Source organism: Pyrus communis, chromosome 15, assembly GCF_041283825.1.
Source record: "Pyrus communis isolate YQ-2024b chromosome 15, ASM4128382v1, whole genome shotgun sequence".
NCBI lineage: Eukaryota > Viridiplantae > Streptophyta > Magnoliopsida > Rosales > Rosaceae > Pyrus > Pyrus communis.
The window spans coordinates 15785590-15856007 of record NC_142579.1 but is presented as its reverse complement, the minus strand read 5'-3'; the positions used below and the strand labels follow the sequence as shown (position 1 = coordinate 15856007).

General features: G+C 39.0%; 6 protein-coding genes, 1 long non-coding RNA gene and 1 other non-coding gene across 14 annotated transcripts; 5 read left to right on the top strand and 3 right to left on the bottom strand.

Annotated features, from left to right (window-relative positions):
- Window positions 1-21363: 21363 nt before the first annotated feature.
- Window positions 21364-25644, top strand: SK1 (shikimate kinase 1). Of its 5 annotated transcripts, none has more exons than XM_068479871.2 (11): window positions 21364-21646; window positions 21817-22079; window positions 22919-22974; window positions 23192-23246; window positions 23325-23397; window positions 23607-23694; window positions 24189-24271; window positions 24364-24493; window positions 24611-24689; window positions 24794-24858; window positions 25276-25644. In XM_068479871.2, exons 2-11 carry the CDS (start codon window positions 21848-21850, stop codon window positions 25336-25338), a joined length of 924 nt encoding a protein of 307 aa, XP_068335972.2. In that variant the 5' UTR covers window positions 21364-21646; window positions 21817-21847; the 3' UTR covers window positions 25339-25644. The 5 variants fall into 5 exon arrangements, with proteins under 5 accessions (XP_068335972.2, XP_068335978.2, XP_088542909.1 ...); XM_068479877.2 differs by having other exon boundaries at window positions 21493-21646; window positions 22928-22974; XM_088686783.1 differs by having other exon boundaries at window positions 21500-21646; window positions 21748-22079; window positions 22928-22974.
- A 2371-nt stretch (window positions 25645-28015) lies between these two features.
- LOC148690576 (uncharacterized) lies at window positions 28016-29647 on the top strand. Its single transcript, XR_015956259.1, has 2 exons — window positions 28016-28154; window positions 29479-29647. It is a non-coding gene; the product is annotated as an uncharacterized LOC148690576 (long non-coding RNA).
- Window positions 29648-29964: 317 nt separating this feature from the next.
- On the bottom strand, window positions 29965-33562 carry SKIP6 (SKP1 interacting partner 6). Its single transcript, XM_068453521.2, has 2 exons — window positions 32413-33562; window positions 29965-31574 (listed from the first exon to the last, which is right to left on the bottom strand). The coding sequence occupies exon 1, from the start codon at window positions 33560-33562 to the stop codon at window positions 32465-32467; it is 1098 nt and encodes a 365-aa protein (XP_068309622.2). The 3' UTR covers window positions 29965-31574; window positions 32413-32464.
- A 135-nt stretch (window positions 33563-33697) lies between these two features.
- On the top strand, window positions 33698-37336 carry LOC137737233 (uncharacterized). Of its 2 annotated transcripts, none has more exons than XM_068476662.2 (10): window positions 33698-34181; window positions 34478-34573; window positions 34778-34852; window positions 35050-35118; window positions 35694-35770; window positions 35911-35999; window positions 36097-36226; window positions 36536-36626; window positions 36726-36791; window positions 36890-37336. In XM_068476662.2, the coding sequence occupies exons 1-10, from the start codon at window positions 34005-34007 to the stop codon at window positions 37007-37009; spliced, it is 990 nt and encodes a 329-aa protein (XP_068332763.2). In that variant the 5' UTR covers window positions 33698-34004; the 3' UTR covers window positions 37010-37336. The 2 variants fall into 2 exon arrangements, with proteins under 2 accessions (XP_068332763.2, XP_068332771.2); XM_068476670.2 differs by having other exon boundaries at window positions 33954-34181; window positions 36691-36791.
- TRNAL-AAG (transfer RNA leucine (anticodon AAG)) lies at window positions 33721-33801 on the top strand. Its single transcript has one exon. It is a non-coding gene; the product is annotated as a tRNA-Leu (tRNA).
- A 203-nt stretch (window positions 37337-37539) lies between the features above and the next one.
- Window positions 37540-42784, bottom strand: DPE1 (disproportionating enzyme). Its single transcript, XM_068476651.2, has 15 exons — window positions 42074-42784; window positions 41715-41803; window positions 41567-41627; window positions 40629-40707; window positions 39994-40130; window positions 39721-39879; window positions 39555-39631; window positions 39330-39469; window positions 39206-39237; window positions 39042-39116; window positions 38837-38909; window positions 38630-38718; window positions 38493-38537; window positions 38217-38369; window positions 37540-37843 (listed from the first exon to the last, which is right to left on the bottom strand). Exons 1-15 carry the CDS (start codon window positions 42533-42535, stop codon window positions 37739-37741), a joined length of 1776 nt encoding a protein of 591 aa, XP_068332752.2. The 5' UTR covers window positions 42536-42784; the 3' UTR covers window positions 37540-37738.
- Window positions 42785-48191: 5407 nt separating this feature from the next.
- Window positions 48192-49131, bottom strand: SEP2 (stress enhanced protein 2). Its single transcript, XM_068447586.2, has one exon. The coding sequence runs from the start codon at window positions 48992-48994 to the stop codon at window positions 48437-48439; it is 558 nt and encodes a 185-aa protein (XP_068303687.1). The 5' UTR covers window positions 48995-49131; the 3' UTR covers window positions 48192-48436.
- An 11078-nt stretch (window positions 49132-60209) lies between these two features.
- LOC148690575 (uncharacterized) lies at window positions 60210-62467 on the top strand. Of its 2 annotated transcripts, XM_088685203.1 has the most exons (3): window positions 60210-60354; window positions 60427-61137; window positions 61487-62467. In XM_088685203.1, exons 2-3 carry the CDS (start codon window positions 61048-61050, stop codon window positions 62126-62128), a joined length of 732 nt encoding a protein of 243 aa, XP_088541329.1. In that variant the 5' UTR covers window positions 60210-60354; window positions 60427-61047; the 3' UTR covers window positions 62129-62467. The 2 variants fall into 2 exon arrangements, with proteins under 2 accessions (XP_088541329.1, XP_088541330.1); XM_088685204.1 differs by lacking the exon at window positions 60210-60354 and having other exon boundaries at window positions 60380-61137.
- Window positions 62468-70418: the final 7951 nt, after the last annotated feature.

Here is a 70418-nt window from a genome sequence, read left to right as displayed (position 1 = left end):
AAATTGAGAGAGGATCCTCGCCTGATCCTCCAATCATATCCGTTAATCATATAGCGTGTGGCTAATTTTTGTTAGGTACTGTTTATATTCTATTTTAAATTAAAAAAAAATTACAATGATTTTTGACCGCACGATGTACAATGAACTGCAAAGAGGATCCGACGAGGATTCGTAAAAATTGGTAGATGGGGTCATCACTATTCACTGATCTTTTAGTGTGGATAAAGACTTGACTCCTTAAGATTGAAGAGGAGTTTTTCTTTATGATTCTTTGTAATTGATTAACAAAACTTTGTGCTTATATTTGGAATTATTCATATTATAAATAACTATGTAAATATCATCTTTATAAAAAATCAATTAAAAATAAGGTCATTTAGTCAATTAATTGTAACAAATAGAGAGACTATTTGGATATGACATCTAAATGAAGCTGTCTGGTTATACCAAGTCTAGTGCACCTTTATTGCTTAGTTTTAGTAACGCTTACAAGCTTGCACATAGACAGTTCATAATTCTTTTAGTGGATTCGTTCATTTGTTTTTATATAATTGATGACTAAAAGATCTCACATTTTATAGGTTTATGCAAAAAGAATCTTTACATAATATTTTATAATATAAATATTTTTGATCATAAACATAAAATTTCATAAATCGATCACGTAGCTCATTCATTAAGTGGCCAAGTTGATTCCTTAGTTTTTGGTCAATCACCGTCAAAGTCTTTGTTTTAGTTGTTTGATATCATTGTCATGGTCTGTGGGACCAACGAAGCATTAAGCAATAAGCATATTCATGTGAAAAATCTGATTGAGACACAAACCTACCTCCTTACTCGTCTAATAAAATGTATAAACCTTTAATCGCGTAAATTAACTTACTCAGGGGATTTTCAGGTTTGATAAATGAGTGGCAGACATATGATGTAAGCATTTTTATTTGAATATAATATAAAATTTTGTCCCCACCAAAGGGATTAGGAGATAAACACATACAAACACGTACGCAACTTTGAAATCAAAACAATGCATACTCAGAAATAAAAATATATCAACTATAGTATTATAGTTTAGTCATTTTCTTTTTCATTTGTAAATAAGAGATTTTGGATTCGGTTCACAAGAACTGACGGAACATATTATATTTATATTGAGTTTAATATCTTGTAAGGCAATATGAAGAATAGTCCAATCTCTTGCAAGTCCATATAAGGTTTCTTTTTTCAACGATGTGGAATTCTTTTACCTTTGCATCCTTACACGTCCTTCATGTGTGGCGAATTACAAGCCAAACACGTAGACAACACGAATCGAGTGACGTGGAGCATGTGTGGTCGTTATGTTTCACATGTGTTCCAACTTGCTTTGATACTATAAAGAAATTTGAGGTTCCACTATAAAATCAATTGGCAACATATGGAATAGCCCAACCTTTTATTGGTTCTTACAAGGTTTCTCATTTCACCAATTCGAGACTCGTTAATCTTCACATTCTCACAATTGTAACTGTCAGTCCTTGTAACGTGACCTTGTAATTAAGCAGAACTTGTTCAATCACCTCTCCCCTTATTTGTAAAAATATCTTTGTATTATAAAAATAAGATAAATCTGGTCCTGAATTTCTCACAACCCAAAATTACCCTTATGGAATAAAAACAAGAATACTTGGCTACTTAAAGGAGTAGGAGTTCCTACTCAAAATGATTCGTTGTCGATTTATAGAACTCCATTTTAATAATCAGAACCGTTGATATTATAAATCATTTTATAAAGATCCTCTCTGCAAAAAATCAATTAAAATTGAAGTCGTTTAGGCATCGAACTGTATAAAAACAAATTAACAGAATTGGTAAAAGCATTCCGAACTGTCTATGTATTTACTAGAATAGATTAACTAAATGACCTTAGTTTTAATTCATTTTTACAGAGATGAACTTTATAGTGTGTTTCATAATATCAACTGTTCTGATCATAAACACAAAGCTATGTGATTCGAACACGAAGAGTTTTGAGTAGGAGTTTCTACTCATCTTTAAGTAGGCAAGCATTGTTTTAAAAACAATTCAAAACACATGTACCTCATATTATTTTTTAATAAATTAATTGAATAATGTTAGGGAGCCCAAAATTTTAAACTAAATTTGTGAACCAAATGACGTGTTAGGTGATAATTGGATTATTACTTAAGTGTTGATTAATGTGCTTACATCATATTAGTGACACACCATTTAGTTTGCAAAAGTTGGTTTAAAATATTTGGTTTCCCTAGCATTACCCATATTAAACTAAGGGATGAGGAAGTGTACTGAACTTTACAATTGGGCTAGCCATAATAATTTGGATTGGATTCGTTTTTGACGAGAATTGAACCTAAGTCCTCTCACTTACAAGTGAAGAGGAATACTATTGTACCGTAGTATTTGGTGACATATGTACCTCATATTAAGTGGACAAATATAAGGATAAGAACAGGTTAAAAGATAAAAATTTGATTTTAACGAGAATCAAACCTAATTCTTTATTTGATTGAGTTGATCTTCAATAAAGAAAACTTGAAAATAAGGATTAATAATTAATCCTATGTTTAATTCTCTTGTCTGATCTCTTTATAATGAACATCAGAGTTTGAAGAAGTTGTAGTTAGCAACTCATTCCTCTGCCAGCCACAAAGGAAGTCTCCCTTAGAAGACCAACTCCGGATTTAGTTTGACAAAACTATTACAACAAAAGGCTTTTCAACCTGCAACACGGAAATATTAGGATTTTGAAGTTATATGATGGGACCCGGTTTTTCTGCCCTCCCGTTTCTCATACACTCTCATCCCCTCTTATTTTATGTGATCACGGTTAAGTCACGTCAACATTTTATATTAATTTTTTTATAGAGATAATAAGACAAAAAACAATAGTAATATAAAATGTTAACGTGGCTTAACTATGACTGCACAAATAAGAAATGATAAGAGTGTATGGGAAGTGGAAGGACAGAGAAGCCAGATCCCATGCATTTTGTAAGTAAAAATTGGTAGGTGGGATCATCACTATTCACTGATATTTTAGTTTGGACATGGACTTGGCTCTTTAAAGTTGAAGAGGAGTACATCTTCTAGATACTTTGTAATTGATCAACGAAACTTTGTGCTAATAAGGAATCGTTTATAATACAAATTATTTTGTACAAAATTAATTAAAATAAGAATGTTTAGTTAATTAACTGTAATAAATAGATTGAGGGTTCATAATTCTTTCAGCGGATTCATCGATTTGTTTTGTATTGTTCGATGATTAAAAAATCTCTTATTTTATTAATTTTTTGTAAAGATGACATTTACGTAATTCTTTAAAATATAAACAGTTTCGATTATAAACATGAAATTTGATGAATTGAAGAGGAATTCTCCTTATTCATTGAGGAGCCAAGTTAATAACATAACTTTTGGTCGTTTTGTTTTTGTACTTGTTGGATGTCATTGTCGTGGAAGCATATTCAAGGGAAAATGTGATTGAGACACGAACCTACCGTCTGAGCACTGGAGATCTGAGCACTTTCTCCAGTAAATGTAGAAACCTTTAATCGCATAAATTTAACTTATTGGGGGGATTTTTAGGTTTCTATGAGTGGCAGACAGATGATGTAAACATTTTTATTGGAATAATATAAAATTTTCCATCGTTAATATAAAAAAAAATTTGTCCCAAACAAAAGGACTAGGAGAAAAAGACGTACAAACACATAGACATCTTCGAAATCAAAACAATGCATCCTCGAAATCAAAACATAACAACTATAGTATGGTCTATTCATTTTCTTTTTTATTAAGAGATCTTGAATTCGATTCACATATATTATGAGAATATATTATATTTATGTTAAGTTTAATTCCTAAATAATTGACTCATTATATAGGCTAATTCAATAAAATAAATAAATAAAACAATGCAGCTTGCCCTACACTAGCTAGCTGCTAGCATGTCCATATATTTCATATGTCCGATATACTTCCAACACAAAAAATATAAAAATGGATATGGTTCATATATTTAAATGTTTGATACATAGCGCATGTTGAGTGTGGGTGCATATGAATCTCATGAAATTTGTGGTTTTGAAATAATATTCTTTTACTTAATTTCCAGAATAAAACAAAAAACAGCTCTTCATTATTTTATTTTTATTTTATTTTTTTTAAAGGAACAATTAATGATAAGACATGATTATCTATTATTTCTGGGCACAAAAATGCTATAGGGAATTTCATTATTCAGTACATAGAAAAAAAATATATAAAATCCTTAATTTCTCAATAACCCAAAATTACCCTCATTGGATGAAAACTATTCATAACAGATGTACCTCATATTGTTTTTTATTTATTTATAATAAATACAATATCATCTACAATTAAACTTTAAGGGCATTATAATCTGGTTTGACTTCGTCTTTAGTGAAAATCGAACCTAAGATCTCTCACTTACAAGTGAAGATAAATATCACTAGACCGTAGTAAATTAAACTTTATCTAAATAAAATGAATAAAAAATCATTTATTTCTATCAAAACAAACAGTTTTATATGAAAAATTCGAACACATACAACTAACAACAAAGTACCAAACTCAAAAGGCAATAAAATAACGAGTTAATAGAGCAAAAACTAAAGGGGACAAAAGTTATACAAACGACTACAAAAGCCAGCTGATTAGCAAATTAATGTTAGCTCAAGCTAACCAAGGCCACAAAAGCCACATATCAACCATAACTGTTAGCGTGAGTCAATATTAGGAAAAATAGGGAATGTAAATAATAGGAGTCCTTTATTAAGTAGGTTTGTGTATATGTTATTTGTTTTCCTTGTAAAACTATAATAGTACTGATGTATATATATTTCTAAACAAGTAATAGAAGAAAAAAGTAATTCCGTAAAAGTTCTATTTGGTATCAAGAGCCAAAAACCCTAGTTTTCTTTTCCGCTGTGCTTGGTTGACCTTATTTCTGCAAATCTTCTGCAGAAAACAGGGTTGCCGTGTGGGTGTGGTACTGCTGTGTGTGCAGTCTGTTGCTGTATATTGCTGTGCAGCACAATACCTTGCTGCTGCCGTGAGGGTTGTGTACAAATTGCTGTGTTTTTTCTGCAATTGTACCGTGTCGGTTGCTGCTGCCGTGTGTGTGTGTTGGAGCCAAGACTATTGCCCTTGTGTGCTGTATCATTACTGTCGAAGGGGAACAAAAGTCACAACAGGTCTTCAGTTGGTGTCGCTGCATCCCTGCAGCAAACCTGATTGCGTGTTGTGTACGTGTGTGTATTGTGTTGTGCCGAGAAGGGTAACTTCTGGTATCATCATACCGTGCTCTGCTGCTTATTGCAGCGCGGTTAATTGTGCTATTTAGCACTATATTCGAGCCGTGTTAATCAAAAAAGGAAAAAAAAGGGATTGGCTGCTGCTTGAATTGCATTGTGCGGTCCACCTTTTTTGTCTTTGAAGTGCTGTTGCTTGTTTTTTTCCTTGCAACGTGTGGTTTTGTAATTGGTGTGGTGATGTGATTGCCGTGTACTTGTGATTGTCATTTTGCGTATTATTAAATGGCAAATACAGGTTGGATTTTAGATTCTGGTGCAACGGATCATATGACATATGATAAAAATATGTTTCAATACATGACCACATCTCACAGGAAAAATATATCAACTGCCAATGGTATTTTGGCACCCGTGTGTGGTGCCGGCACTGTGCATCTTACCCCTACACTTCCCCTACATCATTGCTTGCTTGTTCCTTCTTTATCCCATCATCTGTTATCCATACCACAGGTTACTGAACAATTGGATTGTGTTGTTCTAATGTATCCATCATTTTGTCTCCTTCAGGATATTCAGACCAAGGAGATAATTGGGCGTGGCACTAAGAGAGAGGGGTTGTACTATGTGGACGACGTCGTTTCTGGCAGAGCTAATGCGGTTCGAGCGTCCCGGTCTAGTAATTTACAAGAAGTGTGGTTGTTGCATCGTCGGTTAGGGCATGCATCTTTTGGGTATTTACGGCATATGTTACCTAGTCTATTTAGTGGAATAAATGAATCAGACTTACATTGTGAAATATGTATTCTTGCTAAAAGCCATCGGGCTTCGTTTCCTCCTAGTATGAATAAAAGAGCTTTACCGTTTGAACTTGTGCACTCTGATGTTTGGGGACCATCTCCTGTTGTTACTTCTTCTGGGATTAAGTGGTTTGTTACGTTTGTTGATGATTGCACTCGTATGACGTGGTTATATGTGGTGAAAAATAAGAGTGATGTTGGTATGGTATTCCGAACCTTTTCTCAAATGATTCGGACACAATACTTATCTGTAATTAAAGTTCTTCGTTCTGATAATGGTGGTGAGTATCTTAATTGTGAGTTGTCGGAGTTTCTTTGTGATCAAGGCATTCTCCATGAAACAACCTGTCCCTATACTCCACAGCAAAATGGAGTGGCTGAACGGAAAAATCGCCATATCTTAGAAACGGCACGTGCTCTACTTCTGGGCGCGTCTGTTCCTAAGATTTTTTGGCTTGAAGCAGTTACTTATGCGGTCTACGTGATTAATCGTATGCCCTCTCGGGTGATTGACTTTCGAACTCCTCTTCAAGTTCTCACTCAACATGTTCAGGTGATGTCTACTCATACTCTCAAGCCCCGGGTATTTGGTTGTGTGGCTTATGTGCATATTCCGAAAATTCATCGCACTAAGTTGGATCCGTGTGCCCTTCGATGTGTATTTGTTGGTTTCTCATCTCACCAAAAAGGATATAAATGTTATCACCCTGAGACTCGGCATATGTATGTTACTATGGATGTGACCTTTTCTGAATCGGAGTTTTTTTATGCCCCCGTATCTTCATCTTCAGATCACCAGGGGGAGAGCTCTAGTGGTGATCTGGAATGGTTAGACTTGGGAGAAAATATTGTGGTTGATGTTGAGGCCGTGCATGCTGATGCCGTGCCTAATGCGGCAGTGATCATACATGCCGTGCCAGAAGTTGCTGCCGAGAGCAGCATACAGTCAGAAGCAAAAGATGCCGAGAGTGATCCGCAGTCAGAACAGTTCATTGTCGAGCCTACTTGTGTAACCCCCTCTCTCTCTAGCTCCACGGTGATGCCCAATGATTCTTCTCTGAATAAACATGAGGTAAGTATTGTGGATAATTATGTAACTAATGCAAGTACTGATGTAAATACATATAAGCTGCCACCGAGACAAAATCGAGGTGTGCCACCTGACAGGTTTTCTCCGGAAGGCAAAGTAAAGTATCCGATAGCCAACTATGTCTCATGCAATGGTCTTGTACCAGAGCGTAAGACCTTGATAGACAATATGGAGGCTATTCGAGTAACAACTCGTGTGGATGAGGCTCTAAAGGATCCAAAGCGGGCAAATGCAATGGATGAAGAAATGTTGGCGTTACAGAAGAATAATACCTGGGAGGTGACGTCCTTGCCGGAGGGAAAAAAAACAGTTGGATGCCGGTGGGTGTTTACCGTCAAATACAAAGCCGATGGATCAATAGACAGGTACAAAGCAAGGTTGGTAGCTAAAGGATACACCCAAACATATGGTGTAGATTATCAAGAGACGTTCTCTCCGGTTGCCAAGATGAATACGGTACGTGTTCTGATTTCTTTAGCTGCTAATATGGACTGGCCATTAAAACAGTTTGATGTGAAAAACGCTTTTCTCCATGGGAACTTGGAGGAAGAAGTATATATGGATTTTCCTCCTGGGTACAGTGCTGGTAAAAGTACCGAAGTATGCCGGTTGCGTAAGTCTCTTTATGGGCTGAAGCAATCGCCTCGTGCATGGTTTGATAGGTTTACTCAAGTTATGAAAAAGATTGGGTATTATCAGAGTCATTCTGATCATACATTGTTCGTTAAACGGAGACAGAAAAAAGTGACAGCTCTAATCATCTATGTAGATGACATGATTATTACTGGAGATGATTGTGATGAGATTTCAAGATTACAGAAGAATCTTGCGGCTGAGTTTGAAATGAAGAACCTGGGGGATTTGAAATATTTTCTTGGAGTTGAAGTTGCTCGATCTTCGAAAGGTATTTTCTTGTCACAACGTAAGTATGTTTTGGATTTGCTAAAAGAAACTGGTATGCTGGGATGCAAGCCAGTAGATACACCTATTGTTGAAAAACATCATCTATGTGTGGATCCGAATCAGAAATCAGTTGATAAGGGGAGTTATCAGAGACTTGTAGGGAGACTAATTTATTTGGCTCATACACGGCCTGATATTGCCTATGCAGTAAGTGTAGTAAGTCAATTTATGCATTCACCAAGTCTAGATCATATGGCTGCTGTTATGCGTATCTTAGCATATTTAAAGTCTACACCTGGGAAAGGAGTTCTATATCGTAAGTATGGACATTTGAGAATTGAGGGGTTCACGGATGCTGATTGGGCAGGAAGTGTAGGTGACAGACGGTCTACTTCGGGATACTTTACGTTTGTAGGAGGAAATTTGGTTACATGGAGAAGTAAGAAACAGAAGGTAGTATCAAGATCCTCGGCTGAGGCCGAGTATCGAGGGATGGCTCACGACATTTGTGAGATTCTCTGGCTTCGAAAGCTTCTTGAGGGGCTTGGGTTCAAGCCAAAGGAAACCATGAGACTATACTGTGATAATAAGTCAGCAAGAGATATAGCTGATAATTCGGTACAGCATGATAGGACAAAACATGTGGAAGTTGATCGACATTTTATTAAAGAGAAGCTTGAAAGGAAGATTGTGTCAATACCTTTTGTGAAGTCAGAGGAGCAACTTGCAGACGTTCTAACTCATGCAGTATGTAGTCGAAGGTTTGATGACTCACTTGTCAAGTTGGGCATGTGTGATATCTATGCACCAACTTGAGGGGGAGTGTTAGCGTGAGTCAATATTAGGAAAAATAGGGAATGTAAATAATAGGAGTCCTTTATTAAGTAGGTTTGTGTATATGTTATTTATTTTCCTTGTAAAACTATAATAGTACCGATGTATATATATTTCTAAACAAGTAATAGAAGAAAAAAAGTAATTCCGTAAAAGTTCTATTATAACCCCTAAGCTAACCCATAAGCCTAAATAAGGACTGCCTGTCACCAGTACTAAGACTAAGAGCATATTTTCTCCTTTATAATTCAGGTAAGACAAGAATATTAATTATCTGAAAAATGTTACCAAAGCAATATTTCAGAATAAAATATATAAAAAAGGTTACATCCTAATCAATTACTCTATGATCACATGATTTACATCCCAATTAATTATTCTATGATCATATGATTTACATCCTAATCAATTACTCTAATATGATCACATGATTTACATCCCAATTAATTTAAATACAGAATTAGAGAAGGAGATCATGTGCTAAAGATGCTATTTATCGTAGGAGGGCGCATAATTGGCCTCAATGCTGAATTTTAAATTATGTAGCAGTAGTAGAGATAGTGGCGGATCCACCAAGAGGTCAACGTGGTTAGTTGACCATGTGGCAGCTAAAAAAGCTGTTGGGAGCGCCTCCGTTGATCTCTTGATTGTCTGGGTAGTAGCCAATTCGTGCATATAAGGTGTTTGACAAAATTCTTAGGTGAAACTCGGCATTGCCTTTGTGTGCGCTATTGTCGACAAACTTTTTTGGCGTATGTCCACAAACTCGCTCTAAAGCTGTTGCGATCAGTCAACAGCCATGCAGCATGACTGCAGAAATTGAATATTCCATCCCACCAATTAGTCAACCAAATGCTCACACTAAAAAATTTACAAGTTAATTGACCAAAAATAAATAAATTACATGTTTTCGTAAAAAATACTTGCTTCTTTGTGCGTGCTATCTCATGGTATTGTTAATCATTAGAATAAATAAATAAACACGTGACATGGTGGATGGCGGTACTGTTGGCGCAAGCCGCCGTGGTTAGGAAATAGAAGCGTCACGTGCCCATCAGCACATGCATCTGGACTTGTTTCTCTATTGCATTCTGTGCACGTGCATATGCCACGTTTTCTTATTATTTTCATGTGTGTATTTTCTTCTTGCCTGGCTGGCTGACCGGTTGGTTCACATGCTCTACATTCTCATCTTTCAAACACACGAGCTTTGTTTTTCGGTTTTTGTTTTGGTTTTGGTATACAAATCGCAATGGACTAAAATTTCTGCCGACCAGTAGTATACTAATTAATCAAGTAGAAAACAAAGCATACAACAAATCAATATGCGAAAATCACTTTTACTTTTTAAGAACATCACATTCTAATTAATCTCCCATCTGATGTGATAAATGATACATAAAAGTCACATTAACAACTTGTTGTTTAATTGTCCTTTAAAAAAAAATGATTTGTCCTTGTTGAGGATCTTAGGGATCAATTCATCTTAACCGTTCATCATACATTGTACGGCCAGCTTTCGTTAGGTACTGTTAGTGTTCAATTTTAAATAAAAAAATTCAACATGATTTTTGGCTGCATGATGACTGATGAACGAATATAATGGACTGATCCATAAGATCTTCACAAAAAGAATCCATATAGGATCCCATTACTTTTAAGCAATGTATATGCTATATTATATGTTTCGAGGGTAACCTAGTGGTGAAGATGAGTAGTCAAGAAACGAAGTAGCTAAATTAGAGTAATTAAATACAGAAAACAAACAATGAATGTGAATGTTGTAACGAAACCAAACTAATTAGCAATGTGTTGAATACTTTTGCTAGAGTTGAGTAAACTAAACATTGGGCAGGACACAAGTCCTACGTGCATATTATTTGTGCTGTTCCTTCAAATAAAATAGTAGGAAAAATAAAAACCCCGTTTAAAAGTTGCATGGGTTAATGACATAAGCTTACACTGTTGCACATGTTATTCGTAATCATGTTGACTGATAGGATTTTTACTACCTGCAACAGTAAGGATAAAAAAACACTTAAAATACTTATAAGAGTACAAAGTAATCATAGTATAGTTGGCTCTAGCAAGATCGTTCTCCACATGGATTAAATGAATCTTATGTAAATACCAAATCTTAATTAATTATTTGAAAATAAAGTTTAGAAAAAGATGATTTTATGACCTAAAATATTAAAAACGAATTTAATTAAAAACAATTAAATAAATTGGCAAAGTAATGAAAAAAAGAGAGAAAATAGTTTTGAAAATAAATTTGAGCACTAGTTTTTGCTGTCACCTTAACAATCCTACATAGTTCTTCCAATTACTTATGAATTACCCATGCATATTTTGAAGGTTAGGTTTTCCTAATAGATTTCCTACTTGAAACCTCCAACATTGAACGTATATCTAACATGCAACCCGTTCATGGCATCCAGATCGAATGTGAACATGCAAGACTCATTAAGTTTTGTGAAAACCTTTTGAAAAACCATACAACCCTTAAGACGTGTTGTCCATCCTAAGAAGTTACACATATTAACCACAAGAAACCTTAGTCAATTCCAGGGACAGCCCTCCGCCAAAATTGCATCAAATTACTTTTTCAAATATCCTCATATGGTGGCCAATCATCAAGACAATTTGATAGTTTAAACCGGTGATTAACAATTCAAACCTGCATGTATAATATTATAAGTAAATTGACAAGAAACTACATATTCTTGCTAAGGCTCGTGGCCTCGTCCTAGCTAGAGAGATTAGTTACAAACAATCATAAAACAAAATATTATTAAAAACAACGATAGAAAACACCTTGAAAATAAACTTGAATCGTCAAAAGCTGTGGGTTCTTCTCTCCGTGTTCTCCCCAAATGAAATCTCACTACTACAAAAGGGGGCTATAGTGTCGGAGGGTGGTGTCGCTTTAATCTAATATAGTAGCGGATTAGGCAGTTGCGACTCTAACTGAACATGACGTCGGATTTACTGTCGCTTATAAGCGTTATTAAATGTTTATGTCGCTTTTAAACCGACGTAAACATATATTTTAATAATTTTTAAATACTAGTGTCGCTTTTAGACCGACGTAAACATTATTTTAATAATTTTTAAATACTAGTGTCGCTTTTAAGCAACATAAAGTGTGTATATATATATATTAAATTATATATATATATTAAATTAAATTTTATATCCCTAAAAACTATAATAATTATATATATATATATATATATATATTAAATTAAATTTTAAAAAATTGGTGATCATTGGATTGGCTTAAATATACATACGATTCAATTTCTTAAGTGTTATACATACAAAATAAATAAATTTAAATCTACTTAATATATATATATATACACACACACCATTGAACTTGATTGGATACGAATTCTATGAAACTAATTTCGACGGTTATAAACGAAAAATCACGATTTAACGGTTATTTTAACTCCGATTTTGATGATTTTTTACAGCTACATTCCTTGACCCTATATGAATAGAATGAATGAATTCGATCTTCAATTTAAAATATTTACACAAGTGGATACCACCAAATCTTATGTTATACTTAATGAAAGTATAAATAAACTCTAAGTGTTAGTCAATCTATTGTTTTGATGGGATACGAATTCTCCGAAACTAATTTCAACGATCCTAACCGTCAAACTTGTTTGCATATGCTTCGAGATCACGTCAGCAAAAAATCACAAAAAACAAACATTCAGAGATCAAGTAACGGGACAAAGCTTTTTGACGGTTATAAACGAAAAATCACGATTTAACGGTTATTTTAACTCCGATTTTGATGATTTTTTTACAGCTACACTCCTTGACCCTATATGAATACAATGAATGAATTCGATCTTCAAATTAAAATATTTACACAAGTAGATACCACAAAATCTTATGTTATACTTAATGAAAGTATAAATAAACTCTAAGTATTAGTCAATCTATTGTTTTGATGGGATACGAATTCTCCGAAACTAATTTCAACGATCCCAACCGTCAAACTTGTTTGCATATGCTTCAAGATCACATCAGCAAAAAATCACAAAAAACAAACATTCAGAGATCAAGTAACGAGACAAAGCTTTTCGACGGTTATAAACGAAAAATCACGATTTAACGGTTATTTTAACTCCGATTTTGATGATTTTTTACAGCTACATTCCTTGACCCTATATGAATAGAATGAATGAATTCGATCTTCAATTTAAAATATTTACACAAGTGGATACCACAAAATCTTATGTTATACTTAATGAAAGTATAAATAAACTCTAAGTGTTAGTCAATCTATTGTTTTGATGGGATACGAATTCTCCGAAACTAATTTCAACGATCCCAACCGTCAAATTTGTTTGCATATGCTTCGAGATCACATCAACAAAAAATCACAAAAAACAAACATTCAGAGATCAAGTAACGGGACAAAGCTTTTCGACGGTTATAAACGAAAAATCACGATTTAACGGTTATTTTAACTCCGATTTTGATGATTTTTTTACAGCTACACTCATTGACCCTTTATGAATAGAATGAATGAATTCGATCTTCAAATTAAAATATTTACACAAGTGGATACCACAAAATCTTATGTTATACTTAATGAAAATATAAATAAACTCTAAGTGTTAGTCAATCTATTGTTTTGATGGGATATGAATTTTCCGAAACTAATTTCAACGATCTCAACCGTCAAACTAATTTCACTATCAATTGATGGACAGAGTGTGGAGTGTGTGTGCTGTATAGCGCACAAATATGGCCCTCAACTTTTATTATTTTTTTGCTCTTGTGTAATACAAATTCTCAGAAGTATCCTTCCAATTAATTGAAGAGATCTTATTTTGGGACCAGGAGGTATTATACGGAATATATGTTTTCTTTTTTAGAAGAAAAAACCAGGTGGTTTGACTTGTGCAAAAATGGTGCTTTGCACACCCAAAAACCTACCCTTATATGAGTGTCGCTTATAACCGACACTAAATTATTTTTTTAAATATTTTGAAATCCAATGTCGCTTTAAATTAGTTTTTTTTTAAATATTTTGAAACCCAGTGTCGCTTTTAAGCGACATATTGATTTAAATTAGTTTTTCGTTTTATAACCATCGAAAAGTTCCATAGAATTTGTATCCCATCAAGTTCAATGGTGTGTGTATATATATTTATTAAGTAGATTTAAATTTATTTATTTTGTATGTATAACACTTAAAGAAATTGAATGGTATGTATATTGAAACTGATCCAACGGTCACCAATTTTTAAAATTTAATTTAATATATATATATATAATTATTATAGTTTTTAGGGGTATAAAATTGTTACATTAATATATATAATTATTATAGTATTTTTTAGGGTTATAAAATTAATATATATAAAATTATAGTATTTGAAATATTAGGCGGGAAATTTCCCGCTTGTTTGAATGGATGGAGAGACTTAGTGTCGGTTTTAACCGACGCTAGTGTCATTAAAGCGACGCTATGTGAATTTCAAAAAGTGTGTCAGAAGCTGGCGTCGGTTAAAAGCGACGCTAGTTTCATTAAAGCGACGCTAGTTTCATTAAAGCGACGCAAGTTTCATTAAAGCGACACTATGTGAATTTCAAAAAGTGTCAGAAGTTTGTGTCGGTTTAAAGCGACGCTAGTTTCATTAAAGCGACGCGAGTTTCATTAAAGCGACGCTATGTGAATTTCAAAAAAAGTGTCAGACGTTTGCGTCGGTTTTAACGGACGCAAACTAAGTACCCATATTTAAACCCCTCTCTTTCCCATTTCAACCGTGCTTTCATTTCTCCCCCAATTTCAGACTTTCTTCTTCTCCTTCCCCATTTCATTTGTGCGTCCCCTTCTTCCTCCTTTTCATTTTTTCCTCAACTCTTTCCCCGTTTGCTTTGGATCACCAGTTTGAAGATCAACATTCTGAAGAACTCCAATTCGAGGAGGAAGAGCTTGAAGGTGGTTCATTTTTAAATTATTATGATTATTAATTTTAGTTTCTATTTTGTATTCTAAATAGTTTTATGCTTAAATTGAAAATTTATTTTTGTTTCTTGGTTTTTAATTGTTTTTTTTGTATTTATGCATGTTGGATCTGAAGAGCAAGGACACTGGAAATCGCAGATCCATAATTTTTTAAAGGTATAAAACCTGAGTTTAATCTATAGAGATTAGAGCCTTAATGTTGAAGTAGTAAAGTATTGGAGCACTGATCTGATGGCAAGCATGGCAGCATGGAGTTGCTAGTATTATATATGGCACTATGGAGCTACAAAATATGTGGTCTTCGACAAAGGCAAGCACAGGAAAGCATGGAGGATGAATTTTTGTAAATTATATGGAATGTTAGATGTAAAACATTTGTATATTATGGCACTATTTTTCTTTTGAATTATTTTTATTATTGTTTTTTTTGGCCTAAAATTGAAATTTATTATTTCGATTATATAATTTTTTTGAGTTATAATTATTTGAGAACGAATACAGAAACAGATTTCGACTTTTTTTAAAATTATTATTATCAAAGGTGGTGTCGCTTTAAATCGTCACTAGTTTGCATATTTTATTTATTTAATTGTTCTCTAACGTCGCTTTAAACCGTCACTAGTTTGCATATTTTATTTAGTTAATTGTTGACTAGCGTCGCTTTAAACCGACGTTAACATCAGCGTCGCTTTAAACCGACGCTGCGTAGTGGCGGATTAAGCGAACAAAGCGACGTTGAAGCCCTTTAGTGACGGTAGCAATGGCGACGCTATTCCAATCCGACATTGCAGTGTTTTATGTCGGATTTTTGCCAAATTTCCGACAGAAATCGGGGTTTCTTGTCGGTTTTTGGTCCGCCGGTGATAGCCTATATTGTAGTAGTGTCTTATTGGAACTTGAAATTAAAGAAAGTAAAAGCCACATGTTCTGGTATGCATGATGCATCCACACCCACCGTATGAAATGAAACAAACATATGCACGTGAGATATGTGAAACATACGAAATACATGAAACATGCAAACTACTAATGCAAAAATGAAAGAGCCAAGTTAAGATTAGTAGTAAGAGAAAAACTTGCATAAATCAATTCACCCGTGGCAGCTGAAAAAGCTGTTGGGAGAGCCTCCGATGTTTCTTTGGTTGCCCGGGTGGTAACAAATTCGTGCATATAAGGTGTTCCGCAATGTGTCTGAGTAAAACTCGGCATTGCCGTTGTGTGCACTACTAGCCTACTATCGACATTATCAACTTTTTCGGCATATGACCACATACTCGCTCTAAAGTTGTTCCCATTTGTCAACAGCCATGCAGCATGACGGTGCAAATGATTATATCCCACCAATTGTTGGACAAAGTATCACACTAAATAATTTTTGTTGTTTTGGTACAAAAATTTGCTCCTTGTGCTATTTCATGATTTTGTTAATTGAGTAAATTATAGCAATTGTTCCTCAATTTTAACCTAATTAGAACAATAGTCCTTCAATTAAAAATTCATTACCATTGGTCCCTCAACTCATCAAATATGAAAAATCAAATAACAAAAAATTGTAGCAGTGGTCTCTCAACTTTAATTCATCTGAATAAATGGTCCCTCAACTTTAACTTAATTGTAGCAATGATCCTTCCAATATAACTCATTTTGACAGAATTCTGACGGAGTTGACGAAATAACTAAACGTTTTGATGAAGTTGAGGGATCAATAGTAGTGAATTTTTAGTTGAGGAACCTATGTTCCAATTTGATTGAAGTTAAAAGACTATTGTTACAATTTATTCATTGTTAACCATCAGAATAAAAAAAAAAAAAAAAATTGGTATATGAATAGGAGTGTAAACACGTGACGTGGGGGATGCTGGTGCTGTTGGCGCAAGCCGCCGTGGTTAGGAGGTAGAAGAGCCACATGCCCATCAGCCCATGCACGTGGTCTTGGCATTCTATTGTTTTTTTTTTTTTTAGGAAAATTAATAAAAAAGATTTGAAAATTTTGACTTTAACAAGAAGAATAAAATAAAAAGTAAAGTAAATAGTATTATGATTGATTTTTTAGTATAAAAATATAATTTTTCGTTAAAGTGAATAGTACCGAAAACTTTGCGTTAAAATTCTTTTCTTTTTTTGGTCGAATTCTCTCTATCATGTGGCTAACTGACTGGCTGGCACACATGCTTTACATTTTTCATATTCCAAACACACGAGCTTTGTTTTGGTTTTGCTTTTGGTATACAAATCGCGACGGACTAAAGTTTCTGCTGACGAGTAGTATACTACTTAATTAAGTAAAAAACAAAACACACAACAAATCAATAACGCTAGAAAATCACTTTCACTTTTTTAAAACATCACTTTTTAATTAATTTCTGCTTGAAGTGGTAAGTGATATATAAATATCATGTCAACAACTTTTTGTTTATATAATATATGATTCGTTCTTTTTGACTTAAAAAAAAAAAAAGAAGTTGATATGTCCTTGCTAAGCAATGTATATGCTATTTTATATGTTTCGAGCGTAACCTGGTGGTAAAGATGAGTGGTAAAGAAACGAAATAGCTAAATTAGGGTAATTAATTACAAAAAAACAAACAATGAATATGAATGCGGTAACGAAACCAACTTTTTTTGAGAACCTACAAATACCCTTGAAAAAATCATTATTTCCGACCAAAAATTATTCTCCGTCGAAAGTGGTTCGACAAGAGGCGTATTATTTTCTACACTCAAAATGCCCTTGGAAAAGGGTTCTATTCCTGCCAAAAATAGCTGTTTTTGGAGGAAATTTTTGGCGCCATATTTATTTACGATGAAACTTGTATTCATTGGTAATAGTTGTATTTTTTTTCAAGGGCGTGTTTAAATTGTCGCAAATAATTGTTTATTTCTAAGGGAAACAAGTGGTCGTCGGTAGTAATTTCTTTATTTTCGAAGGTTGTTGTCAGAATTGATTGTGTATTTGCAAGAGGAACTATGCCGTAAAAAACGATTATCTATTTACTCTTTATTTATTTATTATTCTATTATAAGAAGTGGGATAAATTTTACATGGGATGTTCAAATCAACTCGTATACATCAAAAAGATTGGTAGGCTAACAAATTTAGAGTTAATCTAGCAAAGTTTTTTACTCTCATACTCATAAATATTTTATTCTTAATATCACGTACGTGAGATTAAAAAATTCCAAAGCAATTTTAAGATACCAAAGCACATGAAAAAATTCATAATAATTAATTTACAAATGTGAAAAATATGAAAAAAATAATAATAATGCAAACGATCATAATAATTAATGTAGAAGTGTGAAAAATGTAAAAAAAATATACAATCACTTGTAATAACAAGCTTTACAACTTTCGTGAAGGGGTAAAATCCGAAATTTGACACCAGAATCCATAAACCCTAGATTTATATTTAACTGTCAATTGTCATTTACGCTCTATTCTTCTCACCGGATTTTGTTGTTCAAATTTTGTTTTTTTGAAAACATGATCTTTTTAGCAGATGCAAACAAATGAATGGTTTAGATTGTTGATATCACGTTCCGATATTTACGGTTAATTGAAATATGAGTTGATGTTATATAGTTTCTATATACTTTATAAACTCAAAGCAATAATTTCACTAACCGTAAAAATATGAATGTGATATCAACGATCCGAACCGTTCATGTTTTTGAATTCACTAGAAGATTATGTTTTCTGAAAAGAAATTTTGAAAAATGAAATTCTGTGAGAAGAATGGAGCGTAAACGTAAACGACAATCAACGGCTAAAATTTAATCTACAGTTTATGGGATGATAGTTGCGAATTTCAGAGTTGACCTCTTCACAAAAGTTGTAGAGATTGTCATCACGAGCGTTTGTATATTTTTCTTATATTTTTCACACTTCAACATTAATTAAAAAACTTTACTACAATAATAACCGTAGGATTTAATCTCACATAAGTTTTGGCGTGGCGCCTTTATTTTTAGCTCTCTATTTTCAAAATTTTGGCGTGGTGCCCAAAAACTTAACTCTCTGTTTCCAAAGAGAGCGCTGATTATCTCTTTCTCGCAGCTTCTCTGTATTTCCTCTTCAGAAACAAAACCCTAGCATCCATCCTCCATCCTCTAGTAGCCATACGTGATGATGATAGAAACCATGAAACCGTCACACATGTTGTTTTTCAGTTTATATCATATAAGGTCTGACATATATATTTTCAGGTCTCGCCTAGATTTGAGATTTAGAAGCAGAAAACGAGAAGGCTAAGAGGATGGTGATGGACGTGGCAACCTACTTCTCTATGACTTTGGGGGCTTTTGTGTTCTGGCAATCCATGGATGAAGTCCCCATCTGGATTGCTCTGCATCAGGACGTAAAGGTAAAAATCTCTTCTTTCTCATGCTGCAGGTGCAATTTCATTTTTAGATTGGATTTATAATTTGGGTGATTAGCAATTTTTTTTAAGAATTCGATTGAATTTCATCGCCTTAAGCGCAGAATTGAGAGGCGTCTCATCGAATGGCCCAATTATGGCGGAAAAATCCGATTTTTAGGAAAATGGCATGAAATTTGGTGGTAAGGTTACAAGGAAATGGGGAGTAGGCGATGTTGTAGAATTAGGGAGGCAATCAGGGGTGGGAGGAGAAAAACCAACCGGGTATACCTCTGTTATTTCGATTATTTGATTGAAAGATTGAAACCTCTTAGTTTCAGCTAAACTTGTGCATGAAAGCCGTTTATGTGTTTGCAATTTTAGGTTTGTAGCTGAAAATGGTGTTTTTTTTTGTTTACATACATCTTCGATAAGATTTTGTGTTAAAAGTGGCGACGGCGAACTCTGTGTGGCTTAGACTATAATTAGAACATTTCTGCTATCGGTTCTCACTTTCGGTTTGTTGGTGTTTTGATTTTTTCATAGTACGAAAGGGAAGATGCTTTTATCTGTACGTATTCGAAATAATTCAAGTTTGCATTTTCGAAGTTTGAGGACTAGTGTTAATATGTTCATACACATATCTTAGGTTTGTAATGAATGTATTGGCTTTACCATATTGATCTTATATATGTTTGTTTTTATTAATGATAATACAAAATATTCTTTAAACAATGCTCAGTGGAATTTTTACCAAAAAACATATATTTCTTGCCTTAATTTCCATTGGAAATGTCTATTATTTTTTTTTTTCGATGAAAATAATATTTGTGACACACTAGAGTAGTAGTTAAGGGTTGAAAATTGTAATTGCAACAATTGTGCACTCTCACAAATAAAAATTATTTTGTTGGAAATTTTTTTTCTATCACAATTATTTGGAAATTTTGACAACTATATAATGATTTACGACCATATTTTCATGTCAAAAATAAAATAAGTTTGTCATTTTGAAAATTCATTTCCGACAAAAAGCTAACTACTAACTACAAGTTTTGTGTGTTGATAATAAAGTATTTTCGACGGCTAGTTGGAAAAAAAAGTGTTTTCAATGGGACAATTTGCGACGTCCAACAAGGGCTTTTCCCCTTCAAAAATAAGTATTTGTGATGGTAAAATGCCTTTTTCGAAGGTATTTGACCATCAATTAGAACTTTAAAAATTTGTGCTATTTTAATGTTTTGATTAGTGGTGTTGCATGCTTTTGCTAGAGTTCACTGTCATTTCATTGTTTTTGTATGCGGCGGGTAGGTAGGATTATGAGTGAACATATCACTATTAAATGCTGGTATAATTGAACCATATAGTTATATGAAAATGCACCTATTTTCAATTGCGAAAAAATGACTTGAAAATATGGAAATTACAGTGTCCACCTACCAACCACCGGTGACCCGCAAGTGAGTTGATGCTAATGCTACCAAACCCTTTCGCCACCATTTTAATACCTAAGCGGTTGGCAGCATGTGGAACAGTCACAGCCTCTTGGCAATCTTATCCGTATTCCACTGCCATGTAGACCATTCATTTTAATATATAACAACTACAAGTTACGGAATCCGGATCCTTCCTCTTCGTGAGAATTCCGAAAATTCTTGAATCGTATCCATTCATCGTACATTGTGCGGTCAGAAATGATTTTAATATTTTTATTTAAAATTAAACATAAATAGTATCTGAAAAAAAATAACTGCATCATATAAAATAAACGGACACGATTCACAAATTTCTAGGATCCTCGTCAAAAGATTCCACAAAGGATCCTGTTGGCAAATTATGTAGTCCATCACATTACCAATCATATCAAGTGACCCAATAGTATAGTACAGATTACGATTTTCCAATAAAAAAATATGGAAGCTTTTGAGTTCAAAACCCTGAGCTAGTAAATTTGCTTAAATGTAGTCATGAGCAGAGTGAAATTTCCAAGAACTTCTTCGAGCTCAATAAAAGATAAATGTAACTTCTTGTCTTCCTTTAAAAATAAAATAAAATAATTTGCTTTACCATCACGACCAAGCTGCCTTGGGGGCACAGAGATAGAGCGTACCCCTATCGGTGACTCTAACACACACACAAGAAGAAAAAAAAAAAAAACCGAATTCTGGTACACTACAAAATAGAATAGGTGGAGAATCCTCCTCCCATGCTCTGTGGCACGTCGCTTTAAATAAACAATGTGTTTGCAGAGAGGCGTGAGCGAGAGAGAGAGGAGAGAGAGAAGAGAGAGAAACACCATAGCCTGAATAAAACGTCTCAAATCTCTCAGTCGTCGATCCTGCTTCTGGTAATACGTATAGGTACGTGCCCCGCTCGTCATTCCAATATTCCTCCAATCCAAATTGTTGATGTCAAATGTTTGTTTGTTTGTTTGTTTGTTGCGCCGCCGCTTTTCTTTTAGATTTGTACCACATTATTTCGAGATTGATTGAATAGTTTTAATCTGATTGCGGTGGCGGTGGAATCACAGCTGTTGAGCTGCTTGTCTTGTTTGAGGGAGGATGACTATGGAGGCGGCTACGGTTGCGCCGAGATTGCAAATTTCAACATGGATGGTGGATTCCGACAAGGTTGCGAGGAGGCTGCGGACGCGCTCGGCGGCCTCCTTCTCTCCGAGATTGAAGGACCGAAACATGACCCAGGTGCTGCTGCCTCACCTACCAACCCCAAAAGTCTCCAATCGACAACGACATGTATCTTTGGAGGTTTCATGCTCTTACAAGAACTTTCCAGGTAACTTGTTCAACCAATTCAATTCAATTCAGTATGTTTATTGAATTTTGGTAATGTTTAATCTTGATTTGTGATGTTTATTTGGTGATTGAATCAATTCCCCATCTCCTTTTTTTATTACCAAAGTTAATTAATCTCAACCTTGGTGTTGAAATTGCATAAGATGAAGCATTAAGGACAAAAAATTTAATGAATGTATCGAAGAAAGAATTACTGTTTAGCATGGTTTCGTGGGCCGTGCAAAATTTATAAAAGGCCCCCTCTTAAGATAGTTTTCCAATAAAAGTGAGACATTCTAAATCTCACGTTATCCTGGGTTCGATTCCTGGCACTGACAAAATTTATAAAAAGCCGCTGCTGCTTTTTGATTAAGGAAAAGTAATCAGATTTGAAACTAGTTTTGTTGCAGTCCTGAGTAAGCTGCCAGAGTTGAAACGTTGTTATCATAATCGTCGTCTACCTAACTTATGTTTGGTGTGCACCATTTACTTTAAGAAAAATCTCAATAATAGTAATTTAGCCTCAGCCATGACAAGCTTTACGACTGTGACGCACATTCATTTTTAACCCAACTTAATTTCCATATAGTAAAATTCCGCAACTTGAAAACGACAATGGAAATAATTTGTTTTCACTGAATTTATTGTTTATAATTTCATATGGCGGAGCAGAATTGCTTCTCTTTTGAAATCCTGGAGTGTGATGCCCTCAAGGCTTGAGAATCTGTTTTAATGAGGTTTCACAATAACAGAAAATCTTACTTGTCATCTGGAAATATCTTTACGCAATCTATTTTCTTTCTGAGTACTGAATTCTCATTTAAAATCTCACTTGTCTAGCTTCAACAGTGGAATCTGGAAATTTTCATACTCTCGATGAATCGCTGGTTTTGAAGGTATGCGTCACACACCTTTTTCTAGTTTGTTTGGGCCGTGAAATTCTGTAAATCAAACCCCTTTCGGTCTTAATAAATAACAGAATCTGTCTTCTGTCAAATGAGAATGTGAACTTTGGCCCAAAGATATATCAAAACCATATATTTTACTTATTTATCTGTTTATGTGTTTGGCACACACATGCATATGTCTAACTAGAATTTAATAAAATTGCAGAATAAGGCACTAGCAATCGAGCCATATTTGAATGGACGTTGTATATATCTTGTTGGTAGGTCTCTCTATAAGCCTTTATATATAGTCTAGGATTTAATTACTGTGTACTTAATAAACTAATTCTGAGTTGCAGGTATGATGGGATCTGGGAAAACAACCGTTGGCAAGATTATGGCGCAGGCACTTAGTTATTCATTCATTGATAGGTATGTAATCTGCCTACTTTCGAGTTTGGTCTTTATAGAAAAAATGCATACTCTGTTGGGATTGCATAAAGGATGAGAGGAAGGACAAAGAGTTCTTTTTTGTCAATTATCTCATTTTTCCAAGTCTATCTGAAGCCTTAATGGTGTATTTAGGTTACTTCTTGCTAAACAGAATTCTGTATTTTGGTATATTCTTGTGGATGCTCTAGTGATTCATTGGTGGAGCATGATGTTGGTGGAACTTCTGTAGCTGAAATTTTCAAACTCTATGGAGAGGGCTTTTTCAGAGATAAGGAGGTCAGTTGAAAACTATTCCTGTTGATTCATTTTCTGCAGATTTCATGGTTGGAGACTGTTACCTAATGTTTCATGATGTACTAAGAGAAATATGTCTGATTAGCAGTTAGAGCTCAAAACTGCCAAATTTTATGTTTTCTGTATTATTGTGAAACAACATTAAGGTAATCAGCTTGTAATTTCTAAAATTGGTGTCCCATGATTGGTGGCATAGTTTCATGAAGTGCCGCTTGTAATAAAAAGTGGAAGGTGCAGGTTCTATTCAATTCTGTACACCTCACGTACATACATACATACATACATGCATACATGTCTGAAAGTGAAACATTCTTAGTAGTTCTCCATTCAATATAGTTGACGGTAAAGAAACACAAAAGTTCCACTATGCAGCCTATTAATGTAGTTATGCACTATAGGTTGATTATTTTTTTTTTGCCACTCTTCTCTCTTCCATTACTGCAATTATGGTATATAATTATATGTACTTCTTTTAGACTGAGGTGCTACGTAAACTGTCTTTGATGCATCGTTTAGTTGTTTCTACGGGTGGAGGTGCAGTTGTACGCCCTGTCAACTGGTTAGTAGTAACACAATTTTCTATGTTTTTGAATTATCTGAATATTATATTAACTTTGTTAATAACTTACTATACGCATATTGGTGCATCAGGAAGTGTATGAAGAAGGGGATTAGTGTGTGGTTAGATGTTCCCTTGGAAGCCTTGGCTCAGAGAATTGCAGCTGTGGGAACTGGTTCTCGGCCCCTTTTGCATCACGGGTCAGGGGATGCATACAGAAAAGTATGCCATTTATTTATAGCTGAAATTGTCACTAAAATAATCCTTAATTTTATGATTGGTCTATCAAACGAAAAGGAACCAACACATTGGTATGTTGACACTTTGCCTTCCATGCAGACTTATATGCGTTTGACTAGTCTTTTTGAAGAGAGAGGTGATTCATATGCCAATGCCAATGCTAGGGTTTCCTTGGAAAGTATGCAGCCTTTTGGCTTTAATTCTCGTCTTGACATAGTAAAATTAATAAACGAAAGAGTTTCACTTGTAAGATATTGATACCTTGCATTATTTGTTGTGCAGATATTGCAGCCAAATTGGGTTATAGTGATGTATCCAATCTCACACCTACTGCCATCGTGATTGAGGTTTCCTCTCTTTCTCTCTCTTGATTTGCATTCCGATATAAAAATAACATTAACTAATCATCTTTTTAAAACAAAAAAGGGGCCACACCTGTTGGGGACTGCTTTTGTAATAATCATTTCTACTCCTAAGCACTTTTGCTAAAAGTGTGTCAAATTTTTCAATAAAAATCCAAGTGCTTGGGTAAAGAAGCTTTGAAAGTGGCTTTATAACCCAGAGGGAGGTTTAATGTTTTCTCCAAAGAGTTAGCTAGAAACAGTTTAGTTTTCTTGAAGTGCCTTTTGCCCTTCAGTAAGCATTGCGAAATAGGCCTTAAATGTTGCAGCATTATCATTACTCGGATACAAATTATGTGCTGTTTTGCATGAAGTTACCTATAACCTATTCTTTTCGCTTAGCTTTACTGTACCCTTTGCCAGGCGCTTGAACAAATTGAAGGCTATCTGAAGGAAGAACACAGGCATGCACATATTACGTTCTAAGACCACAGAACTTCTGTGTTGCATTCTTGTGGTATATTTATTATTTTCCCTTGCAAACATGTTAAGTTTCTCTGGTAACGAAAGATGGTTTGGTCTCGTGTTTATTGTGTTAATCGGGGTTTGTCATGCAAAAGTTAGCAGCAAACAAGTATTGTAAGATTTTTAATGTAATGTTAAGTACGCTGTAGCTGTATATATATGTTGTAGCTGTATAATGTTAATTTCTGTACGATGTTCTAGTAAATTTTGGGAACAAGTTTTCTCCTTGAGCAATGAAGTCGTAGCCAAATTTTTTTGCAGATGAAACCTTTGATTGTTAACTGAATTTTGAAATGGATGTTGTGAATGTTCCCTAAGTTTCAGTTGGTCCATTTTTACTTTTCGTAGTGGCAGAAAGCAATCATGCTCTAACAAAGACCTTTGTATAGAAACAATATTTGGAGCCCTCTACGGTCGCCCCTATTGCCTTGCTCACAAACTGACCCTGGATGTGATATGGTATGGTAGCGAGTATTAGACGGATAATCTACCAAAAGCATAAAAACAAAAAGAAATAGAAGAAAGCCCCAAATTCTTGTCTAGCAACTTAAAACAATAAGCATAATAAATAATAGGGTGAAGTGTCAATTTAATCCCTAAACTATCACGTTAGTGAAAATTAGGTCTTTGAATTATTTTTTCAGTAAAATAAGTTCCTAAATTCATTAAGAATTTCTAATTTCATCCCTACTTTAGAGTGTAATACCATTCTATTCAAAGTTAATTTATCCAATTTTTCATCAACATAAGTCACGTGACATACTTTAGAGTGTAATACAATTCTTTTCTGGCCAATAAGCCCTTAACATTTCATATAGGTTGTGAATCTAACGTTTAATTTACTCTCTAAAGTTAACTTCATACACTATTTCTTTATGTAAAAGTATCATCTACCCTCCAACGTGTATCACATACAAGTAACGTGACAAATTAACGGAAAATTGAATATAATAACTTCGAATATAATATTAGGGATGTACTTGACAGATTTTTATAATTTAAGGATTGGCTTTTTAAAAAAAAAAAAAGTTTAGGAACGTAATTTTCACTTAGGTGATAATTCAATAACTAAATTAGCAATTTACCCTAAATAAGATACTCAAAAGTGGAGGTTTTGCAAATGCTAAATGCTAGGATGCTATTAAGCTCTTGCCACGTCGCATGACACGTCATCATTTGTGAAATGGTTTTATTGGTCTACGTGTAATATTTGTTAGGAAGTTAGTTTGATCGTTAGCTTGCAACATTTTATATACTGTGCCCTTGTGTCGAGCAAAGTATGTTGAAGATATTGATTGTATTCTGGTTCTTGAGTACTAGCAATTATTCTTGTGTATACGAATCAAGGTTCGGACGGAGTCTAAAAATAAATGATTTAGGACACATTCACAATGTGGATTTCGATCTGCTTCTTCATTTGGAAGCAAAAAATTCTAGATGCAGGCCTCAAATTCTAGTGTCGGTTGTAAAGCGAGCGCAAGAAATGTGCCGAGTTTTAGATAAATGACACTGATTGAACGATTTCTCAAATTAAAAACAGCAACCAAAACAAATACTTGAGAACAGTTGTGTGCGAAACCAACTTACGTATGTTCCTCGGAAGCTAGCTCGTACAACTTCAAATTCACTGCTTCCTTCCATACAAGAATCACCGTCTAACATATGCATTCGCACAAACAATCGAAAAAGTGAAGTCCACCGACATGACATTGCACTGAGAAGTTGAGTAAGTAACCATCATTGACCGATGAGTTTGCTGATGCAGCAGCGTGTGTATTAGAAAGCAGCACATATACTGAAGAATTCCGTGGATCTAACTAAATGAGTTTCTCAGCCGCGTGTTGTCCCTTTCACGTATCTCCATGTAATCTGCAAGCAGCAAGTTTTGTGGCCCAAATTATAGCATTTCGTTCAACTACCTTCCCTGCAGTGAGGATGCTACACGCAGTGAGGACGCCAAGGAATGTGACATCGTCAGGCATAACATGAGATTACCTCCTGTCATCAAAGATCTTCTGTGAAACCCTGTCCTTGATTTATCGTATTTTGTACTATCGGATTTATGAAATCACCATTGTACCCTTGAGTTGACTTTCGTTGACCATCTCGTCGAAATGCGTAGTCTTAAGTTAATTAATTTATTCGTATTGTACTCGTCGTCATGAACGCGTAGTCGCGAATGGATTTGAAATCGGATGTATAACGAAGATTTTACGTTCAAACCATCGAACATTTTCAAATATTTGTGTTTCGTTTTATACATTCGTAAAGTGCGAACCAAGGGGGACCCACTTGGGATTCTTGTCCCCTTATCCTTCTACCCAATCCGGATTCCCCCTTCCTTTTTGGGATATTTTCTTATCTCCCTCTCTCCCCCTCACTTTCTCTCCCTTCCCTTTTAACTCTCCCCGTGCCCTTTCTCTACGATCTCCCTCTCCTTTCTCTTTGAGTTCACTCTCACAACAACAACAACCCCAAGACTCAAGGCTTGGACGTTGGACCTCGAAACCCCATGCCAAACTCGATACTTCCACTGTGACAGTCACGGTGCACCCTCCCCTGACAAACTCCGACGACTTTTGTGACTTTTCTGACATGGGCAAGTTCCTAGAAACCCTTGGGATGTGTTTTAAGGTTGGATCAAGGCTTGCTGCAAGTTGTTTAAGCTTGTTAAACGTTAAAATAGCTCAGAGTGAGTTTTCCCCAGTTTTTCAACAAGCACTACCACTTTAGAGGTGTTTTTGGGCCAATCCATGGCGAGTTGGCCATTGTGCTAGGTACTATTCTCTTCATATCGTTGAGAACTACAACTTTTGTTTTTGTATCACTTGATTTGGTTGAGTATTGAAGAAGTTATGAGCGTTTGAAAGTTTGCCCAGAAACCAGTCGATCCACGGCCTGAAACCAGGTCGACACGACCTAATAACCCTAAAACCCAAATCCAAACCCAACTGTTACCTGGCCTAAACCTTTGGGCCATGCTATCGGCCCAACTCAGAGACCTAGCCCACTGAGCCAAGCCCAAACCCAAACCCTTGGCCCAAGCCCAAAAACCAAGCCCAACCCAGATTCCAGTTAGCGCGTAGGCCTGCGCATTGGTGCTTATCTTGGCTAGCGCGTGGAGCACACACACCTCCATCGGAGGTACTGTGCTTCGCCGCCATGGACAGTGTCGACGATTTTTTCGACCAACTTTCTGGTGACCCAACATAAAGCGTGCAGGTACCTGAGGTTCCCCCTTAAGTTTTTTGAGGTCCTGAATCCGTTTATGATGTCCGTTTCCCAAAATTCAATCATTTTAGTATAGTTTTATTAATTGATCCCTTTATGTGCTTAGGTGCATTTGTTAGTGGCGTTTCTATCCTCCCTAGTTCGCACGGCTCTTCGATTACAGAGTATCTGTGAGTGGACTCGTTCTAAAATGCATGATTTTACTATTAGAAATGCATACATGAAAAGCATGATTTTATGAATACGTTTTATGAAACGATTATTAGAAAATTGAATTCATGCTTTATAAAATATCATGCTTCACTGGATTTATGCTTATTGAGATATTCACAAATAATGATTTAAGATATGATGTTTGAGCTATTGAGCTTCGTTGAGATATTTACATATATTTTAGAAATATTATGTTCATATTTTTATTGTGCTTATTCAGTGGTTACTCATATTATGTGCTTACGGGCGAATGATATCTATATATGGCTTTGGTCTGGTGCTATATATGGCTTCGGTCGGGTGCTGTAGGGACCTACATGCGAATGATATCTATGTATGGCTTTGGTCGGGTGATGTAGGGGCCTATGGGCAAATGAATATATATATATATATATATATATATATATATGGCTTCGGTTGGATGACGTAGGGGCCTACGGGCTAATGAAGGCCTTCGGGCGATTTTGATACCACTACTAAGCACACTATATATGATATATGTTTTATGAAGTTTTATGGCATGCTAGGGTTTTCGGAAAAACCTATTATACTATTGAGTTTTCATAAACTTTGGGGGTTAGTACATTGATGAATCACTATTTTAGTATTACTTATATATCAACTTAGTCCGCTCATGTTTTGTTTTGCACCCCTCAGGACCTAGGAGTGAGGCATATGATCCGAGCTATGAGGCATTCCCATACCAATGACTTTGTGTCCTTTCCGCTTGGACATTCTTGTAATAGCACTTTCTGTTACACATTCCGCTTGTATTCTGAATTAGTAATTTGCTCTGAACATGTTATGCATTATCACTATTATTTTGTTGGCAATTGAACTTATTATATTATTTTGTTAAGTTTGTATTTGAATATTACATTGCGTAGTTATGCGCAAAATTTATATGCATGTTTTATATGTTCTCGACATATGCATTCATAAAATGGCTTGCGTCACCTCGGGTGTTGGCCAGCACATGGCCATCCTGTTGTCCTTCGGACATCAGGATCAGGGTGTGTCATCTTCAAAGTTGAGATTAACTGGTACAAATACAGTAAGAATTAACTAGTAAAACTAACCAAATGCATCTGAATTTTGGAATAAGACACCAGCATATATAAAACTAACCAAATGCATCTGAAATTTGGAATAAGACATGAGCATATATAAAAATTACAACTTTAAAGATGTCTAGAAATCATAATTTCATCATCCAAGTTGAGCTTGCAGCCTTTGAAAGCACTGAGAAAGTGAAAAAGAATCTATGCCACATTGATGGAAAAAAATAGGTGTAAGACCGTACAGGGACATGTGAGTAGAAAATTTCACAAGTTGAGCTAGACTAATTAGTAAAATTTTAAGGAGATACAGTTTTCTCTCTCACATTTGTAGGCATCATCCACTATGTATTGATTTGTGTCATCCGAACAAAGAATGCAAGTATGAAAGAAGAAAATAAATCAGGAAGAAGAGACCGATGAGTAGTAAGTGCAGGCAGTAAGGGAGTAAAACTAGCAATATCTGTCTGGTTCTTTTCACCCAGTGGCGTAACACTCTTCCAGGGGCAGAAATCCTCAAGGACCTCGACCCATTGTCTTCAAATGCTCGCCTTTTATCTAAACTTTCCAAATACCACCAATGTAATGTAATTTGCATTCCACACTTGCCTCTGATACCTCTCTAGTCTTGCTTTAAGCTCTGTGCTAAACAAACAAAACTTTTGCAAGTTTCCTGGCATAGCCGCAGAGCAATAGCATTATGCATGCACTCTCCGCCACCTTTTATGTGCAAACATCACTGGCAAAGTCCTGCATATATAAAATCTACGTGCATTCCAGTTGCAGTCATAGTCACAGAAGTAAAGCCATACCCAGATAATGGTACATAGAGGATCAAGGCGAATTTCAACACTTTTACAGACTCACTCATTACCTTGCCAGAAATGTTTTAAGTTCATGTGTTTTGGAATCCTGTGCCACCGTGTAATGCCCTGGGTGACATATGCAAGGCAAATACTAATTTCGATATGAGGTCTATGTTGTGCACCTAGTGCCTATGTATTGCTTACTTATTGCCTATGTAATGCCTTTTTCAGGAGTTCATCCTCAATGTTGAGGAGCGAAGCTCTGTCCTCAGTAAAGTACACAACAGTTGAAAGATCGATTACGACGCACATGTTCTCAATCTATGATCAAGATCTCGTCTCTATACAATAGAAAAGTCGTCGACATTTTATCGAGATTTTAAAATTTTCCTTGCAATGCATCAACCAAACTACTATTATGGCTTTGTATAAAAGAAAAAGAAATTAGATGATTTATGAACTGAACAATTGATTACATATGACATAAAAGGTACTTGAGTCTCTAAAAAGCTACAAAGAAATCATAACTTAACATCAATTGCATGGTTGTCTAGCAATTCATCATCATCTTCTCAACGGGTAAAAATGCTTTTCTTGTCCTTAAGTAGAACCACTTGCCTATGTATTGCTTATTTATTCAACATAATGCCATATACAAATCAAAATGAATTACACGGGTAGCGCATACAGGGAGATATATTAAAACTCAATCATTACCAATCACTGAAGCAGTTGAGTGTGTCACCTGACCTAACTCAAAGGTTCTTTTATTCGGACCTTTGCAGTTTGCAGTAGTCCTCCCCAATACATAAAAGCTGTCTGCGAGAAGAATGGGAATCAATATGAAGTTTCCTTTGGTGCTCCCTTGCTGAGAAAGAATTTTGGCGACCTACATGTGAGGAGGGGAAACAGACCTGCATTATGTAGCTACAAAACATCGCAGTATGGCAACCAATTATAAGAAAAGTACAATAATAAACTTGAACAGAGGGCCTCTAGCACAACAATCTAGTGGTTTTCTTCTTCACTTGTAAGTAGAGGTTCCACGTTCGACTCTCATGGACGGCGAGTTCAAGACTTACTTATGACTAGCTTATTGTGTGATTTAACCAGAATCCCCTCCCCAAAATCATTGCATGATTTTTTTTTTGGGAACTGTTATTAGCACTCCAAAAATCTCATTCTACACTCCTCACAGGTGTATTTTTCTTTCTAATTATAGAAAGTTTGGAGTGCCAATTGAGATTTTTGGAGTGCTAATAACAATTCCCTTTTTTTTTTTTTTTTAATAAAAAGAATGATTTCACGGCGGGAACAAACAAGGACAGAAATCAGTCGAGTTGGGGGAGGTTGCCAAAATCCTATGCTGGATTTCTTGGGGAAGATTGTGAGATAATAACCCAAGCAGTAAAACCATTGGTTCTAAGTTCTATTTCTGTGTCCAACACACCAGTTCACTTATTTCTAGCTGCAATGAACTTAGCATGTGCATAATATGCTTCTCTGCTCAGTGAACTATGAAATTGCAATATAGGAATAGCGCTCGCATAAATATACAAGTCATTTAGATATATTACACACCCCTAAATCAAATTTTCGGGTTGGCTTAAAGTTTGATGAGTTGACATTCATAATCTCATTGTCATTTACAATTGCAAACTTAAATGATCAACTTTTCTGGCATCAAATAAAAAATCATTGATCATAATATCCAGAAGAAAGCTTACCAGTAAAGCTTATAATCATATTATACAATGCAATGGAATGAACGAGCAAACATCACAAGGAAACTGCCAAGCAGTTGACGATGGAAGAGCCTTTCGGAACTGAAAGAAGCTTATGGGACCAATCGATGTTTCCCCACAGCTCCCCATCATCTCCCTTTTCCTCCAACTCAATTTCAGCACACCAAATATCAATTTCTTTGCCATTTCCCTTCCCTTCCCACAACACAACCAATTTCTCTCCCACATTCGCCATCGTAGCACCGCACAAAAACTTGGGCAGCCCCTTCTCCACACCCTTGAGCTCCTTCCAAGCCCTCTTCTTCACATCAAACCCTCTGATTTTCCCCAAATAGTCATAGCAATACAGAATCCCATGGACCACACAAGCCCTCCCTCTCCACCCCAAATCAAGCCTTTTCTCAACTCCTTCCCAAACCCCAGTTTTTGGATCGAAAACTACCCCACCCCGGTCTGCCATGGCATACACGCGGCCGCCGATCACGGCGCTCGCGTGCATCCACTTGCCACGGACCTCAATTGCAGAACTCGGCACCGCCTCCCAGCGGCCCTTCTCTGGGTCTAGAACCTCCGCCCAGTGCTCGGTCCGCGCCCACGAGTCCACAAGGCAGCCGCCGATGACGTAGACCCTTCCGTCCACAACACCCGCGGCGGCGAACTCACGCGCCACCCGCATAGGGGGACCCGGTTGCCAGGTGTGAAAGCGGCAGTCGAGGAGCCACACGTGGGAGGAGGGGACGTCGTTGACTGAGCCGCCGAGGACGTAGATGGTGGAGCCCAGCACGGCGTAGGCGGCGCCGAGTGATGGGGCGGGGATGGGTGGAACGGGGATGAGAAGAGGAGGGAGGTCGGTGGGGTTGGGGTTTTGGTAGAGTGTGAACCAGGCGGAGGGGTTATGGTGTGAGCGGAGGGTGAGGTAGAGGACATGTTGGGTCGAATTGAGGAGGGAGCGGGTGGTGAAGAAGAGTGGGGATGAGAGGAGGGAGCGGATGGGTCTCGACACTATCGACAGAATCGGGTGGTACCAGCGGGGGACTCGGGCTATGCAGTTCAAAGCGACGTCGTCTGGGAGGGATGGGATCAGTTGTGCCGTTGCGGCGGCAGCGGCGGTGGTGGAGGTGGAGGTGGACATGGCTGTGCTTTGTGTCAGCTGATGGTTTATTTGATTAGATTTGGATTTTGGATGATGATATCAGACCTTCCCCAACACAAAATTCTCAACTAAGAATTTTCTTCTCCAGTCTCAAAAGAATATACCCAAGTTTCCCCTACCGAAGAAATAAGTGTTAGGTTGATATGGCCGAGTTGGTCTAAGGCGCCAGATTAAGGTTCTGGTCCGAAAGGGCGTGGGTTCAAATCCCACTGTCAACAAAAATCCTTTTTATTTTTTCTCTATTTTCCATGTAATTACGTAAGCTGACGTGGAGCTTCGCCACGGGCTGTTGCACAGAAAGTAAGAGAACTGTGTCTGCAGCAGATTGCAACTGAAAGGCACTACTGCTACGCTAACTCAACTCCTGGCGCCAAACCTTATCCGCTCAAAGTAAACAACAGAGAGAGAGAGAGAGAGAGGCATGGCGAGGTGCTGCTTGGACATGGCCGCAAAGGCTGCTTCCGCTTCCAGTTTATTAGTAGCCTCCTCCTCTTCCTCCTCCGACTTTCACCGTCCCCGGCAACTGCGAATCGGAGCTTCTTCCTCTGCTGTTCCTTCTGGTGTCGAGCTCAACACCCTCCAATCCGCCATTGCAAAGGTTCTTCTTCTTCTCCCATTTCGTTTTTGTTGCAATGCTGTTAGTAATTTCTCTTAAAAATTGCACCATTGGACACGGTTATCCATTGCTAAAATCACTCATTGAATTTGTATAGGCTTAAGTAATTAATTAATGTGCATGGAAAGTACATCGTCAATTGGTTTAAAGTCGGGTGCTTATTTTTCTCCAAGAAAAATCGACGAGTTGAATACATGCCCCGTATAATTAGTATTCGAATTAAAGTAGGAAGGATGTGATTGACAAGCATGTAATGTATCTGCATATTCTTGCTGCAGAAAGATAGCAGTGCGGTTAAACAGGCACTTGATCAGCTAAGTGAAATTGGTTGGGCCAAGAAATGGAGTTCTCAGCCTTATGTCTCGCGGCGTACGGTCAGTCTCCATCACAAGTGTCAAGTTCAAGTCCTCTACAAATCCATGCATACATTTACTATACTTGAATTGATGACGATCATCCTTTCAAAGTGTATTCAATCATGAATCTTAAATACTACACTACTTATTTACCTAATTGTTTCGAGTTCAATTCCTAATTTCAAGTGGATTCAACGTTTATGAATGCATTGGACCGTGCAGACATCGCTTAGGGAGCTGACAACTCTTGGGATTAAAAATGCAGAAACTCTTGCAGTTCCCAGTGTCAGAAATGATGTAAGTATTACTTGTTCGGGATGCAATACTTGCATCCTTCATCACAGCTTCTTATCCTTATGGTATTTTGTGCAAACATTGTCTTCTTCTCTGTCACTGTCTCTCCCTGAATCTAAAATTTATTAATTGTATGAAATATGGGATTTGTATCAGACTAGTTTTCTGTGAAGTGTTAATATTGTTCATCATACGTACAGGCGGCCTTTCTATTCACCGTGGTAGGGACGACGGGATTCTTAGGTCTTCTTGCTGGCCAACTTCCTGGGGTAAATTTGATTATATCTCCTTTTCTCTGTAAGTCCATATATAAATTATACATCAACTATCTAAACAATAGGAATAATTAGGAGACGTTTTCGCATTCCTACATATATACTTATGCAATGATTCTTTTAGGGAATTCTGTAGCATTCTATGTTTGAGGTGAAAGCATGCATTTTGCTACTTGTACATTAATAGGGGAAAGTTGTCTTTGCAAACCTCCCTCTTTGATCTCGTGATGGTTTTTGAACTTAACGGTCGCATTGTAATGCCCCTTGCATCAGAATATTACTTGTCTCTCTAGTGTAGCTTGTTCCGTAAAAGTGGAAGGCAAAATCTCAGTTCCTTGGTTGTGAATTGATCACGTATTATGCATGTATTGAATAGATGGTCAGGTTATATAGCTGCTCGACATTTTCGCTAAACAAAGAAATTAACTTCCGTATGAACACAACTTCAATTTTAATAGAAGATTTAGACTGAATACATGGATTTTGTTTCACCATTGCCGTGTATTTATTGACTGCTTTTTACTGACATCCATCTTGGTTTCTCTTGCACAATACTGTTGTTGTTGTAGGATTGGGGGTTTTTCGTACCATACTTGGTCGGGAGCATCTCTTTAGTAGTTTTAGGTGTGGGAAGCACTGCCCCTGGGTAAGAGTAAGAGTAAGATTTTTTGTATGGAATTGAATTTTAATGCGTCGATGACTTATTTATGTCTGGCAGTATTTATGAGTTATTACCAAGATTGAATTTTCTTCCATAAAAATTTATCTGTATCTACTGCACTTTAGGCTTCTTCAAGCTGCGATATCTGGCTTTTCAGCATTTTTCCCAGACTATCAGGAGAGAATTGCTAGGCATGAAGCTGCTCATTTCTTAGGTACTTCATTAACACCAGATATTGTAAACTTCATAAGTTTTTGTTAGTTGCTTTCTTGGCAATTTGCTTACTGATTACGAATTCTCTCTCTGAATAGTTGCATATTTGCTGGGCCTTCCTATTCTGGGATACTCTCTAGATATTGGGAAAGAGCATGTCAACCTTACTGACGAAAGGCTCGAGAAACTGATATACAGTGGGCAGCTCGATGCAAAGGAACTAGACAGGTAGGGGCATAGCTACTGGAAGTCTGGAACTTAGCATTTTCCTTGAGTAATATTCCACTTGTGAAACTGCAACAAATGTGCTCTTGTTTCGTTTGAGAATAGTACAGCTTTCCTCTGTAAATCCATTAAACGAATCATTCCCTATAAACTGGTTCGTTTTCATGCACAAACAGTCCATTTGCATTAAGGTTTACCTGTTACAATGTCTTCACTTCACATAAACTTTATCAAAACAAATCCAATACATAATTGCAGTTCAATTCTGCGAAAGATGTCATGTGAAATCCATAAATTTTGATGGTACTTTAGATTGGCGGTGGTAGCAATGGCTGGACTTGCAGCAGAAGGTCTGAAATATGACAAAGTGATCGGTCAATCTGCTGATCTTTTCACTCTACAGGTTAACCACCATTTCCCTAAAATTAATTGATATCTTTCAAGATAATATGTTTATGTGACCTTAGTTTCCAAGACTTGCCTGTTTATGTCTCGTGTTCAGAGATTTATCAACAGAAGCAAGCCGCAGCTCAGCAAAGATCAGCAGCAAAATCTTACTAGATGGGCTGTAAGTTCATAATTATAAAACCTCCTGCATACAATAAATTACGCTTTTCTAGTAGTAAATAGTAGTGATGATGCTGGTAACTGTATGATGTATTGCAGGTTTTGTTTGCCGGATCGCTCTTAAAAAATGATAAGGTGATTCATGAGGCCTTAATAACAGCAATGTCAAACAAGGCAACTATCCTGGAATGCATTGAAGCAATTGAGAAAGCTGCTTGATTCATTCTGCTCTGCTGCTGCTGTCATGAAATCCGACATGCGTCTACTGCTTGATCTTTTTCGTACTCTCGTCGTTCTAATTTTGCAGCTATGAAATTTGTGAGTTATCTTTTCCTGCTGGATCACAAGATATATTCATTAAATCTGTATCAAGTAAACCCTAAGGCTACAAAGATCATTATTGTATCCTTTGTATTCCTGCACCTCCATTTACACGGGACTTAAATGTCCGGGTGATCAGAAAATGTTTTGTATACTGTGGTAATTTGAAATTGCTGGGGGCTTGTAACTCAGTTGATTTAGATTTAGAGAAATGCGTCTTCTCTTTCCTGCTGTGATACAGCTTGTTAATGTTTAAATTGCTGATTCTTTTCTAATTTACCCTAAGAAAAAGGGAAAAGTTTGAGCTTGGGACGCAGTGGTTTGAAGAGGAAGTTCTAACTATCAGGGCAATCCACCAGTTGCAGGATCTTCCTCCTCAATGATCTAAAAGACGAGAACAAGGAAATAAACAAAAATCGAGATGGCACTTTATTTTGGTGGAAAAAACACCTACTATGCCATTTTATTCAACTGCAATTTATACGATTCAAACATTTTTATTCAAGTTACATAATTTGTTTCATGATTAATATCTGTATATAGATTATTCTGATACAACAAAGTCGACTCATTCATCTGACTTAGTTCATAACCGAGGGAATGAGAGATAAAATGAGCATCCATAATCTACAGCCGCCCATACATCGACAACATATCCCTCAGTTGCAAAGTTTCTGACTCCAAGCTATCAAAGCTCGTGGAACTAGGTATCCTCCAACCCCAGTTTCCAAACTGCGCATAGAAAGAAAGACCATTGACATGCTTAAACTTTCTGCTCGAAAGAAAAGATTCGTAATATTCTAACTGTTATGTGAGGTAAAAATTAAAATGGTGGGGGGAAAGTGTATAGATAGAAGTAAACGAAAAGCCTAATAAGTGTTTTCATCTTGTCTCCGACCCCCTGAGTCCCAGTAACACGGGCTTTATAAGTTGGCCTAAACGTCCCGACAATAAAACAGCAAAGGCAGGGAGCACTCCAAGCATGACGATAATCTGATTTGGTCTGCACTCACCTGCATTGATCTCCATCCCCTAACCATTCTACCAACCAGGCGCCCGTTACAAATTTATGTGCATCTATGTCTGAACTTTTACTTTTATTTACCTGAGTAGCAGGAATGTTCATCCTCGCAGAATTTCCCAACCTAAGAATATCTTGCATAGGTATGATTGCTGTTCGTGCCACAGAAGATAATGCAGCCTTTATGAGTTCCCATGAGATATCATCCTCTTCAGTGATTGAAAGATACTTCAGGACCTGTGATAACAAATAAAACTTTATAGGCACAAGAAAAAGAAGCTAAATCTTGTTCAACATGTAATGCAGAGTTCTGTATGCCAGGGAGAAGTTTCAACAACAAAAAGGAAAAGAAAACCCCACATTGGACTTCTCTTCTTGCTTCAAAACATCCCACCAACCTCGAATCTGTAATACAATAACATAAACTATTAGAAAGGGAAAAGAATAATCAGATGTCAGAATCATATGGGATTGGAAAAACCACTACAATGTTTTACCGTGTCATTGTCATGAGTTCCGGTGTAAACAACTTGATTGGGCTCATGATTATGCGGTAAATGAGGGTTAGCAGCATCACTTCCAAAACCTACATAGGTCATTTGCAGAGGAGGAGGATATGACAACAAATCATCTAAGCTTAAAGTTATTTCTCAAAGCTAATTATAAAATACAATAGTGTAATCAACTGGAAAAGAATTCATTACCAAACTGGAGGACGGCCATTCCAGGCGCCCCGATGGATTTCCTTAGCTGAATTACATCCTCAGTGATAACTCCCTGTCATGCATTTTGGATATGACATCACAACTTCGCAGAATCAAAGTTTTTGCACTTATAGTTATACGTTTTTTTTTTTTTTTTTTTTTTTTGGCTTTTTGGATGACTTGTATACAATCAACTAAAACATACCAAGTCTTCAGCTATTATGTTAATCTTCCCAACTGCTCTGGATATGGCGTCAAAAAAGGATTTTCCAGGTCCTGCCTACCGTCATTCAAATAATAAAAGTTTCAGATTGAATGTGATAATAAATAACAGAGTTTTAACTAGATTAAAATATATGGGAACCTAACCTTCCATCGTCCAACCGTTGCAACTTTTGCTTCTGTGCACACACCATATATTAGTGTGATAAAAACATCGATATGTCACAGGAGACGAGAACAAAAATCAGAAATATGTTTGGTAATTTCTCACCAGAAGGAACGGCCCAAAAACCAGCAAGTCCTCTAAAATGGTCTATCCTGAATTCATCATATATATTTTGTGCTCTTCGTATGCGGCGTATCCACCATGAAAATCCTTCTTTCTCCATTGATTTCCAATCATATAGAGGGCTTTGATTCAAACATTAAGCTCAGTGATATAGAATAGCACACTGACGAAAACAAAATTGAAGGATTATGTATGAGTAGTATAAACCTGTCCCATAGCTGACCAGTTTCACTGAAAGCATCAGGGGGAACGCCGCTAACTTGAAGAGGAAAACCATTTCTGTTCTGCAAGACTAATATATGATCAGTAAATGACACCTGGTACAGCATGTTGTGGCATGAACGTGTTCCTTTACCCACTAAAAATTACTCACCAGCAAAAAATGTTTTTTATTGGCCCAAACATCTGCACTGTGATAACCTACGTAAATAGGCATGTCTCCCATGATACTAATTCCCTTCATCTGTGCATACTTGCGAACTTTCTGCCATTGCCTTTGGAACAAAAATTGTTCGGCAATGAAGACATTTATCTGCACAAACAAAAGCATGAGGGGAAATGGGCAATGATGGAGTTCCTGACAGTAAGTATACATGCGATAGCAAACTATTAATCAATAAGTAATAGTCAGTCACCCAGATCTCACAAAATGCTGTTTGCTCTGGTAAATTTCTTCCAGTGCTGCAAGATGGCGATTTTTTAAAGGTTCAGGCCACTCGTACCAACTGAAAGCATTGAAACTGCTGTCAATTGCTGCAAAATAAGCCGCATCCTCGAGCCAACCTACAAAATTGTAAAACAAGAATCACAACTAAAAGAGGGACAAATCTACACACAAGCACAGAATAGCACCCTAGTTCTGCATTCATAATTTCTTAGTGCATGTAAATTGCACCAAGGACCACAAGATACCAAGTTCAAGAAAATGAAAGACGGGATAGCTTTTCACTAAGTTGGTAACCAAAATTTTAATACTTTCTTGAAGTAATATAAAGAGGCTAGTTGCAACCCAACTCCATCTGTGGTATTTCTGTGTGTACTTTTGCGTGTGTTTATATATGTGTACATGTATTAAGCATGTGCTTGTATTCAAAATGACAAAACCCAGAACAATTAGAATCATGCCGATCTGAAGATTATCGAACAAGAACTAAATTTAATGTAATTTTACCACGTCTATTGATAATGATACGAATATTGGTGCACAAAATGAAAGATCCAACTTGATATATCAGGTTAATTGTAGGAGAGAATTATTAGTGCAAAACAAGGAAATCTCACTTGATATATCAGGGTCATTACGGAAATCTTCAAGCTGACTTTTAAGTTCACCTTCACTCCTAATAAGCCTCTCTGCAGCCTGAGAAAGCACTCAACTAAGTAATTTTCTTTCGATATACAAGCAGAATCAAACTACATTTTCTCCCCCAAGGTCTGGGGGTGTTTTCTAAAATTGGTCACGAGATTTCAACTTTAGCAATTTGCACCCTGAGGTTTTAAATTACATCACCAATTTAAACATTTCGTCTGATAAACAGTTAAGCATGCTGTAAATTTGTTGATGTGGGAACTGCAAGGACCCACATTACTAACACTGACTTGTCGATAGAGAGGAGGATATACAACTGGTTGCATGGTAGAATTCGCCCAGTGGTGGTGGCATGCTGGAATGAGAAAGGGCTGGGGATGAATTTCTTCCACACATCAGCACAACAATGGGTTCCGCAGTTGCCACATCATCAATTTAAAAACAAAACTGATGGTCAAACAGAGAGAAGGTTTAAACTGATGCAATGTTAAAATTGAGAAAATTGAAACCTCTTGGCAATCAAAGCCTCGTGGAAAAGGCATCCAACTGGCTCAATGCCCTTCATAGAGCCCGAACGTGAAAAAAAGAAGAATCAAGTAAGGTAACCCGAGAAACTCCATAAGAATTATGTTGGTGATAATCTTGATAAACAACACTTGGTAGTTGCACCAAATGGCAAAGACACGAACAAGAGTACTAGTTCTTAATTTTAGCAGAAGAGTCTAAGTTAACCATATGTTTCCTCCGCTTTTCAAGTTTCATAGTTAGTTATCCAGGCAGATGCTTACCTTTAAACACAATAACCCTATCCGTTTCACACGGTGCAACATCACAAGTGTTCACTAGGCAGTCTGAAATGAAAGTCATGTATCGGAATTGCAGAAACTCTAGCAGTAGCAACATTGTTTACCTTAGTTATTAGAGGATCCTTGATGTCAGCAACAGTTGAGTAGTTCACACGCTCAGAATCACTGCATTGAATTGAATCAGTGTCACACTACCATCCTAGAGAGAAAGAGAGAGAGAGAGAGAGAGAGAGAGAGAGAGGGGAAGCTTACATCGGTTTTGGAAGCTCTTCCTTTGTCAACAAACCATCCTTAACAAGCTCCTCAAGAGATATCAACAGAGTGTTACCACAATTTGCATCCTGAAAAAGTCATCACCCATCCATCAAGCTCACTTAATTTAAGGGGCCGTTTGGCAATCATTTTGTTTTCACTTTTCAAAAAAAAACTAAAACTATGAAATGAAATGGTTAACAAACGGCCCTTTAATTACATAAACTTTGCAATTTCAAATCATCAAATATCGCCTTTTTTTTTTTTTTTTTTTTTTTCTCACAATTCAATTTCTTCACATATGAGACAAATGAAATGAATCCGAGCGAGCAATTGGGTTGTTAGGTTGAACATTTTACCTGACCCGAGTAAGGGGATCCCTCCTCGTTGGCTTTGCGACCAGGAGGGACAAGCGGAAGCACCTGCCAAAGGGAGCAACCCCCCTCATGAAGCCAATCTACGAACCGAAACGCCTCCTCTCCGAGATCGCCAATGCCGTGGGGTCCACGGAGCGACGTCGGGTGGAGCAGCACGCCCGCTCTTCTGCGCTCGCTCGGATCGGCCTTGGGGAACATGTCGCCGTAGTCGAGGGGCCAGTCCTCGCCGACGCCGACTTTGGCGGCAAGAGGAGAAAGGACGGAGCATTTCATTGGGCAGGGGTTCTGAAGGAATGGAATAATTCTGGTTTTGGGTTGGAAGTGGGTGGGGGAGAGGAGGGAGGAGGTGGAAATTGAGCAGGAGGAGGAGGAGGAGTTGGCGGAGAGCTTGGGAGACAGAGTGGAGGGGAGGAGTGAGAGAGAGCTATTCAGTTTCAAGGCCATTGGTTTTCAGACTTCCAAGAGAATCGAGAGAGAGAGAGAGAGAGAGAGAGGAACTGTGGAAACGTCGATGGTGATGGTGATGATGAGGAATCAATGATCGGCGTTAGGCATCACTGAAGATATTATGTCTTATTGTTGTCTCCTGCCCAATAAAATGCATGAATCTCGAGTGTCATGTGTATTGGTTATTGGTCCGCATATCAGATCTATGAATCTCGAGTGTCAGTCGTGCACAACAATTTATATGACACGGCAAACCGTCATCGGCGTTCTATTTTAATAATATAAAAATAGAGAATTTTAATTAAAAGGATTTTTCAAAACTTTTAATTAACCAAAAACTATTTACTAATTTTATTTAATAAAAAATGCTTAAACTTAAATAAAAAGAGTTCAAATTTTATTGAAAATGACAAAAATTTTACATAATAACCAAAAAAAAAAAAAAAATCAACAAATATTGACGCGCAGGACCGCGTGTCACATCACATAGATACACATACACATACTTTTTCTCACTCAACCGTTCAACATCTTTCTCTCTTGGAGTAGGATTATTTTCCCCTCTGTTTTCTTTCCCTTTCCCTCCTCTCTTAATTGAATGGTCACGATTAAGTCATGTCAACATCTTATATTAATTTTTTATAAAAAGAGAAAGACAAAATAGAGAATGTGAGAAGAGTGGATGAAAAGAGAATGTGAGAGAATTCTAATCCTTCTCTCTCTCTCTCTCCTTCTTTCACATATTTCCATCAATTTTTCTTCTCCTTTCACCTCATCCATTCACATCAACTTTTTCTCTCTTTTTTTTTTTCACCTCTCCCCACTCTTCTCTCTCATTCCACCTCACCCCATAAACAATTTTTTTTTTATTTGTTTATTTGACTATTCTTTGACTTTTTTTAAACACAAACTAAGTAATAATATTACAAGATCAAAAATAAAGAAAAATTTTCATTATTTAGCTTTTATGAACACTAAAACTGTCATTATTTCTTAAACAGAACATTGACTACTTCTTAAACTAAACACTACTTCTTAAATCGAACTGAACATTGACTACTTCTTAAACCGAACACTATTTCTTAAATTAAATATTGACTTCTTCTTAAACTGAACAATATTTTCTTAAACTAAACATTGACTATATCTTAAATGGAATACTAATACCATCACTATTTCGTAATCTGAACACTGGCTATTTTGTAAACTATTGACTGTTCTTAAACTGAATGCTAGTACTATTACTATTTCGTAAACTAAACATTGGCTATTTTTTTTAAACTGAACACCTTATAAACTAAACACTAATTATTTCTTAAACCTAAGAACTATCACTATTTCGTAAACTAAATAGACTATTTATTAAACCAAGTAATAGTACTATCACTATTTCGTAAACTAAGCACCGACTATTTCTTAAACCAAATACTAGTATTATCACTATTTTGTAAACTAGTATTGTCACTATTTCGTAAACTAAAGTATTTCTTAAAATCGAACACTGGCACTATCCCTGTTTTTTAAACTGAACATTGACTATTTTATAAACTGAAAACTAAAAGGTTCATTGAAGCTCTCTTCTCATTATCATATGAATCACTAGCAATAATATTTATATTCTTACAGAGTTAGAATAATGATTTTCACATTCCTATTTGTTCTTTAACATTTCTTCAAACAATTTATTTGACTTTCCTTTAATTTATTCAATACAAAATTAACAACAAAAGTATAAATGAAAGATCAGAAAAGCTAATGTGCTTTCATTGAGGATCATAATCTAATATTTTTTATTTTTAGGTTTTAGCTGCTTAGGGTTAAAATTAATAAAGAATTCCATAATTTGAAAATGGGGTGATGATGAGAGGCTACTCCACATGTAGGGCTAGGTGGTAGTCATGTATTGATGTCAGTTTGAATGGATTTGGTTGGCATTCTCTTTTTTCTACCCTCACAGTCTCTCTCTTTCTCTCGCTCTCTCTCTTTCTCTTTCTCTCTCTGAACCTTTTCTTTTCTGATGAAATACTTAAAAAGTAATTTGTGTGCTGCTTTTGCACTATTGGTTTTCTGTTGAATTGGTTGATGCTTGATTTCGCACTGCTCGTGTGCGCACGCGCTTTGGGTTGAATAAGTTTTTTTTTTTTTTTTCATTAAATAAAGTTATTAGGTGACTTTTGGTTAAGGTTCAAAGTTTTGAAACCCTTTTCATTAATTTTCCTATAAAATATCAGTTTTTTTTTACATGTTCTTACATTATTAGTTTAGAACACCACCGTAATGATGTAGACGTGTCATACATGACTTTTTGTGAAATAAAATAAACACCAATTAGAGTTGTATAATTTGTTAGAAGTGAGAAATAAGATAGTGCTCCGGTGTCAATAAGGATATGTGTTAGTTTTTCTCCACTTGTACTTACATCATAGGCATGAGACACTACTGTAACGATGCACATGTGCTATACAAATAAGTCATGACTAATGTGAAATAAAATAAACACTTATGTTACAAAAGCGATAAAAGTGTTTCATTACTAAAACAATCAAGCACAAGAGGTACCATATGAATACATAATTTTCAACGATCAATTTCTTGATCTAGAGATATATTTCACACAAAAAAACAAATAATCCTAATTTTAAACTCCTAAACGACCACCACCGCAAAAGACTACTTGAACCAAGAATGTCTAGAGAATGACACCGCAAACACTATATTAGCCGCCACCACAAGAGACCGCCAAATCGGTTAGAGCTGTATAATTTGATAGACGTGGCAAAATGACGTCTATGAGTGCCATTTATCTTGAATAGGACTAGTAAAGCTGGTGATGATGGATTGGTAGTTGTGACGGTGATATTGTTGTAATATACTTGATTAGTGTGTGTTTATATCAAAATAAATCATTACTAAAAAGACTTCCATGAATGAAGATCTTAGTAGATAATAAAATAAACCATCGGGATCTACCTACGTGCTTTACTTCAATCTCAAGTTAAAGCCACTGACTGCTTTGCACTTGCTCTCTATGCAAGATTTGCAACATGTGCAGATTTAATTAGGACGACAATCGTTGCATGATAGAAAAAGAGAATTTGAAGACATTAGACACATTTACAGCATCTCTAATGACGACCTTAAAAGGAGTCCTTACAAACGCATAACCTATTACCCCAGTTGAAATATATCATTGAACTATTACCCCGCCGTAGATTTCGTCCACTGATCTGTCAAATTCAAGGGCAAATTAGTCTTTTCATCATCAATGCTTACTTGTCAGTTATAATCACCAATAAAATAATAACACGTGGATACGGAATAATTCAAAAACTTATAGCATAATATGAAACATAAAGAAACCAAACATTTACATAACAGACTATTTCACATTGTCATTACACATTATTATGGATCCCCATGTCATAATTTTATTGATGGTTAAAAGTGACATGTAAGTATTGATGATAAAAAATCTAATTTGCCCTTGAATTTGACAGGATAGTGGACGAAATCTAACGACAAGGGGTTAATTGGCTTGTTTCAAACAGTGTTCTAAAAATCGGCCTAGGCGTTGGAAGGCAGCGAACCGCCTTGCATAACTCTTAATCGGCTACAAAATCGGAGAGTAGATTAGGCGGGCGTTGGACGGGATTAGGCGGGACTAGACGGAGATATGCAAGTCTGGGCGGGGCTAGGCGGAGCTAGGTGAAGACTAATTGGGCTTATATGAAGATGCTGGAATCTGCAATTTTTTTTGTTGCAGAGTCGGCTCTGCAAAGAAGAAGATTGTTCCTAACCTGATTTGCACAATTCAATTAAGATGGTCCCACCATCTTTTATCTATAGTTGCAACGTTTTCTTTGAAATGGTCCCCACCATTTTTTTTTACTTTTCATTACATTTTCTTTTATACTCTTTTCCATTACTTTTCATTCTTTTTTTTTTTTTTTTTTGTAATGTTTTATTATTATTTTTTAAAGATCATACCATATGCATTTTTATTATGTACCTAAAAATTCTTATCCATGAATTTCATTCAATTATAATTTTTTGTAAGTGTCAATATGCACTTATTTACAAGATATACAAGTAATTTACCTAAATCCGCCTAACCCGTCTAGAACCCACCTAGCCAACTAGGTGCTAGGCACTAGCCCGCCGCTTGACTAGCACCTAGCGTTTTTTAGAACCTTGGTTTCAAATAGTTGAGGGGGTTAGTTTACCAAAAAAATAGTTTAGGGGGTTAGTTACACAAAAAAAAAAAAAAAAAAAAAAAAAATTCAGGAGAGACAAGGTTACATGTTTGTCATTTCCGGGCAAGAAAACATTTCCCAACCTGGTTACAACCGTGCAAAGTAGCTTGGTTTAAGGCTTTTTAAAAAAAAAAAAAAATAAAAAACTAGATAAGATTTACGGGCAAAACAGCCAAAAGAGTACAAGTAAGCCTACAAAGAGGCAGACAGCCAGAAAGTACACCACAAACAGGCAATACAAGGAGATACAAGGATCCTGACGTCGCATCTAATGCTAAAATGTCACTCCTTATACTACCCTTCGAGAGACCTAGTGTGGACAAGGAAGTCCATCATTGTGAAGCACAAAAACCAGGGAAGATGGAGATCTGAGAACCCAAACCCCAATGCTCATCTCCCGACATCACCGCGACACCACAAAGTGCGCAGCCTTGTTAGCTGATTTTGGAATCCAAGACCAGCGATAGACATGGAAAGAATCTCCCAAGCGAATACACTGCTGAGGAAGAGGGAAAGCTTCCCACCTGCCCTTTGAAGGCGAGTCCCGCAAAGCTAAAATGGTTTTAGAGGATTCAGATTCAAGAATCGCAGAATGCCAACCCAATTGATGACCAAGCTCACATCCAATCTGAACAGCCAACGCCTCTGCCATAGCCACACTCCGAGCCTTCACACTATATCTACCTGCACCCAAAAAACCCCCAGCATTGTTTCGTGCAACCACCCCAACAAAAACCGAGCCCAATAATGACGTTTCCCAACTAGCATCCACATTAAGGGCTGGTTTGGTATTGTTGTGCTTTGAAAAAAAAATTGCTTCTGCTGTGTTGTGAGAATAAGCAGCTGTGAAATAAAGCAGCAGAGTGCTTGGTAAACTTTTTTGTAAAAGTGCTTTTGAAAAAAAAAAAAAGTATTATAGTGTTTGATAAACTTTTACGTAAAACAGATGTGAAAAAAAGCTGGTTTTTTAAAGCTGGGTTTTGCAGCTTTGTGTTTTTGACTTTTTTTTATCAAAAACTATGAAAAAAAGCTAAAACTGAATGTTTACCAAACATAAAAAAAACTCCCAGCTTTTTTTTATAGCCACCTTTTTCAGAATCATCTCAGTATCAAACTAAGGCTAAGATTGATAAACCCGGGGTTTGGAGGAGTCCACGTGACAGGTACCACGGGTAATGGAGGAGCATTTGTCCGAGAGCCGGTTACCTGAGTAGCAAGCAGAAAAGTGCCGATAGAATTAGAAATTTCAAAGACTACCTTCGAGGGATAAATGGGTTGATGGTTGAAAAGGAAATTGCAGCGGGTTTTCCATGTATTCCAACATGTAAAAGCAATATAAGAGCTTTACATTTGAAACCCTATAGGGAGATCAGTCGGCATACTGAAATTGGAAGATATAATTTATACAAAATTCATATATTAATTTGGATTTATTTGACTACAGATCTCTCCTTGTAAACTGTAATGGTTAATTTTACAGAGGATGACGAACTCATGAACTTAATTTGATACTATATTTATACACACACTCAAACACAACATTCACTCCTATCACATATGTAAGTTCGTCATTATTTATTAATCTAATAGTATTTGCTCTGCTTGTTTGATGACTTTGGAGATGGGAAAATCGATCCAGCAATCACTAAGGTAGGTCGGTGGGATCATCGTAAAATAAGCCATCCACAATCTGGTCAATGAGCGAGTCAATTAACGTGTTGCAGCTCAAACTCAAGATCCGACCCACTCGGGTTCGGGCACTGGTGAGCCATGCACAAACCGCCGCACACGTCACCGCAGCCAAACACACCCCAGCCGCCTCCGCAATCCCCTCCACCTCCACTTTCCTAAACAACGAGTTCCCGGTCACCACCTCCACCGACACCGTCGCCGCGAAAACCACCATCGCCAGCCGACCCGACAGGATCTCGAAATCCTGGCTCTTCTTCGAGCTCTCGATGTACTCCGACAGCGTCGCGAAGAACGGCGACGTCGTTTCGTCCTTCGTCTTCATCACCCTGACCAGATCCGAGCCGTACGATCTCAGAGTGCAAAGCCGAGGCTGAAGCACGATCTTCGCGCTCTTCGGATCTGAAGCCGCCGGTTTCGGAACCTGAACCGGAGCAATCGGTTCGACGCCGCGGACCGCGGGGCTTTGGAACTTCCTCAGCTCGCAGCGAATAACGCGCGCAGCCGTCGCCATGGAGGGCAAATAAACGCGCCAAAACGGTGTGTATAGGTGGAACTGGGGTTTTGGATTTTGGAGTGAAGGGTTGGGAATTTGAGACGGTTTGGGATATTAGTGGGTGGCTTGTGAGGTGGAGGAGTTTGGGAACGTGGTAGCTGTTTTGCTCGATAACGTGCCTTTCACTAAATAAATAAATAAATAAATAATTAATTAATTAATTAATGAAACAGTATTTGGCCGGTATGTGAAAATGTGATGTTGTCGTATGGTTATTGGGAGACGCTTTTCACACAATTTTCTCTGTTTTGCGTTCTTTGTTAATTACTGTTTATTATTATTATTTTTATTTATTGGATTAGTGGTGGAAAATTAAAAAAAAGGTTGAATTACATAAAATATCTTAACTATGGATCGAACTACAATCTCATACCGCATGTTTTAAACATTGCAATGTCATACCTCAAATATGAATTCGTTACAATGTCAAACCTCGATTAAATTTTTTATCAATTTAACTGTTAAATGATAATGTGGCAAAAATAAGGCCCATTCATTTTCTAAACTGAAATAAAAAATTAATTAATTATTAATTTTTTATTTAACAATTAAAAATAATTAATAAAAAAACTCTTCCTCACTCTCTCTACTCGCACTTGTCTCCTTTTTTTTTTTTTTTTTGTTTTCCTTCATCTTTCTGTCCTTCTTCCTGGCCTTCTTCAATTCCCGTAAAACAACATCAATCAACCACAACCTGCATCTCCGCCTACAACCAATCATCTCCGCCACACTTGCATCTCGCCTGCAACCAACCACAAACAAGCAATCGCACCTCACCTGCAACCAACCACAAACCAGCAATCTCACCTGCATCTTGTTGGCACTCCCATATCGTCCACCTACCTGCACCGCTCGAACCCCTTTTTTGACGAACAATCCTCCCTCCCAGAAAAGCAAAGACTTCAACTTTCTGTAAATTCATGCTTCTATTCAACAATTTACTCATAATTTAAAAATAAAAATAAAAATAAAACTTAATTTGCAATCTACCATTCCAAATTTCCACATTTTCCCAATCAAATTCCAAAAATGCCATCTCAGAAACCATCTGAAATCATACAAACCAAAATCCCAGTCGCCCATTTGCTAACCCACCAAATCCAAAGTATCAGAGTCTCTTGAAATCAACCTTGTTCGTAGGGTACCCTTTATTTACGAAGCCCAGACGCGATCTTTTTTAGTCAGCCCAGATCCGACTCTTTGAATCAATCATGTTCGGCAATTTGGAGCTTGACGGTGATGCCCCTTTCTCTCTCCAAGTCTGTTCTTGAGAAATTGGGACCTGATGGGGGCGACGAGCCATTGTTTCTCTGCAAGTGAGAGCAGAGAGCGTGAGAGAGGAAGACAAGTGAGAGGAGAGAAAGAGTGAGGGAGAGAGTTTTTTTTTTTTTTTTTTAATTATTAATATTGTGAAATAAAAAATTAATAACTTATTAATAATTAATTAATTTTTTATTTCAGTTTAGAAAATAAGTGGATTCCACTTTTGCCACGTCATCATTTAACAATCAAATTGACAAAACTTAATAGAGGTATGATATTGCAACGAATTCATAAGTTGATATATGATATTTCAATGTTTAAAACATGAGGTATGAGATTGTAGTTTGACCCCATAGTTGAGGTAATTTTGTATAATTTACCTTTAAAAAATGTATAACAAGTAAAAAAAAAAATGTAGGGATAACGCCTTTCTCAATCCATCTATAAGTAAGAATTTATAGGTTTGATTTTTATTGAAATCCAGTGTGATCCAAAATATTAGAATTGACTTACCATCTTAGTCCAAGTTCTCTATTCTCTTTATGCAATTATATCGTCATAATATTTCTGAGCAGAGTTTCTACACAAACCTATTTCTGCTCCATTCACAGAAATGATCGAAACATGTCATATTATAAATGATAGGATAGGATTATATTTACAAAAAAAATCAATTAATAATTAGATCACCATCCTAATGTCATTTTAAATCATGTTATTGGTCAGGTTACCACCCTAATACCAGCCCAATGTTTGAATTTAATCTTTCTTTTCTTTTGCCATTTTATATAACTGTCTAGTGATACTCTTTTTTAATTGTAAGTGAGAGGTTTAAAGTTTGATTCTAGCCAAAGAAGAACTTGAACCATATTATTGCTAACTCATTATGAGACTAAATCCATCATCTCCCATTAGTGTATATAATATCGTTTGTTAAAAAGAATTTCTTTGTTTTTTGAGACCGTAAGTTTAGAGTGGTGATACCTATACACCTCTTTTTACCTTCTTCACATGCCTGTTAATTTCTTTTATTTGGCCTGTTTTAATTTATTCGATATGCCTATCGAAAAATAAGAGAAGTGTATCAATAGCATCGCTCTAAGTTCAATAAATAAAAAGAGGCATTTAGATCTAAGTCTGAAATCTTAAGTTGCATTTAGATTTAGTATGGTTCCATTTTCTTAGCAATTTAGTTCAAGTTGATTTTTTCTTATGCCCGTTTTACTCTCTATAGTAAAAGTGAAATATTTGTAAATTTCTTGGTTTATGAATCAATTACTGGTATTTCAATTTTAAATTTTGAATCCTTAATCCATAACCTACTGTTAAGTTAAATTTTGAATCTTGTTAATTTTTTTTTTTTTTTTGAATCATTTACTTAAGTGGTGGATTGCTTTGTGGTTAGGGTCTTCCTTTGCAAATCTCTCCTAGGTTCAAATCTTCCCCACTTCCTCATTAGTGTAGATTAATGTACAATATTGCTTGTACTAAAAAAAACTAATATACTAACAAATATATATGTTTATCAACAACATAAACAATGCTATAGATAGATAAATACAATACCTTTTTGGTCAATGAGAATTTTCATAACAAAGTCCAAAAGGACAAAGTACAATGACTCTGCTGGAAAAAGCAAGAAATTAAAAAAACAACAATCCCATAAAAGGTATGTACAAACATAATGTCACATATGCTTACAATGAATGAGTAAAGGTTCATATCCGTACCCAAAATAAAATTTACATAGGAGGCCAACAGCTAAGGCCCACATGAAGAGGCCCAAACATGACCACACGGGAAAACCTAAAAACCCCAAAGAAAGCTTTACACCCTGCCCCCACCGCCATATAATTGGTGGAGACGACTAGTGTAATGCCCCGACCTAAAAGTTTTATTACGGATACTAATTTTGGTGATAGGCCTTCAACTCTTGTTTAACTAACTACCATTAATCACAATTATTTATTTAAATTTCTTAATCACTCACAAAATCTATAACTAGAATTTACTTACCAAAACACATAAGATTAAATTTTCAAATAATTCACTATAATTTCTCTTCTTCAATCAAATTCCCAACACAAGAATAATCTCAATTATTTAAGGATGCATCTAACCCATGCTAGACTACCTATGTACCCAAGCCTTTTGTAGTTCACAATTTATGCTTTTATCCATTTCCGAAAATATTCTATTAATGGAAATATTCAACATTAGCATTCACAATTGAATCACCTCAAATAGGTACCAATTACAGATTTAAAATATCAAAATTTTCATGAAAAGGTAGCATCTGCCCACTGGCCATGCGCCGCTGCCGCAGATGGCGGTTTCCGGTGAACGGAAACCTAATTTTCCGACAAACTCTAAAAATTAGCAAATTTCACAGGTAAGTAGAGTTCAATGAGAGGAACAACTTTCATACCTAGGCCAAAGTCCAATTTGGCCAGGAAATGCCTGAAATCGCCCACAAACTGCCAAAAACCCTATAATTGGGTATGCTTCAATTCGACCTCCATACTCGCTCCGTCGCCCCCACCATTGCTTGAGCTTTGTTCCTGAGGTTTAGGGGAGCCTATTGGTGTTGATAATTAGTTGAGTTAGCTTCACAATTGGCGGATCGCCGCTGTACAACCACACGGACCACCGTCCGTTTTTCCCCAAAATTTCCGCCAAATTTCTTCTAATTTTGGGTGGAAATGGAAGAGGGAAGGCTAGGGAGTTGTTTCTAGGTGGCGAGTTGCCTTGATTCGCCGTGAATGGCATCGGGTTTGCATGTCACCGAGTCGGGTCAGGAAGAACATCTATTCCCCTTTCCTCCGGCCTTTTTTTTTTTTTTTTTTTTCTCTCTCTCTTCTTCCTTCTCTTCTTTCCCTCCTTTCCTCTTCCTTGATTGGTCCATGTCCCTCCCTTTTCTTTCCTTTCTTTTCCATCACAGCCGTTCATTTCTCTCATTTTTCTTTGATCCCAGCCACACACGTGGCACATCTTATTGCTCTAGAAAATCTGGAGCCTTCTAGAATGAAGGAAAGTTACCAAAATATCCTTAACTTTAAACGCTAATAACTCCTTCGCTATAGCTCCGTTTCACGAACGGTTTTCGCCTATGCGCTCATAAGACTGAGCTCTACCCAAAATTTATTCATAGACGATTGCACTAGAATGACATGGGTGTACTTTCTGAGGTATAAGTTCAAGGCAATGACTGATTTGCAATGTGGATATAAGGTGAAATGTCTTAGAAGTGATAGAGGGGGAGAATTCCTTTCTGCAGAATTTGACAAGTACTGTAGTGAGCTAGGAATTCAAAGATAGTTGACCATGGCCTACACTCCCCAACAAAATGGAGTGTCAGAGAGAAAGAATATGACTGTGGTGGAAATGGCAAAGTCAATGTTGCATGAAAAGAACCTTTTATATGTATTTTGGGCAGAAGTAGTGAATACTGCAGTTTATTTGCTTAATAGGTGTCCTACCAAAGCTTTGAAGAAAACAACTCCATTTGAAGCTTATAGTGGTAGATAACCAGGGATAGCTTATTTGAAGGTCTTTGGTTCACTTTGTTATGCACACATCCCTCCAAATTTGAGGCACAAGTTGGAAGAAAATAGCCATAAGTTCATCTTTGTAGGCTATGGTGCTAGTGAGAAAGGTTACAGATTGTATGATCCGATTTCAAGGAAGATCATTCTATCAAGGGATGTTACATTTGATGGGAATGCTTCCTGGGATTGGACTGCACTACCAGGAATGAAGTGAGATTTCCAGCTGCCACTGAGTATCAAAGTGCTAATGAAATATATGAAATTGGTGAAAGTTCTCTTTCTAAGCAACCTGTTATTTCTCAAAGTGAAAGTGTGATTGACAGGTCTCAAGTATATGATTTTACACCTAAAAAGTGGAGAAGTGTGAGTGAAATCATGGCTCAGTTCTACATGTATATTATTGAACTTGAAAGCTATGATGATGTAGCTAAAGATGAATCATGGAGAAAAGCAATGGAAACTGAGTTAGAAATGTTAGAGAATAACAATACATGGTAGCTTGTTGAGAGACCATTTAACAAGCCTGTCATTGGTGTCAAATGGGTTTATAAGACCAAACTCAATCAATCCACAAAGCACAAGAATTAACATGGGATATACTCACCGTGTCTCATTCAATCCACGAAGCACTCAATGTGAAAATGAAGTGAAAAGAATCGTTCATCATCAAAATGAAGTGAAATAAACTAAGTTTGGTGGTTTTAAAAAAAACTTGATATGTTACTTATGGATGTCATCACCGCATATTTATGTGAAGAATTAGATACTGATACCTATATGAAAGACCCAGAAGGACTAAAGTTGCCTGAAACAACTGACAAACCATGAAGTATGCTCTCAATCAGATTAAGGTAATCATTATATGGGCTGAAACAGTCTAGATGAATGTGGTATAATCATCTCAGTGAGTATTTGATCAAGGAAGGATGTACCAATAATGTCACTTGCCCTTGTGTGTTTATTAAGAAATCAAACTCTGGATTTGCTATAATGGCAGCATATGTCGATGACATAACTTAGTTGGAACTCCTAAAGAGCTTAACAAGATTGCTGAATATTTGGAAAGCGAATTGAAATGAAAGACCTTGGGAAAACAAAATATTGTCTCGGCATGCAGATCAAGCATTATGCTAATGGAATTTTGGTCCATTAATCAGCTTATATTGAAAAAGTCCCAAAACGATGTGGCATGGACAATGCTTATCCACTTAGCATGCCAATGGTCATTTGGTCTCTTGACATAAAGAAATATCTGTTTTGCCTAAAAGAAGATAATGAGACCATATCTGAGTGTAACATGTGCTTTATTGTATTTCACACAATGTAATAGACCAAATATAGCTTTTTTCAGTCAACTTGTAAGCAAGGTATAACTATGCTCCAACAATGTGACATTATAAGGGAGTCAAAGATATTTTACGATACCTTTATGGGGCAACAAACATAGGCCTCTTCTAGTATGAGAAATCCACATATGACCAGAATCTTGTTGGATATGCAGATGCTGGTTTTCTCTCTGATCTGCATAAAGCCCATTCACAAACTGGATATATGTTCACTAATGGAGATACAGTAATCTCGTGATGCTCAACAAAGCAAACATTTGTTGCTACATCTTCCAATCATTTAGAAATACTTGTTCTACATGAAGCAAGTTGTGAATGTTCTTGGTTAAGATCAATGATTCATCAAATCTGGTATTCATGTGGTCTACCTTCAAAGATAAACACTTTAACTATCATTCATGAAGATAATGCAGTGTGTGTTGCCCAAATGAAGGAAGGATTCATCAAGGGTGATAAGACTAGACACATATCTCTAAAGTTGTTCAGTGCACATGAGCTTCAAAAGGCTAAGGTTATTGAAGTAAAACAAATCCGTTCCAATGAAAATCTAGCAGACCTATTTACCAAATCTCTACCAAAGTGCACATTTCAGAAGCTAGTGCATGGTATTGGATTAAGTAGGCTTATCAATCAATCAATTTGAAGAATGCAGAATCAGGGGGAGCATCCAAGACACATGCATGTTATACTCTTTTTCCTTTGATTAGGATTTTTTCCACTAGGTTTTTCCTATCAAGGTTTTAATGAGGGAACATAACCATACTTAACATTATATCAATAATCCAAGCAAAGTTGTTTTCTTTTTCCTTTGCTACGATTTTTTTTTTCCACTAGGTTTTTCCTAGCAATGTTTTAATGAGGCTAATGATGTTGGTAAATGGTCATCCAAGAGTTAGTGTTATGAAGCTTAGTGTGAATTCCACATAGGTAATTTTGTAACGTAACAAACCACGTTAGACTTTTGGTGGCAACCTTTGAAAGTCTCAGGTAAAAGTTCTAGCATGGGAAGTTTTTTCTCCATGCATGTAAGGATGTGTCGGTTGAAAATTCCTATAAATAGAGGTATGTTTATAATCTCATCACAACACACCAGAGAGTGAAAATAATAATACCTATATCCCTCCCCTCTCTTTACCTACATCCTTTGTGTGATACAATTAAAAAAAAATAATGATATTTTGTATCCGTTCCACATCTATCCCTCGTAAAGATTATCTCTCTTGCAATTTTATCTATTTATAACAAAAATAGATTTTTATTCTCAGCTTTTCCTCATATTTTGTTTACTAAAAAATGATATAAAGACACCTCCATGTATAGTGGTTTTTCACCCAACGGAAAATTTATATATCAAATGGTAAAGACCAAATTTCAGTATTTAAGCCATGTGGCTTTGACTTCTCTTTCTTGGCCAAACTTGGCTGTTCACCTTTCTAATGGGCATTCACACCAAACACAAGATAAAATAAAATTAAAAAAAAAAAAAAAAAAAAAAAAAACTTGCTTGGAGTTTTCAGTTTTAGATATCAAATTCCTGCTCCTGCATCACCTTGGTCACATAAAACTTTTTCAATTATGTATGTTTTTAGTTTGAAATGTTATTAGAAAAATTTCTTGTCGTTTATGTGTATGCATATAATTGTTAATAAAATTGTCAAAATTAAGATTTGTTTGATAACTAATTTACTTTTAGTTGTCAATTTTTGTTCACATTTTTTTTTATTTAAATAAAAATTTGTTTGGTAGCTACTTTCAAACCAACAACCAAATGCTATTGTTTGAGTTTCAAAAGTTGAATTTCAATTTTTAGTTTTTGGTTTTCAGTTTTCATTTTTTTTGAAAACTGAAAATACTTATTGGACAAGTTTTAAAAATAATGAAAACGAAAGTTTAAGTGGTCGTTATTGTTGATCCTAAAAATTACAAAACCTACGTGGCGCGCAGGCCGAGTAACTAATAAGCTAACTACGTCCTTCGGTCGAATGCGGGGCGTGCCAACTCGTCGGCCGAGCCTGGCCGAGGAGTAAAATCTGTTGATGTAGCTTTGAGCGCGGTGCTGACTTCTTTAACTTGCGATTGCGACCGAGGAAGGAACACTCTCGGTCTCTGGGTTCTACAGCCTGAAGACAAGGCTGCTAATTCTGCGGAGTTCACAAATCGTCCGAGCCCGATTCGGTCACTGTGATTATATTCGTGAGAGTATAAGCACGTCGAATCGAGACCAAGGTGTATGGGCACAGGTACTCGAACGTGATATATGTCTTGATGGTAAACGTAGTTCGGCCGTCGGAATGCCGAACCCTGAAACTCACCTGTGAGTATCCAATCATAAAACCACTCGGCGATCAGTACGCCGAGCAATGTAATTCGTAACACCTAACTATGCCGGGAAAGCTTAGTACGGTGACCTCTGCCAACAAAGGTTCGAAAACCTTCCTCGACCGAGACTTGGATAGATAATCGGTCGACCTCGACGCAGTGCTGTTTATCCAAACTGAAGATGCTTCTTGGTCGGCTGATTCTGCGGCAGCAGTGCTGTTTATCCAAACTGAAGGTGCTCGCCGGTTGCTTCCACAGTGCTGTTTATCCAAACTGAAGGTGTGTCGGCAGGAAAAAGAAAAGGAAAAATCTCAAGGTGATTGAGAGGTTTTGCGCAGGGCAATTGTATGCTGAGTTGAAGGTCCCCTGAATGTTGCATGATCTCGTGTATTTATAGTACCCCATTCCTTGAAATCTCCTCTGATTTGGATTGGGAGTCCTTGTCCCATTTCGATTCTGGTTCGAACAAACCTACTCCCACTGGGACTCTGAATCTTCCTCCCTTTGAGGCTTTATTTCTTGCTGGTCGAGAATCCTGGTCGCACCAGGATTTCCTCAATCCTTCCTATTTATCTGGACCTCTTGAGATAGGATTCGGCTGACCCTGCCAGCTGGCCCGGGTTTTATTATCCGGCCCACAGCATCTGTTATTACCTTGGGCCGAGCACATATGACTACTCGGCCTGCCCAAGATATTTTGGGCCCAAACATTGCCCCCTCGCTTCTGAGGTCGCCGACTGTCACCTCTTGGTCGGGCCTCGACCTTGAAGAAGCGAAGACATTTATTGCTTCTTTGAATTTTACTCCCTTAATGATCATTATTCCTGCATATTTATGAGACATGATTGCACTTTCCTCGTCGCCCCCAACGCGTGGCCACGTGTCGATTCTCCGCCGTTCTTAAAAGCTTCACTCATGGGCCTCGAAACCGTGAACTAATTGAACCGTCTCATCCTTATTAAATGCATTGAACCTGTCGCCACACGCCATCGTGCGTCCTGGATTTTCGACTCCTCGATCCCATTTTCGCAGGTTCCCAAAATATCCGAAATGATTGCAGACTTTCCCGGTTACATTTCCCCCCAATCTGAACCAGCGCTTTTGAATTCCAGACGTTTGATATTCATTCTGAAAAGCCTATAAATACCCACATTTCTGCCATTCGCCTCTTACGCCCTCAGAAACTCCAGAATCTCTAATTTCTCATCTTTGTTTGCTCAAATCAAACCTTCCAGACCTTCTGCAATTTTTTAGTTCTTTCTTCTGCAAATGGCCTCCTTTATTTCGAAGCTTTCCGATGAGATCAATAAGTGCAAGTCATTCATCGATCGCAGTGCCGTCAAGACGCTGCGATTTCAAGAGGATATGGCCACCACCCACCAGATTCTGGGTCCCCTCTTCAAAGACGCAGTGCCGTCGTCTGTCACCAACTTGCTCAAGGAGCAATGTTTAACCCCCCTTCTTCAAGGGTTTGACTGGTCGAAATGGTGCTTGGCTCGTCCTCAAGGAGCTTGGCCCTCGACCACCACGGCCTGGGCCGCCTGGGTCGACCGAATGAGCTCCTTCTTCTCCAAGGAGTGGAAGGCTCTCGGCATCTACGATGCCATTATTCTGTCAACCATGGAGATTGCCATGGATAAGGAGCTGCTCATGGCGGCCCTGAGTTTATGGTGTTCGGCCACCAACACCATGGTCCTGCCTTTCGGCCCTCTCGGCCCCACCATCCTCGGCGTCTCGGCCATCCTTGGGACTTCCTCGATCGGCCTTCCTATTGACGCCGCCCTTTCCGGATACCCTTCTCCTCTCGACCTGAAGGCACTATTCGACGAAAGGGCTGTCGAGACGCTAAGCCGGGGTGATCGGGAGCCCTCAAGGGAAGAAGTTCAAAAGCTCCACAAGAACTTCTTCAACTATAACACTCTCATTCTTCATTTCGCCGGCCGAGGCGAGGAAAGCCTTAGGAAGGGAGAACACGAGGCCTTCCTCTTCTACTGGTACAACAAATTCATTTGTTGTACTCGGTCGAACAAATGCCTGGTGGAGAACATGCCGGTGGCCCAGGCACTGGCTAATGGTCGCTTGCTGGCGCTCAGTCCAGCCATACTCGCCAATCTCTACCGTTGCCTGGCCGAGGCGACCATTGGCAAGATCGACCCGCATCAGAACGGACCCCTCTGGGTGTTCCAACTCTGGTTGCAGGTTTACTTCTCTACTCTTCGACCGGAGGTCCCTGCCTTCCAGCGAACGGCCGCCCTCGGTCTTCAACTGGCATCTCGACCGGCTCCACCTCACCGGGCCGACGAGGTTTTCAAACACTTCCTCGGCCTAGATGTCCTCTCGGATGACGAGTTCCTGGTGTGCCGGCGCCAGGAGTACCCTTCCTCGCTCAAGCTTCCTACGGCCGCGTGGGCCGCGTCTGAGGATGCGGACATTCGTCAGCGCTGGGGGTCGTTTGTTTTGGCTCGCGACCTTCCACTGGGTTGCGATGCCCGCCGAGCTGGCTGGGAGGTCTACCACCCCCATTTTGTCGCCCGGCAGCTCGGCTATATTCAAGGCAGCCCCGTCCCCTTGCTCGCTTCTCGGTCACTCCTAAGTCGGGGGCGTCTTACCGGTTCCTCTGAGAGGGAGTGCAAGACGTCCGACCAGGAGTTCCAAGAGAAGTGCAGGAAATTCAGGATTCGGCCGGCAGTCCCTGAATCTCTGGGAACTGATACCTTCGGGGACTGGTGGGAGGAGTACACCGGCAACTTCTTCGGCGCCCCGGCCGAAGAGCTGGCGATGAAGATCTTCGGCGACCGCCCTAGGTCAACATCCTCGACACAGCCTAAGGAGTCGACCCAAGGTAGTATTTTCGTTCTTCTTTCCTCCTTTGTTTTACAACTTGATCCTCGTTGCTAATTACTTCGCTTTTCAGGGGTTCGCGTGCCGAGGACGGTGGAGGTGGTCGCCGCGGTGGCAAAGGCGAAGAAAGCGCCTATGAAGAGGACCCTTGTCACCGAGCGGTCGATCCCTACCAAACGCCCCCACCAAGGGGCCGAGCCGGCGGAAGAGGCCCTTCGTCCTTCTAAGCGCGTCAAGAAATTGGCGAAGAAAGGCGACCGGGAGATTCATGTCGTCCCCAGTGACACTACTGGGACGCCCGCTCCTGCCGGCTCTCCATCTGTGCCGGCTGCCCAGGCACCTCCAACCTCGAATCCTCCAGCCGTCTCTCAGGCCGACCCAATCGTCGCACCCGCGTCTGCTCATACTTCAGAGCCGGTCGTGGCGCCCAAAATGGGGAAATCGGCTGCTCCTGCCGAAACACCCCCGACTCCAACGGTCGTTTTGGAGGTATAATTCTGCTTCTACTCTTGTTCCTTCAGGTTTCTTGGTCGTAAAATAATCTCTTTTTGTCCAGGATGTCGAGAGCGAGAGCGAAGAGGTCCCCCTGGAACGCCTCCGCCGACCAGTCAGTTCTCCTCCCGTCTGTCATTCTCCGGTTGTGGAGGCGGCCACTCGACCGACTCCTCCAGTGGCGGATCGTGGCAAGAGACCCATGGTCGACCCTGAGGCCACGGCCGAGTCGCCGATTCATCCGCAGGATGCAGATCTCCCCATTCCTCCGCAGGAAGTCTCTTCGGCCTTTGTAAGTCTTTCTTCTTTTGTGTTGATTCTCTTTTGATACATGTTTTTAAGACCATTACATGTCAGGTGCCCGAACATTCATTTCACCGGCAATTTTATGCGCCGAGGGGCGTTGTTTATATTTCCTGGCCGCCATTGTGGCCATCAAATGTAGATGACCTCCATCGGCCGCGTGAATTGCGTAGCGGTCTGAGGCACTGGGCTCGGCCATTAAGTTCCCTGGGTTCGAGCAATGACCCAGAGGGCATGGCCGAAGTCTCTTCTCGGCAGGTCTCAAACATTCTCCTTTTTCCTTTATACACTACATCACGTCTTTACTGTTCTTCACCAAATTTTCCTCTTATGTGCAGCCGTCCTGGGAAATGGAGCTTGACGCTCTACTCCAGAGCACGACCGGTGAGGCCGGCTCTTCTGCTGCTCCGGCCGAATCGGTGGGAGCCACGCCCGCCGAAGTCTTCGTGAAGCTGCACGAAGTCTTGTCTCTGACTGCTTCTCAAGCTCTCCGGTGCAAAGGCCTCGACTCTGTTGGAGAGTGTCTCAATGACCTCGCCAGCGGTGGTCATCTGAGCCCGGAGGGTATCTCTTTCCTTACCGACCTCTTGGAGCGAACTCGGCAACACTTTCTTGTCTTCGAGCGAGCCTTGCAGGCCGAGGACGACTTGAAGGTGGCCAAGGTCGCGCATGAGGCCGGCCGAATGGAGATGGAGGCACTCAAGGCGAAGAAAGCCAAGCTGTCCGAGTTCGATCGCCAGATTTCTGACCTCCAACGTCAGATTTCTGACCTTCAACGGCAAAGGTCGGCCGCTGCCTCTGAGCTTGAGAAGGACTTTGAGGCCAACAAGACTCGGCTAACGGCCTTCGCTGCCGGTGCACGGCGTATCCAGCAACTGCAATGCAACAAGAAGACCCGGCAGGCTGAGATAATTTTGAGCGAAGCCAAGTGGCTGGAGCTAAAAGCTGCCCTCGAGACCTTCCTCCCTTCGACCCCTTAGGAATTTAATCATTGTATTTGTTCTCTTGTAATGAATCTTTTGTTATCAATACAATGGTTATTTTGCCATTAATACAATGGTCGTTTTGCTGTCAGTATAATGGACTTACTCTTGCATTTCCCATGTAATTGGGTAGTACTTCTTTAAAAACTTTCCATTAATCGGCAATTTGTGAACTGAACCCGTCCGATCTCGTAAATGATATGCCCCCTTGCCGAGGACTTTGTGAACGATGAATGGCCCTTCCCAATTTGGCGACCACTTACCAAACCTGGGGTCTTTGATTCCAATAGGCAACACAGTTTGCCAAACCAATTCTCCTTCGCCGAACGTTTTTTGTCTTACACGCTGGTTATATGCTCGTTCGGCAATTTTCTTTTGCGCAATCAACAAGTTACCTGCGTCGATTCGACTTTCTTCTAAGTCTTCCAACTCTTGTCGCATCGCTTGACTGTATTCAATACTGCACAAATCATTCTGCTTGATTACTCGCAACGAGCTTATACTCAACTCGACCGGTAACATAGCATCGTGTCCATAAGTTAACGCATAAGGAGTGGTTCCAGTGGCCGACCGGGGTGAAGTTCGGTATGCCCATAATGCTTCATATAACTTTAAATGCCACAAACCAGGTTTCTCTTTTACCATTTTTTCAAGGATGCCGATCAACACTTTGTTGCTTGCCTCGGCCTGTCCGTTTGCCTGTGGGTAGTACGGCGTAGATTGCTCGAGTCGGATATTCAAACTTGCCGCGTATTCCCTAAATCTATCGGCCGTGAATATAGTGCCATTATCAGTTATGATTGTTTCTGGCACGCCGAATCTGGTCACAATATTCTCCTCTACGAAGTTGCATACCTCTTTAGCAGTTAATTCGGCGTATGACCTTGCCTCGACCCACTTAGTGAAATAGTCGGTTGCTACAATTATCCATGCGTGCTTCGCTGCCCCTGATGACGGCGTGATTTTGCCAATTACATCCATTGCCCAACCCCTGAACGGCCATGGTTTAGTAACCGAGTGTAGCAATACGGCCGGGGCTCTTTGCACGGGTCCATGAATTTGGCATGATACGCATCTCCGTGCATATTCGATGCAATCCTTTAATATATTGGGCCAAAAATAACCGTGTCGTCGGAGCAACCAGCGCATCTTTCGTCCAGATTGGTGTGCTCCGCAAATTCCTTCATGTACCTCGGCCATTACTTGGGCAGCCTCGTGTGGGCCGAGGCACAATAGTAGTAAACCATCCTCGCCCTTGCGATATAATTCATTTTGATACGACACATAATTCGTGGCGAGCACCTTCGTTCTTCGGTCGTGTTTCCCATTGGGGTTATCGAGGTACCGTAACATCGTCTTTCTCCAATCATCTGGTTCTACTTCGACGGCACATACTTCCATGGGATCTCCTCGTTCTAGTAGGGAAGGGAGCGACATTACCCTTGTACGTATTACGTGCGCGCGTTGGAGAGTTTGCTGATTGATTAAGGCGGGGTACGATCGTTGACCCGTGGTCGCAATTCCCACAATTCGACCTAGTTTGCCCCCCATGAGTTGTGCTCCGGAGGCGATCTGGGCGAGTTCGTCGGCGTCAGTATTGTGAATACGTGAAATGTGTTCAAATGTGATTCGTTCGAATGACTCGGCCAGGTAGGTGGCGACCATGTGATAGGGAGCTAAAGTACAACTCATGCAGCGAAACACGCCGTTCAGCTGGTTAATCACAAGTTCAGAATCACCAAGGACGAGAATGCGGGGGGCCCGCAGATCGTGTAAAACATGGAGGCCGATAATGAGGGCTTCATACTCGGCCTGATTATTGGTGCAGCTGAAATCTAACTTGAGAGAAAAATACCATCGGCAGTGGTCCGGCGACTGAATTGCGATACCGACCCCGGCCGAGGTCGAAGTACTGGAACCATCAAAATGCATAGTCCAATGGTTATCGCGTGTGGTGACGAAACTGATGTCGACGTCGCCCCCCTCAAAACCATAAGGGGATGGGTGTTGTGCCAGGAAGTCGGCGAGGGCTTGTCCCTTGACGGCCTTTTGTGGTACATACTGAAGGCTGAACTCGGATAAGGCGAGTGTCCATTTCCCGATTCGGCCTTTGACCATAGGCCGAGTCAGCATGTAACGAATTACGTCGGTTTGGGCGATGACCTGCGTAACTGTGGGGAGCATGTAATGCCGAAGTTTGGATGCGGCAAAAAACAGCGCTAAGCAAAGTTTTTCGACAGGTGCATAATTAATCTCTGGGGAATTCAGGTTTCGGCTAAGGTAAAAGATAGCTTGTTCACGCCCGACATTATTATCTTGCGCGAGGAGGCAACCAATGGATTCGTCGGCTGCCGAAATGTATAACTTAAGGGGTTTGTTGCGACAAGGTGGAACGAGCACTGGTGGAGTGGAAAGGGCCACCTTGATCTGCGTAAACGCAGTTTGATGCTCTTCGCGCCATTCAAATCGGTCGGTCTCCTTCAGTTTAAGGAGCGTAGAGAATGCCTTCATTTTACCGGCCGAATTGGCGATGAAACGCCGGAGGAAATTTATCTGCCCGAGTAACGACTGGAGCTGTTTCTTTGTCGTTGGAGGTGGGGCGCTGATGATGGCGCGGGCTTTATTTTCATCGACCTCGATGCCACGATGGTGTACCAAAAATCCTAGGAAATTACCGGCCGAAACACCGAAAGCACACTTGGCCGGGTTCATCTTGAGGTTGTTTTTGCGCATGCGAATGAACGCTTGCCTTAGGTCGTCCAGGTGTGTTTGACGACGTTTGGATTTTACGACCACATCATCGATATAAACTTCGACGATTGTACCGATTAAGTCGTGGAAGATCATATTCATGGCTCGTTGGTATGTGGCGCCGGCATTCTTGAGGCCGAAAGGCATGACTACCCATTCGTAAGTACCAAGTGCCCCCGGGCAACGGAAAGCCGTCTTGTGGACGTCAGCTTCGGCGATGAAAATCTGGTTGTAACCCGCATGACCGTCCATAAAAGATAGCAGTTCATGATTAGCTGCGGCATCAATTAATAAATCTGAAATCGGCATCGTATATTCATCCTTGGGAGTAGCCAGATTTAGATTACGGAAATCGATGCAAATGCGAAGGGCACCGTTTTTCTTTAAAACGGGGACGATATTGGCCAACCATTCGACATACCGAGCGGTCCTAATAAACCCGGCTTTCAGAAGCCGAACTAATTCTTCCTTAATGCCGAGTTGTACTTCGTTTGAAAATCGGCGAGGAGGTTGTCGAAAAGGCTTACACCCCTCCTTGATGCGTAGCTCATGTTCTACAAGGTTTCGGTCGAGGCCAGGCATTTCATGATAACTCCACGCAAAGCAATCTTTAAACTCATGGAGTAGCTTACGGAGTTCGACCTTCATGGACGGTGGGAGTAACGCACTAATAAATAATGTTCGAGGATCCTCGGCCGTGCCTACGTTAACTTCCTCTAACGGGTCCTTGACTTGAGGTCGATGGTCTTCGAGTTCGGTCGGCGCAGCCTGAACTTTATCGAACGATAGAACGGGGCCGTTATCTGCTTCGGCCAGAAATTCGATCAAATTGATGCCAGAATGTGGTTGCTTGGTAATGGCGTACCAATGGGCCAGCAGACGTTCCATTGTAGAAGAAACCGCGGCCTGACGCCGTTCTTGCGTGGTGTGCTCAATCATCGGCACTGATGACCAAGTTCGCCAAGCCAAGTCTTGCCGAATCCTATTGGACAGTCTCGGCGCCGACCTCAATCACTTTTTGTACCGAAATTCTCGTCGGCCGCCCATCCTCGTTAAGGCCTTGGAGGGTGATGTAGCCGACGTGATCATCATAATAGCGAGCCTGAATCATGTTGGTTTCAAATGGTTGGTTATCGGCTGGGTGGACTACGACCGATTTGCCATCCCAAAAGATGAGGACTTGGTATAGTGAGGAAGGAATGCAACTGGTTTGGTGGATCCAGTCGCGGCCAAGTAATGCGTTATAATCGGTCTTGGAATCAATGATAAAGAATGCCGTCATGTGTTGACGGCCGGCAATGCTAACTTCCAACGGGAGCACCCCTTTGGTCTGAGATTTGTCACCAACAAAGCTGCTCATAGTGATTCCTGATGGAATGAGTTCATTATCAGAACGACGCAAGGCCTTCATGACGGATATCGGCATAATGTTGACTGTGGCTCCACAGTCGACAAACACTTTAGAAATGGGAAATCCTTCGATGTGAGCCGTGACGTACAACGGCTTCAGGTGTTGGAGATTAACCGAGGGGGAGCGGGGAAATAGCTCGGCCAAAACGGCTTTAAGGTTGTCCCCGCTCTGGTTTTCTCTATCGTCGTCGTTTGCGACGAAGTCTACTTGTGTTGCTTCCTCGGCAACTACGTCCCCGTCCAAGAAACTTGACTGGTGGGTACTCGGTTGGAATTCAGCCGGTAGGACGTGGACCATACTGATCTCCATATGTTCGAGGACCGAGGGGCCCATGGGGTCATGGTCGTCGTCTTCCGGAGAACTATCCTCTGTAGCAGTCGGCGGAAAATCTTCGATCAAACTTTTGAGTTCCTCGGTAAAAGCCGGTATCCGAGACGTGGGAACCAAATCGAGTGCGGGTGAGCCATTTCCTTCGGCGATGTGTACTGCCGAAGATTTTCGTTGGTCCTTTGTTACACGGGCTCGTTCTTCATATGCAATACGGGCGTTTCTTGTGTCTAAATAGGTATCCAATCGTGCTATCCGTTTTTCCTCGTCGGCCGTGAGGCCGAAGAGCGATACAGCCGAGAAGACTTCGAAATGATATCGTAAGTGCTGAAGGTCTTCGAGCGAAAAGGGTAATTCGGCGGCGTCGATATCTGTATAAGGATCGACCTCAAAACCAAGGACCCGAGCCTCCCGGATATGTTGAAACCTAGCTTTAATGGCTGGATCAGAAGTTTTCTGGATAATTTGCTCGGCATCAGGGCAAGTTAGCGCCAAGTCGAGGGCTTCCTGACATGCCTTGGGGAGTCCGTACAAGTCATTTGCGGAGTACTTCTTATGAAATTCTCGCATGTATTCCATGGATGCACCGAGGAACGGAGGGTGTAAGTTGCGCCGTATTTTGATAAGCGGCTCGCGCGGTGGTAACGGAGAAAGTTTCCTTTCGGCCTCTTTTGTAAAGTACTTTAGACGAGCTCTCGTTTCCCCAGGCCGGAGAAGGATCTTAATTCGTTTCTCAGCCTCCTCAATGGTGGTTTCGAAATCAGCCTCCGCTACTTTCTTCCCTTCGGCTAACTCGGTCATGATAGTCGGGGTTGGCCGTTCGCTACTATCTTCCACGGCCTGTTTTGGTTGCCATTGATTGGCCGGGCTGGCCTGCGCTCCTCGTCGCCGAGCCATGCAATCTATCCGTTGACGACGACGTTTTTGGGATTTGGACAGTGCCGTATACAAACCAGTCGGAGAATTGTAACTGTACCAGCGTTGATCCGATGTCCTTGGTGGTTTGAAAGTTTTGCGATTGGCCGGTGAGGCCGAACTATTAGCATTGCGCGAGTAATAATCCTCATTGTAGAAAGGTGCGTCGAAATCCAGACGCCGCCTGACCGAGGTCTGGTCTTTCGGCCGTACTTGTGGGCCGAGTCGATCAAACACTTGATGTCGTGGACTTAACCCTGTTGACGATGTTGTAGGGGCCGCAGGTGGTGTTGAAGATATCTTCCTTCCAGGCTCCACTGGTGTTTTACAATGGTCACATAACACCTTCGATCCACAAGTTCCGTCGGATTTTGACCTTGTCATCGGCTCATCGGCGGGTTGCGCCGATTGTTCCGTTGGTGGTGCATTTGAAAAGATATCAAGCTTTAGTCTTGTTTGACCATTTGGTCGACGGATATGCTGCACCGGGACATATTCGGCCTTCCCTTTGTTTTTGGGAAGGTGAGCATCCACCATACCAATCGTTGTTGAAGGGAAAGGATTAACGTCGACCGCCATCTTTTCCGGAAATTTCAACTTTCCTTTTTCAATCCAGCTTTGAATTGTGTCCCGGAACACAACGCAATTATTGGTTGCATGCTTATTAGAATTATGATATTTGCAGTATATCTTTCCTTTTAATTCATCGGCCTTAGGGATAGTATGCCCCGGCCGAAGCTTGATGATTTTTGCTGCCAATAATTGATCGAAAATTGCGTCAGCTTTGGTGATATCAAAAGTGTATACTTTTGATGACTTAGCCGTTTCCTCGGCGGTCAAACGTGTTTTGGCGTCTTTGGTATTTACTTGTGCCAAAGCCTTGCAAACATAGGGTTTGTCTATTATTATCTCGGCTGCATCCACGCTAGCGTACTGAGGGTCTTCACTTTCGGCCGATGCATAGCTCACCGTGGGGTTCTTATACAACGTCCCCCGGGATGGTGACTTTGATATCTTCTCTTCTCGGAGCAGATACTCATATTGTTCGACGTGTTGAGCAAGTTCGTACATATCTCGAATATTTGCCCCCAGAAACTTCTTTTTGTATTCCACGTCTAATCCGTTGAGGGCGATCCTGACGAATTCTACTTCGGGGAGTGGCACTCGGCACCAATTCCTGGCCGATTTAAACCTTGTTAGGTATTCCATTGGAGATTCATCAGATGCTTGAGCCATCCTGGCCAAGGAGGATACGGACGTCTCCATCCCTGGCCGATAAAATTGTTCATGGAACTTTTCGACCAACTCTTCCCAACTCTGCACGGAGTTGGGTGGAAGATTAATGTACCAGGCGAAAGCTGAGCCTGTCAGTGAAAAGTTAAACAGTCGTAGTTTGTAAAAATCACTATTGACGTCCCCACACTGCGCTGTGAACCGAGCCACATGTTCTAGTGAGGATAATGATGATTCCCCGGCGAAGAGGCTGAAATCGGGGATCTTAAATCCTCGTGGGTATTCAAACCTTTCCACATAAGCCGGGTACGGGTGAATGAATTTTGGAAACTTCGGCCCTTTTTTTAGGGCCGAATCAATCATTCTCTGGACTTCGGTCACGTTTATGGAGGCGACTTCTTCTCCCTGGCTTGGTCCCTCGGCTCTATTCCCTGGTCCTCTTCTTTCTAAGGGGACTGGTTGTGGCCGAGCGGACCCTCTCTCGGCTGGTATGGGCACATTCGTCGGGAGCTGCCGCGGTTGGCCGACCTGGCCATCTTCGAAAGCTTTACTGACTAGTAGTTCAAGCATTCTGGTCTGTGTATCGCTATTACTACGTATTGCGTCTAGCAAATCATTCATCTTCTGACCAATCGACTGCTCGACCTGACGATATTGTTCATCCAGTCGTCTCCGAAGGAATGTCCTAGTTGGTGGATCGGAACCTTCTCCACCATCGTCATCACAATCTTCTACAATCCCTTCCATGAACATTCCAGCTGTTTGATTCGGGACTGTGGGGTTGTAAGGTTGTCCGCCGAGACAGACTTCACTCTCCCGGCGTGTTATACTAGTGGCCTCGGGCGGCGCAATTATGATCGGATTTTTTGTAGAATGCAAATCCTGCCCAAGGCCTTGCACTGGCAAGTCAGTTGTTGACTTTCCCATGGTTGTTTTCTGCTTCGTAGACCGTGTCTCAATGGTCATGAACTCCGAAGGTTTAGCACAATGGTCCCACCGGGCGTGCCAAAATGTTGATCCTAAAAATTACAAAACCTACGTGGCGCGCAGGCCGAGTAACTAATAAGCTAACTACGTCCTTCGGTCGAATGCGGGGCGTGCCAACTCGTCGGCCGAGCCTGGCCGAGGAGTAAAATCTGTTGATGTAGCTTTGAGCGCGGTGCTGACTTCTTTAACTTGCGATTGCGACCGAGGAAGGAACACTCTCGGTCTCTGGGTTCTACAGCCTGAAGACAAGGCTGCTAATTCTGCGGAGTTCACAAATCGTCCGAGCCCGATTCGGTCACTGTGATTATATTCGTGAGAGTATAAGCACGTCGAATCGAGACCAAGGTGTATGGGCACAGGTACTCGAACGTGATATATGTCTTGATGGTAAACGTAGTTCGGCCGTCGGAATGCCGAACCCTGAAACTCACCTGTGAGTATCCAATCATAAAACCACTCGGCGATCAGTACGCCGAGCAATGTAATTCGTAACACCTAACTATGCCGGGAAAGCTTAGTACGGTGACCTCTGCCAACAAAGGTTCGAAAACCTTCCTCGACCGAGACTTGGATAGATAATCGGTCGACCTCGACGCAGTGCTGTTTATCCAAACTGAAGATGCTTCTTGGTCGGCTGATTCTGCGGCAGCAGTGCTGTTTATC

Bases quoted from the DNA above. Each gene is read 5' to 3' on its own strand.
- SK1 (XM_068479871.2), top strand. From the start codon at position 21,848: ATGACTATGGAGGCGGCTACGGTTGCGCCGAGATTGCAAATTTCAACA. The intron at 22,975-23,191 runs GTATGCGTCACA...ATAAAATTGCAG, and splicing joins ATGAATCGCTGGTTTTGAAG to AATAAGGCACTAGCAATCGA. The intron at 24,859-25,275 runs GTTTCCTCTCTT...ACCCTTTGCCAG, and splicing joins CTACTGCCATCGTGATTGAG to GCGCTTGAACAAATTGAAGG.
- SKIP6 (XM_068453521.2), bottom strand. From the start codon at position 33,562: ATGTCCACCTCCACCTCCACCACCGCCGCTGCCGCCGCAACGGCACAA.
- LOC137737233 (XM_068476662.2), top strand. From the start codon at position 34,005: ATGGCGAGGTGCTGCTTGGACATGGCCGCAAAGGCTGCTTCCGCTTCC. The intron at 35,119-35,693 runs GTAAATTTGATT...TTGTTGTTGTAG, and splicing joins TTGCTGGCCAACTTCCTGGG to GATTGGGGGTTTTTCGTACC. The intron at 36,000-36,096 runs GTACTTCATTAA...CTCTCTGAATAG, and splicing joins TGAAGCTGCTCATTTCTTAG to TTGCATATTTGCTGGGCCTT.
- LOC148690575 (XM_088685203.1), top strand. From the start codon at position 61,048: ATGGTCGACCCTGAGGCCACGGCCGAGTCGCCGATTCATCCGCAGGAT. The intron at 61,138-61,486 runs GTAAGTCTTTCT...TCTTATGTGCAG, and splicing joins AGGAAGTCTCTTCGGCCTTT to CCGTCCTGGGAAATGGAGCT.
- DPE1 (XM_068476651.2), bottom strand. From the start codon at position 42,535: ATGGCCTTGAAACTGAATAGCTCTCTCTCACTCCTCCCCTCCACTCTG. The intron at 40,708-41,566 runs GTAAACAATGTT...GTGCTTTCTCAG, and splicing joins AGGATCCTCTAATAACTAAG to GCTGCAGAGAGGCTTATTAG. The intron at 38,538-38,629 runs GTAAAACATTGT...ATTGTATTACAG, and splicing joins GAACTCATGACAATGACACG to ATTCGAGGTTGGTGGGATGT.
- SEP2 (XM_068447586.2), bottom strand. From the start codon at position 48,994: ATGGCGACGGCTGCGCGCGTTATTCGCTGCGAGCTGAGGAAGTTCCAA.